This window comes from Paramacrobiotus metropolitanus, unplaced genomic scaffold, assembly GCF_019649055.1.
Source record: "Paramacrobiotus metropolitanus isolate TYO unplaced genomic scaffold, Prichtersi_v1.0 Parri_scaffold0000001, whole genome shotgun sequence".
NCBI lineage: Eukaryota > Metazoa > Tardigrada > Eutardigrada > Parachela > Macrobiotidae > Paramacrobiotus > Paramacrobiotus metropolitanus.
This window is the reverse complement of record NW_026570221.1, coordinates 1,842,655-1,912,959: the sequence shown is the minus strand read 5'-3', so window position 1 is coordinate 1,912,959 and position 70,305 is coordinate 1,842,655. Positions and strand designations below refer to the sequence as shown.

Genomic DNA, 70,305 nt, shown 5'->3' with positions numbered 1-70,305 from the left:
CAACTCGGAAGCAAATCGCCGGATTACTCGCATTTCCATTATATTGTGGCTGTCTCGTAATTTCTATCGTAATCTCCGCTGAATGGGCTGCCGAACAGATATGCATTTTTACTACTTTTTAGGCAGTCGTTCTAAATTTTAAAATGCATGTCCTGACACGTCTGCGTACTTTAGAGATTAGACTGTCAAAACCTGGTACGAATACGGCATGAAAGCAAGTCGGAAGAACGCGCGCGTAAGTTGAGCATTAACATTACTGTTCGGGTAAGTAAAAACAACCACTATGCTGTTTATGCAAAGACCGAAAAACCATTGCCTATGAAAACCATTAATTTTCACAGAGTGCATGCCTGCATCGCGTTTCATTCAGAATTATCAGCTTGAACTGCAGCATTTCTTTCGCAAGGGAAGGCATGGAATGGACCCTATGTCGTGGAAGGCTGGAAAGAAAATGAGCCCACTACTAATGAATACACTGGCAGCCAAACTGGTTCTTTGCTGGAATTTTATAATACAATTGCAAATACTATTCTGCCGCGAAACGGGTTTCTTTAGTTGTTCAACAACGTTAACATACTTTGTATATACAGTAATATGAGCTCACTTCACTTGTCAGTTGATATAAACGATTCTGTCCCCGTTTTGCCAGTTGTCTATTTTCTTAATTTTATTCAAATCAATACATCTCACTTCTCCTGATGCACCTAGCAAAACATAGTTATACCAGAGAAGAATATTAGTAAAGGTTCATCCTATCTGTAAAAGCATCCTGGAAACTAATGACAACCAGAGTCTGTTTTGCTGACATTCAAACAAAACAAGAAATGCTAAAAGGCAAGGCATGAAGAAATTTGTCGCCTGCATGCAAATGCCACTTTAACATTTATTTTTTTATTTGCGCAGAGCGCGAACGCCATTTATATTCAGTGTGCATCTTTCATCGAAACGGACTACATGCACTACAACGTGCTGTTACACAAACAAAGCGAAATGTTGTTTTGCGCACTAGAGTTGTTTGATTTGGGTGGCCTTTCATCGTCCGCTATTTCCGAAAAAAGCAGAACGTATCCAGTGGTTGCTTCAACCGCCTGAAATAAATTTACAAATTAAAAAACAATAAAAACTCCGACAGACAAAAAGCGCTTCGTTGATTACTGAGTTTTTGCTTACCGCAATAACGGTTTCTCTGTTCACAAGCACACCCGCCATTTTAAGGCCCACAGGATCCATTCGTAAGATCTTTATGTACTGCTTCAACAACTTGTTGTACGCGAATGAAAGTCTGGTTATGGCCGACGCCTACAGACACATTTATGGAAACTGCTTGATTACCTCACATTCTAACTGTTATTCACAAGTGAATATGTACCTTTATCTGATTCTATTGTTCATGTCAAGCGTTAGGAATGCCTTATGCTTACCTGTTCAGTGATGTAAATATGTCCAAAAGCGTATATCGTAAGAATGTATACGCTCTCCACAAGTTGTGGGAAAAAATAAAGATCCAAACGATGTTCGGTTTTGTATGTCGAAGCCATCATATAAGCATCAAACATAATCAGATTTAAGAATTCGACGTATAGCAACGCATTGATATAAGACATAGCGGAATTAAAGGAGTTTAACACTTCAACCAAACGCTGATGTTCTTGAATAAGCAACGATAAAGTTTTTTGATTTTTGGAATTCTTCATTTCGTCAACCAGTTTAGCCGTGAGTCGATGGAATTTTTTCCCCAGAAACGTGGCAAAAAATAGCGTAAAGTGGGGAAGTAATATTACGGTAGTGCTAGCTGCTCTATAAAAAACGCAGTAGAATACGTAGAAGATCTGATAAACTCTGAATGGTAAGTACTGTTCCACGCGAGAATAATCGTTCAGAAAAGTCCCGTCATAAAATGCTGGGAATGTTGTCCACGGTAAGAGCACCGACCAACGCCCAAATCAAGCCAAAAATAATATGCAGCTTTCGCCTGTCGCTTTTCGTTAACAAATCGTCAGCCTTTACTGCCATCGTTCTAATAGCGTTGCCCAGATCATTGTTGAAATGAAACACAACGAAACAACACAGCGGCACCGCGATTTCTAGCACAAACGTGGCGCAATGCAGCGTGCCTGCCGTAAACGAAATGCCCGGCGTGATAAATGCATAATATTCGTTATGTGCAGCATAGCAAAGAGACAACATTTGCAGAGTACCCGACATAACGGTGAGAGAACGAACAAGGAACTTTTGTTTTGCCTCACAGCTGTCCAAGGGGTATACGGAAACACCAAAAATCTGCAAGATCACGAGCCAGAAGTCCCATGCTCTTTGGCTTGCTAATTTCGTAGCTATACTGGTGCCGCTACTTTTCGGAGGTGGAACGGTATAAGCGCCGACTTTATGCATTACGTAGATACCGGTATCTGCATACGTAGTATTTGCCTGTTAGGTGTACTGCCCTTCCAAAGAACCAACGGGAATGCAGCAATTCAGTACAATACTGTGTGCCGGTAGTTCCCGAAACTCAGTCTTGCCGAAGGTACTGACTACTGGATTTTTCACAGATTTTTGTTGAAACGAAATAATAGTTGACACCAGGAGTTGTAGTAGGAACATTTGTACCAAGTACTAGGTAGTAATTGACGTTTTTGCTTGAATGAAATAGTAGATCCAGTAAACACCTTGGTTTCTCCAGAGAGACATTGGAATCCTTGGTAATGTGTCATAATGCACAAGGGACCGCGTGTGATATTATCTTTTTCAAAACTAATTTCTCAAATTAACAGCGCTTCGGCGGCCGTGCCTATATCGATTTACGTATCAACCGAAGCGCTGCTAATTTAAGCTCCCGAAACGAACAAACAGTTTCGGTCGAGTTAAGTGGCATAAATTTCGCAAGTCGTGTGTAAGTTTCAAGTCATCGCCGCATTTTGCACATAGACGATATAAAGTGGACTCTAAGTGAAGTGTGCAGCAATCCATTGAACATTTCTGCGTTTGCTTGATGCTGCAGTATCATTAGTGCAGCGTACTTCTTGGACAAATCATTACGCGGTGAAATGTACATTTCATACCATTTAATAGTATTTCAGTATTAAGGCAGCACAAAGGCACATGAGAAAACGGTAGACATCATCGAGTTATTTACAAATTACAAACAAATTGCAACATACCCAAGTATAATTTCAGCCGCTGATGCAGTTGTTAATGTGTGACTGCAGAACCACACATACAGTCTCGAGTATATACGAAAGTTTTGCGTCTGCAAAAATCAAAGTGTTACTTTCCGAACGCTCCTTTAAATTGGTCTGTCAGATTGCACAGGCAGCAGGTCGTGGTATTAATAACACCCTGCTTCCATTGGTGCTCCGCAGGATAGCTCCCACATTTGGGAGAATTTTCATTATCTGCTAGTTCCGAGAACAGCAGAAAGTAGCTTGTGACAGCTCCGGCTCCCTAGAAATAAGTCAGACTGCGGTTACAAATTTAAACCGCTTTCCGATTATCTTATATGTTACTAAGCTGTGCTCTGCTTTTGATTGTATGCTGCTTCATTTGGTTTTAATCGAGGACTTACAACTGCCACGGATTCTCGAGTTACCGGAAGACCGGCTGTAGTGAAGCCAACCAAATTCATTTGAAAAGCGTCAACATATTGCTTCAGCACTCCTCCGCTGCATGGTTGGGCAAGCCTCATTATTCGAGAAGCCTACGGGTAGATCGACAAATGCATATAGTTCTTTTTAGTGAAGTGTCGGCCTTGCAAAATACTGTACTTCCTCCGTTAACTTACTTGTTCCGTGAGGTACAGAAACGAAAAAGCGCATAACGTAAGGTAATAAACTGTCTCTATTAACGTGCAAAACTGATAGATATCGATATACCCAGTTCCCTTGAACTGGCTCGCGATCCAGTACGCCGAATAAACAATAATTGCCAGAAATTGCAGGTACAGAAGCGCATTGCAGTAACACATCACTGAATCAAACGATCTGGTAATGTTTGCCAGGTGCCTATGTTCTTCTAATAATACCGATATGCTACGGGAATTTTTTGGCTTAACGACTTCGTATTCCAATTTGTCCGTGACCTTAGAGAAGCATTTTCCCAAAAGCACCGCAAATGCTACCACAAAGCAAGATAAAACCGATTTTCCATAGTATGCTATTCGGTATATAATACAGTAAACGATGTAAACACTCTTATACGATTGAAATGAAATGAAACCTGCGCCAAAATGGTCATAGTCCTTCTTCATGTACTCGTTATAAAACGAGCCAATGTCGTATGTCGTGATCACGTACACGCTCGACAGCACAAAAATAATGCCGTTCAGCAGCATAAGCGCGTACATTTGCCCTTTGTCTTTGGCATTCAGGTGCTCTGATTGCGAAATGACTGATTCGACCCAGATCGCGAGCGTCTGACTGGATTGGATAAACACCAAGTAGCAGTACGAAGCGGCAATAGTGTCGAGTGAGAGGTAAGCCAGCGTTAATGTCAGGCCAGTGAACGATATATCCGGCGTTATGGACATCAAGAATTCACTGTAGCAGCACCATGCCATCGCCAACACTTGCATGACATCAAATGTGACCGTAGCCACGATGCACAAAATACGTCTTACCGGGCACAATACCGGAAAAGAGGTCGGAAAAACTAAGAATCCCCACATTTGTAAGACAACCAACCAGACTGTCCATACCCGCTTAAGAGCGCGTGACTTCATTTTTGACTATAGTCTACAGTGATCGTATTTACTACCAGAACCTTTAAAACTACATTGTGCGTGCAGGGCCGCTTCGGAAAGCCTGCAGATATCCACAACTCCCATCAACAACATCATATTGTGTTAAATTCAGTTATTATGTACTGTGTTATGAAACGGAATTTACCCTACGAAAGACAGCGCCAGAGTGATCTGTATGATACGTATCTGCCGTGGGGAGTTGGGTGGGGATGTCATCTGACTACGTACAATGCATTAGTTAAGCAGGTGTTTGAAGTTCGTGTGGGCGATTTCAAACAAACGCGGGTTCGTTTGTGGTGGCCACTCCTGTGTAATTTGGCAGGCACTACACCATCAGGGACAGAGTTACTGAGTTATCAATACGGATACGCCCACAGTTAAAATATCACCGCTGCCTACTGTCCCCAGCTTTGCCTCATTGGTCGTATAGCTAAAATTCTGACAAGTGGACAGGTCAAGCGATCTCGTCGACTGACAGGATTCTTCAAGAAAACAAAAAGGACGTAAGAAGTGTCACACAACGAATAGCGAAATCAAACAATCATGATTAACATTCTAAAGAATAAATTTAACGAATAAATTGCCATTGCTTGTGAACCGTTGTGACGGGTTATCACGAATACCGCCTTGGTAAATAATTCAATGGGTGTTAAAGATGCAGTTTGTTTACCTTTAGCAGTTAAAATGATGGATATCTATCTCTGCTGAAATGTAATTTTCGAAGTCTTTGAGTGATTTCCGAAATAACGGCAAAATGCTATTTTACCTCAGTAAATATGGGTGCTACTACGTTCGCTTGTTTCCCTGGTTATTGTTTTAGCATTTTTGTTTTTTATTCAGGAAAAATATTTGCAAAGGTCATCGCAGCAACCCAGAATTTCAACCAGAGTACAGATAGCCATGGTCCGTCACGCTGGTATTCGAATAATATTTAATCAAAATAGGATGGGATCGGAAAACAGTTACACATTGCCATAAAAATGTTAATTACTATGATATTGTTGCATAAGGAAAACTTAAACATGGTTTCCGTGCACCGTGTGTCAGTGGTCAAAATGTGGCGTTACACAAACACTGACAATTGTGAGAGCTGTTGATCAACAGTACTGGTAGCGGAGCACGGAAATCATTCGATTGAGGTGACCTTTCCGCGTCCGCGGTTTCTGAGAACAATAAAATGTATCCAGTAGTGGCTCCAATAACCTAATATCAGTGGACGAAAAATTTTGGCAACTCCCAAATGCAATTGAAGATGATTGTTTGATTCTTTCTTACGGCAATAACGTTTTCCCTGTTCACAAGTATACCCGCCATCTTGAGGCCCACAGGATCCAGCCGCAACGTATCGATAAACTGCTTCAGCAGTTTGTTCCGCCCGGATGAAAGTCTGGTTACTGCCGACGCCTACATTAACAGAAATATTGGTTGTCTCAAACTTATGAATTTGTAAACTTTATCTTTGTAATTTATGAATTTATCTACAAGTGAACCTTCACTTTAACCGGAATGAAACTCAACACTTTCTGGAAATTGTTGAAAACACCGGCGCCGCCTACTTGTTCGGTGACGTAAATACATCCAATAGCATATATGATCAGAATGAAAGTACTTTCAATGATCTGTGGAAAATGATAGAGATCGAAACTGTTATCGGATTTGTATGTCGACGCCATCATATAAACACAAAATATAATAACAGTCAACCACTCGATATACAGCAACGCATTGATCATGGACATAGCGGAATTAAATGTGGTTAATAGATCACCCAAACGCCGATGTTCTTGAATAAGCTCCGAAAATGTGTTTCGGTTTGTTGGATGTTTCACTTCCTCATCCAGCTTAGTTGCGATTCGATGGAATTGTATCCCCAAAAATACGGCAAAGAATAGCGTAAAGTGGGGAAGTAATATTATGGTAATGTTAGCAGCTCGGTAGAAAACACAGTAAAAAACGTAGAAGACCTGATAAACTTTGAAAGATAAATATTCTTCCACGCGAGAATAATCACCCAAAAAAGTCTCGTCATAGAATGCTCCGATGTCCACATTCACAATGTTTTGGATCGCCATGGCGCCGATTAACACCCAAATTAGCCCAAAAATAATATGCAGCTTTAACTTGTCGCTTTTCGCTAGCAATTTGTCTGCCCTTTCTGCCATCATTCTAATGGCAGTACTTAGGTTGTTGTTGAAAAGAAACGCAGTAAAACAATAAAGCGGCACAGCGACTGATGTAGCAAACAGGGCGAAATGTAACGTACCTGCCGTAAACGAGATGCCTGGAATAATCAATGAATAATATTCGTTATATGCACAATAGCTAAGAGCCAATATCTGCAGAGTACCCGAGATAATGGTGAGAACATTGACCAGGAAATTTCGCTTTTTTCCGCCTCTATTCAAAGGGTACACAGAAATACCAAGTATCTGCAAGGTCACCAGCCAGACGTCCCATTCTCTTTGAACTGTCGATTTTCTAGCTGTATCGGTATCGCTGCTTTTGATTGGCTGCAGTGAAAAACCGCCGATTTTAGGCATTCCGAAAGGATTTAGTCAAAAGTGTGCTCAAAACCAAAAATGCAAAGTCGTCTGTACTGTACCTAAGAATAACCAGTCAATCAAGCGCAACTCTCAAGTCAACTAAGATTATCTGTCGGTAGTTTCAGCGGTACACTTTGTAGAAGATATAGATGCATTTTTCGTTGAGTTTCCATTGTAATTTGGGTGTAGTTGACACCACTCCTTGGGACGGCCCTTCAGTGAACAATAATTGTTTCCCCTGGAGGTGTAACATTACCCTTGGTTCATTCAAATATTATGATATTATCACTTCCATCAAAAGTAATTTTCTCAAATTGACTGAGCTCTGTCTAGTAAAACGCATTTGTCCCGGTTGATAAATGCATCATTCACCTGTTTAACCTTTAAAGCTTTTTAAAACATGCGAGTACATACTTTACGTTTAACTGGTTCACTATGCTTATTTTCGAAATGTCTTTGATCTTGCGGATTCGAGAGCGCTACGTTAGTGAAAATGCCAATGAAACGTACAAATTCTATCTTGTGTTTGTTCGTACGTTGCGTGTGCGATTTTAAACAACGCATCTCCGGTGTAATTCGTCCTTCATATAAACAGGAATTCAGCAACGTTTACAGTAAAACTAAATGCTTATGCCACGAGAGCCACATTATGACGGTATCAACGAAAGTTGCTGCAAATCTTTATTCATTTTACAAGAGACGTGCAAGGATTCCCAACACCGGCCCTGCCTGGCTGTTAGATTGTGTTAATATTATATTTTACACCAAATTACGAGAAACCTTTGATTCCTAATGGTAGTGTAATTCTTGAATTCGATAGAAATTTAGTGGTCACTGGAGCAGGCTGTTGCTGGCCATACACAGATGCAAATATACCGTAAATATTTCGGATTGTGGCAACTCAGTTCGTATACAAAGGAAATGAAAAGCTATTCAACGTAGTACATTAGGTACAAAAAACTTCCGGCAGTAAAAAGGAGCAGCGCACACCCGTGGGTACTTTTAACGTAAATTTTTCTTCGTAAACTTTTTGAGCACGAATCATTACAGGAACTCCGCGTGTAGTTCCCGCCAGTATCCACTGTGCACTTCTGTATGTTGCCGGTATATTCAAATGCGGGATACTGCATCGATCGTGCACCAAGTGCCGCATAAACCCGGGATAGCGAGGTAATCAAATGGCAATCAAGTCAGCCCTTCATCGTTTTACACTCCGATTCGCCGATTTATCTCGCGGCATGCAGACGCCGCGCGCGCACGGGATGTACTGCCAGTGTGTGTGTGTGTGTGTGTGCAGCGCGCCAGGAAGTTCAGACCGGGGACGGCGAGCGGAAGGAGTGCACGTTGCTGGAAATGGCCAATTGCTTATGCGCACCCTGATGCTTCCTCGGATAATACCGGCCTTAATGATTGTCTGAATATTTAAGCATACGGGAATGCATCTGGACAATTCGGCCAGACTCCCCAGTGTTACCGACTGTTTTATTAATGCTTAGCGCTAAATGGGACTATTAGTCGCGAATCCTACGACATATGAAAATATGTACTGTCCGTCCCTAAAACTTCAGTAATAACCAAAATGAAATGCAATATAATTTCTTGGCACTCTAATTTAGTTACGCTGAGTACCGTGCACTTATTTTCATAATCCGTGCTTTAAGAAAAAGAACTGCTTAGAAAAAAACTTGCCAGCTAAGATAATCAGCAGAATATTTATCATGTGTTCGATAGCTGTTTCTCTGCTACTACATGCATTCGCGCCGAAATCTCCACAATAGTTTAGGTGCGATACTGTCTGTAAGGCACGTTTCCCATTCAGTAATTAACAAGGTGGCATTTGATTAAGGGATTGCAGGATGTCTCCAAAGAGACCTTGCGAGAGCAAATGATGTCTCAACGGAAAGGATGATCTGCCTGTTTTCTGGTGGCCTGTTTCCCAACGTACAAATCGTTTAGTACTAATGATCGGCGGAATTAAAATCCCGGCCAACCGGAAGTTTATATCATCTAGCCATTAGAAATATACACATACGGTGTGGACATGAAACACCCAAAATGGGCTAATTCATATTTCATTAATCGGTAAAACGTATAGCGTACGTTCACCTTTTAGTGCTATAATTATTACTGTATCGACCCTTTGATTTCAAAGTACAGTAAGCAGAGCTTTGAGATAAGGTACAGGTATCCCAGGCACTTTAGCTTAATTATGGGTAACGAATCACAAAACCTGCCTCATAGATTTCCGTGCTACAATAGAATCAGCAGTAATGTCGTAAGCAAATTATAATTAACAAATGCAAATAGTTTACGCTAAGAATCATTATCAAAAATAGGCGTTTTACTTGAGTTAACAACAATTTTTACTGCTGTAAAAGGCAGAGATGCCGACAGACGTTGTAACGCAGGCGGAAACTTGAAAGCATGATAATTTTTTGGGTAAACCGGCGCATTGATTGAACGTCGACCCCGGTAGCAGTGGCCAGCGCCCTATACTGTACAATAGAGTCCGTAAGTCGTCAAAATGACGAAGCGTAACGATAGTTAACGAAGCGGTTCGTCAAGCTTCGCGCAGGTTTTCAGGGCCAAAAGACACCGCTTCGTTAAGCTTCGTTATTTCAACTTAGCTTTTCGCTTCGTTTAGTTATTACTGCTACTTTCGTTCGCTAAAAATTTCGCTATTTTTTCGTATTTTTTTTCTAATTTCTGGCAGATTTTAAACAAATCTGTCCGTCAGCTTCGCGCTTCGCGCTTCGCGCGAAATTAAGCTATTTTCTTTTAATTTTTCCAATAATTATTGGCTTCGACAGTTTTTTCCTGGTTTGAAGTGCACATGAGCAAAATTTAGACTCAGTTTCAGTAAGCATTTTTTCTTTTAAAATTTTTCGCTCAGTTTCGTTTTTTCGTAAACAAAATATTTTTCGCTATCGCTAAGTTTCGTTTCATGGTCTGGTAAAATCGCTAAGTTTCGTTATTATTTTCCCAAATTTACAAACAGTTAAGTTTCGTCACGTTTTTCCAAAAGGCTGAAAATTTCCGTTTCGCTACTGAAATCTTGACGATTTGCGAACTCTACTGTACAATTTAACGGCTTAACGCTTCAGTGTACCGCGCTCCCGTTTAGACTGCATTAACGCCGTTGCACATAGCACACCAGGAAAATTCAGTAAACCGCACACAAACTGATTTTCCGTTTGGTCTGGCTGGATTATGTCAATCCAGCCCGCTCATTAAAACACCGTTTAGCACTCGCCACTATCGTAAATCTGTCAGAAAAGTCTCGGAAACGTACATTATGCAATCACGGTTACATTTTTCCTCGCGTAAATGTGGCGTAATGTATTTCCATACATATACAGTTTTTCTCAGGAAGAACAACGATTAGTAAATGTAGCGCGCAGTGAATGACCCATATATTTGCACCAGCGTTATAGCTAATATTCAGCCGGGAACATTTCCGGAGCAAGATTTGCACGACGTTGACCGGCGGCTTTAATGGATTATTCTAGCCAACTATCCCGATTGAGTAAAGTGCATGTTAATCAGAGCAAAAAAAGCATCTTGTAGCTTAAGTGCCCGCTGATCATCATCCAACTGGCCGTTAGCGGGCTACTTGCCGGCTTTTAACCGATCAGCATTCCTTGTGCGTTTTATCTGTATTAAACACACACACAACCAATGATAATCCCGAATTCCAAGTATTTTTGAAGCACTTGGCGGTTATGTTACTAGAAAGTGGGGAGACATGATACTAAAATCAACATATGTATTTTAATGCATAATGAAACTGAGATATCTTGCGTAATTTCAGCCCAAGTCTTTTGTGGACAACTGTACAGATAATTACCGGCAATTGTAAAATAAACGTGTTTTCAATCAGGATATCTGTAGATGCTTAGTAACTTTATTTTAGCTGATCTTACAGTAGGATCCGGGGTTTTTCTATTAAACTGTAAGCTTGAAAGCACGTAAAACTGATAACCGAAAATTCTGTTTATTGGATGTGTTAGTTTTCTATAATATTTGTATTATACTATGGGGGTTCCCGCTTCTACGGCAAGCAGTTTTTTGACTGGCGTTAGACATCGTCGGGGCACAACCCGCCGTCTATAGAACGGCATGCTTCAGTATACTCGAATAAAACCGGAGGTTTATTTTGTATAACATGCTTCTATATAAGACCCGATGAAATTAAAATATAATGTGCATGATAAGTATATGCAGTACCGATGTAACTGCAAACGAGCTAGACGTAATAATGGATATTGGATTTAAATTAATAGCACAAACAGGCTTGAATTGTCAGGCACTGATTATGTAAAGCTCGTCCCACGTCAAAAAGTATTTTCTAAACTATATCAAAATACTACAACATATCGGTAGTTTCTCACAACATAAATCGACGGCAAGATTTGGGCAGCCGATTAGATACCAGGTTTTATATCAGCACAAATTTGTATCAAAATTACATCCTTTTGTTGCCAAAGACAAAACTTTTGTAAAAGAAATTTATACGTTGTCACTTGTCAATGCAATCTGTGTTGTAACAAAATGTTTAAAACACTTAACTGGCAAGTGCATAAAAACGGGGGCTTTGCTGGTCGCTTGGCATAAATTGTCTTAACATAATAGTAATGCCAGGATATTTATTCAATTTATGTATCGCTATCACCACGCGCTAAACGTTCGTTCAGTACTCGTATTTTATAGCCGTGCGATACACTGAGTAACAAAAACATAGTTTTGGTGCAAAAACAAAACTGTCGGTCGACCGACATAAATAACCAAACACTGCAAAAAAATCGTATATAACTGCAATTGGTTGAAGACTGATAACTGTTAACATTAGTTCCAAATGCAGCTATTAAGAAAATTTTGAGTGCGCAAATGCAAATCGGCAGTAACACTTTTGCTGCAGAGCTTAATCAGTGAAAGCTGTTGTTACGCCTCTTCTGATTGGCTTAGCCGCAACATCAGTATTCACAGCACGTTCACGTTCAGCGCCGTTGTGCCGTTTTTGCTCCCGAAAACTGACTGCAAAAACAAACAGTCTTTGACTTTCTAAAATCCACGTTTCTAATTTAAATTTTGCATCACCATCTCCAGTTTTTTATTATATGGCTGTCGACAGCCAGATTAATGTTCAGCATTAACGTGAACAGTGCAACTGTTTGCATTTCATGCCTTGAAGCTGCCAAGCGCAGCACTTTATGGAAATGTGCGCAAGACCTGGGCTCGTCTGCAATGCTGTGAAGATCTGAGGAGTTTTGTGCGGATTCTTCGGTAAGATCTTTAGTATCAGCCTCAAATGTCAAACACCAGATTGGTTGAAAAATTATTTGATTTTGTTTGATTTTGTGTCGATGGTTTGATTTGTAGGATTTTGGAAAATGTTGCCCAACAGGATAACTGTGCATGACGACATGCAGTAGGACAGCAGGTACGCATCTGATAAATCATCGTAAACAACCCGCATTTTAGTAGCAGTTTCATTTAAAATAAGATTATTTCCCAAAAACATTCTCATTCTATAGTGCTCCAGTAACACCTCGAAACGCTGTTTTAAATTGCTTTAGACGAATTTTCCGCTGAAATCGTAGTTTGTGTTGGTGCGTATCTACATGCAAGCGTTTAATAACAGGAAGTTTTAAATGTAAAGTTATTCTGATAAATAAAATGTTATTTGTTTGTGACGTTAACTTCCATGTTTTTATTTTGATTTTGAAAAAATTAAACTAGAGAATCTTATAGATTTTATATCAGCAATTCGGCTGGCAATAACTTGTACCGTATACAGCAGAAAATCCTTCTCTTCAAATGACTTTATTAAATCAAAATTTTTTTAATCTTGAAGTAATCTATTTATTTTTATTTGGTTTTCAGCTGCAACAGTGATTTTTATGCTGTATTTTTTCTAATGCAATTGCATGTCAACATGCATGCGTTGTACGGAATAAACCTAAATAATTTCGTCCAGTACAGGAAAACGTTTCGTGGCACCTAGCGCAGTGGAAGTATTTCCAGAAACGTTTGATTTATCAGTAGTTTAAATGCGCTGATGAAATATTTTGCAGGATCAATGAGTGATTGCGTCGGCTTCCCAAAAGCAGATTTGCCGTGCGATGCATGGATGTCGACATCCAAAACTGAATGCAGAATGCCTGGCTAGTGCTACCTTTTTTAGGATCTCATACTGAGCTGTTCAGGCTTTTTAATTCATAGAATATCGGGTTCTGCGTGATAACTGTGTTACGGATCGTGTTTTCATTGCTAATGGCATCGTCGCTGTGTTTTAGACAAGCTCGCTGTTATATACCTGAATAGATATATTTTACATCTAGTACTCATATCGAAATCGGTCATTTTCGTATAAATCTAAGTATTATTACATTACCTATAACATCTACATTTGATTCAAAAGCTATCAATAAACTATATCACAATTCTGACGAGGGAAGGCCACGTTGGGTGCATTTGTGTTCATGCACATCCCAACAACGTATTTGCCTTTGTGGGAAACCATTCAAACCGCAACGCTACCGCACATTTTCCGTTCCTTCGTTGAGTTATCGCAATATATACCGTCTTGTGGACGTTATAGCGGCATATTTGTCCCGAACGCTTATGATACAAAATCGATAATTATATACCACCAAGCGATCAAGTTGTTGAAAATTTGTATGACCTCTACATCCCATATAAGCAACCCGGCAAACAAAGAGCAGTGGGCGCCAAAGTGACTTTTACCAACATCCCGGCAACTGTGGCCGCCTCATGGAATGGCAGCATTACAACAGCATGGACACAATTAACAGTCATGTTCCTTTGAAAGGTAGAAATCGTCCTTGACTTTTTCGCGGTTACGCGTCGCGTACGATCGAATAACGCGCCAAAGAGGGCGCGTACAAACGAGCGCCGGTTTGAAAGACCATCCGTCGTACGTTGTGCATGAATACCCGCATCCGTTTTGTACGACTCGAGCATCCTTTGCATCCCGCGGACAAAATATCATAACATTACATATCCCGCGCGCCAGTCTATTACACTGCACACAGCATACTCCGCGGCGTTGACTCGACTGCCACACGACACATGTTTCCGGATTCCCCCAAATGCTATTTAGCCGTTTGGCCTGGCTATTTCTCCTCGCGTAACAAGGAGGTCAATTGATCATTTACTAGGTGCTCTGTGTGCATATGTGTATGGGTGAGTACGCGTACACAAACTCTCTCTGCGTGTGTTGCATATCTGCATATATATCTACGCGCGCGCCGGTTTGCGCTGGTGTTGTGATATTTTTCCCCTTTAACGCTTAATAGTTGGGAAGAGAGGGAGTGATTCGCACGGCACCGGGTTAGTTTGGTATGCAGCTGCAGCATAACGCATCCCTGACAATTCTCTCTTGACAATCATGCTGGGATATAGTACCGGGCTTCGTCGTCTACTGGATTAAAATGCCGGAGTGAACGGGAATGCTTTGGCGTGTCAGCAGTGTGCTTTACAGGCAGATTATTGGCCTTTAATCTGGAATGGGGAATTACTGGCTGAGTGCTGTCCGCTAAGAGCCGGGGAATTGCTGATTTGTAGGCTGCACCGTTTTCGGCCAGAATAATTCACTTCTGGGGTAAGGAATGGGTTACGCATGGACATTTAGCGCTGAACGATGTTGTAGGAATCGTAAAACGTTGGCGTAGTGTTATATAAGTTTTGTTTGTATAACAATATGCGAATAACGATATGACAATAATTGCTTATAGTAAACGTGCATAGCATTACTAAATATTTTTGTCGTTTCGTAAAATAACGCTATAATATACAGGTAATTTTTATTGGCAGGAACTTGCCCTTTGTGGGTAAAATTGTCCTAATTTTGCGGTTTTTCTGGTTAAAAAACTATTAATTATAGACGTCTCTCGGAAATAAATACAATACAAGTTAACTGCTTAAACTTCTAATAAATTCGAACTTATTGCTTCAGTATTTACTGGCTGTCGACGTAGTATGGTTATCACATACCGCTCTATCGAAACAAACTTTGTACAACTTGATTTGGTTTTTTATGACTTCTTTCCTTCCTGTGTGCACTGATTATGTGCCTCAGAAGCGCTGAGGTCTGTTTGATGATAATTAAACAACTGATTACTGTGTAAAATCACAGCTTAAGCAAACACGGAAACGGTTGATATAAATCAATAATGCGCTAGAGGGATTATAGGAAGAGCTCAATTGAAAGTCTAATATATCACTAACACCGTCTCCGATGCGCACACGCACCCACACAGCAGCAGCCAGCCAGCAGCCGCCGACAGCTGACATGGGGTATTTGGCCTCGTTGGCCAAATCCCCTAGTTATCTGCTTGTTACATCCACTTAATAATTAAACAATATATTATACCGGCTTTATCTATGTCTCCATATTATATTGTTTTCTGTTCCCCGTCCTCAAGGATTTCGCCGATCCCTGAATCGTTTGTGTTGGGAGAACGTGTATGTATATACGTGTTCGGAGAAAAGCGCATTAGTAGCGCTGGATTGCGCGTCACATCGATATATCAGTGAAATGGATTCTCCAATCTATCGATAATGCATGCGCCTACGCAGTATACACATTTTCCCTGTTTATCTCTTGTAGTGTGTGTGCCGTACATCTCCACAGCATCATAAATTTTATTGAAGGCCTGGAAATTGGGGTGCAAGAAGGGATACAGGAAGGGGAAAAAATTGATGACTGTATATCTATGTGCATGGCGCTATACGGACATATACAGTCGTCGTGTATCGATCTGAGCTGCAGTGCTCCGACATTTCTCCTTACATACTTTATTTTGACAGAAAGCCGGGCAAATTAAATTAATTTAATGGCCTCTCCAATTACTCATCGCCCAAAAACTCCAGAGAACACTGCGCTGTACAGCAGCAGACAATCGCGCCAGAGCGCATAGAATTGTCATATATAGTTGTGACTTGTGCAGGGAAAATGGGAAGAAATATTGCCTCTTTCCTGGATGCGAAGGGGATACATGTATATACACGCAACAATGGCATACAAAGTTGGCTACTATTAGCGCACACGGCGCGTTGAAGGATCGTGAATATGATGCCATACACCACGAGTCCCATATAGTGTGCGTCTCAAGGAGTTGTAGTTGGGCCGAAGAGGACATGACAAGGAATAGGTCAATAAACAGCGCACATAATTAAGGATGAAATGCCGGGGATACTGAATGTTCTTGATTTTGAGCTGCGGCCAGAGCATTTGCATGTGAATGGTCCTGTATGGAAATGATTCGCGCAATGCCCTGCCAGATAAAATACTCGGGAGACATCTCTTGAGTGAATTTCAGATCTATACTAAATGCATTTCACAGCACGAATAAATGATTACATTTGACCGGCGTGTATATATACGGCATATAATTCTGCTGCTGATCATTACACAGACATACTTATATATATGCACATACAGGCTATAATCATGTAACCGGCATTGTTACTGGTTGTATGTACACTGGACCTTATGAATAAATGAATACGTTTGCAAACAGATGACTGAATGAACATTGCGGGTCACGTGTTGCCTACGTATACCGCTTGATGAATTAATTTTCCTCTTTAAATTATTGAGCGGCCACTGGGAGATGGTTTGTTGTGGAAGCGCTACGTGTGAAATTAAACTGTCAGTGCATAATTCCTGTCCCCCTGTTCGCGGTCGCATAATGAGCCGATGTCTGCTGTGAAGGAGCAATCCGCGTGAAATGTGACACTGTTGCATAGAATATGATCTCCCGTCAACACGCGGCGCGCTTCCCATTAGTGCGCGCGAGCCGGTGAAGCAGTATCATTTTTCTGTCCAATAACACGGGAGAAGTAAGCATCAGCACGTTGTCTAATTTGCCGTAATGATGTGATACGCGCCGTCACGAAGAGTGATATCTGTGTAAACAAAAAATCTGGGAACGCTATAACACTAAGCGGAACCATGTAAAGAAGCGAATGCTCTTAAAAACGCATAAGAACCTGCAGTTAATGTGCCGGTTGTTGTGTTTTCCGAATAGGCACCGCGTGATCCTATGAATACTTTCGGATCAATTAAAGTGCTGCTGCGTGCCGCATAAACCCCGGGATTTATGGGGAACTTATTGTTTTTCGGCTGTTTCTGTAGATATCCGAGTGTGCGGCTGTTGAAAACGCGGACGTTGACTACACGCACAGCAGAGTGTGCTGCTTCCCGGCGGCTGTGCCATGATGGACTACATACGCCGCTTCGATATCCAGCTGGATCGTGAGTGTGTATATCCGGGTCAATTCTTGGGCGGTCATGTGATACTGGACAATCGGGAGAACATGAAGATCCGCAACATCCGGGCGACATTGCGTGGTAAAGCGCATGTTGAGTGGAAAGTGATGAAGTCGGGTGAAAGACGAACAGTTAAAGATGATCAATACTTTCTCGATGACAAGATCATTGTGTGGGGCAAAGGTACGCGCTACATACTGTATGTAGCTCTCTGTGCAGCAGCATATTTATCCCGTATATTGCGGTTGTAAATGCAAAATGTCCATAAAAGGCCGCGTATATTGAACTCTTGGCTAACACTTTGTACATTTGCCTGCTTGCATGGCTCGATCGATTGATGAGGACTTCAGCCAATATTTGCATAAAGTTTGTTGGGATGTACATGAAATCCCTGAAATCGACTGCGCATTTTCCGCCTGTACACTATCGATTATGCGCATAGCTAACAAATTAACATCCTCGCGCCTCGATATTTCAATACCACAGACTGTTCTATAAATCGCTTTCAGTAATGCATTAAAGATTTAGACAATGCTTTGACTAGAATGTGTGTGCCATTAATTTTTTTGCACTGATCAAAATTAATTGTTACACCGTATATATATGAAAACTGTATTTAACAAACATCCACGTAGCAGCGATAAATTAATTCCTAAGATATATACATTAAAATTATAGGAATGATGCAGGTTTAACAATAATTGTAATGTAAATTGACTAATTGAATTTTCGTTCGTATAGACAGGACGGACGAGTCGATACCTATCCTGCCGCGTGGCCAGCACCAGTTCCCCTTTAAATTCCTTCTACCTGATCCGGCCAATCAGCCGATGGCGTGCTCTTTCGAAAGCCGTACCGGTACCATCCGTTACTATGTGAAAGTGACCATTGACATTCCCTACGCCTCCCCACCGCAAGGTATCAAATACTTCACATTAGTCGGTCCGACAATCGACTGCAATGAGGATAAATACATGGTACGGAGCGGTGATGATATCGTTAGTGATCATTAATTTTTATATATCCGCGTGCATGTCGGGACAGCCGCACCATACATGCTGATTAACCATTACAGACGCCCGTCATTGCCCAGGACATTAAAGTGCTCTGCTGTCTTTGTTGCCGGAAAGGACCAATTAGTTTACATTGCACGTTGCCACGAACCGCCTATTGTTCCGGTGAACGGCTGGAATTCCAGGCTGAACTTAACAATCAGTCCAATGAAGCGGCCCAGCTCCGGCTACAGCTCTATCAAGTAAGGAAACTAAGCAAATTATGTGATTGGTAAAAACCATGAAATAACTTTTAATTGTCCCTCCGACCTTGAGCGCAAAGCCTTACATTACCACGGTTTTTGGCTGTGACGCTTCCTGTGAGCCCTCTTATAATTCCCGATTTCCACTGTTTTGCAGTATGTGGAATACTTTATCGATCGCGGACCGCTGGGTGTTAGCAAGGATGTGTGCCATATGGTAATGCAGGTATTCGGCTCCGAGGTCGAACCCGATTCCAACTGGAAGAGCAGTTTAGACAGCGAACCCGAAAAGGACAAATCCAAATGGATAATTCCTGTGGTGCCGCCCACACTTATTGGAGTGTGTCGTCTCATTCAGATATACTATGTGCTCAAAGTAAGCTGTAGCATCGTACATTTATCGAACAAGAAAAATAATTCGCAAGTTCGCCTAGAGTGCAGCATTTGTCATGACGTTTGTCCAGTGCTGCTTGCTTGTTATATTAGTGTTCTTGCCCACAGGTTTGTGTTGTTATGAAAAACTCTGGCGAAGATCTCCATATGGAATTTCCTTTAACAATTGCAACGAAACCGGCTCGAGATAAAAACACTGGCATTGTACCATCAATTTCATACGGTTCGTTTTGAATTCGTTTACATGCGGCCAGTTTACATTGAAATCTTACCAGTGCATGTTCAGTTCAGATTAGGTTTACAGTACAGATATAAGCACGCAAAATGACCGGTGTTTTAATTAGCGCTGATAATTATACAAGTAGTCACTGCGAAGTTGCACGTGCATCCAATTGGAAGTTACCGTTCTGGTTTTGAAAATATAGTACAGGCCGCTTTTGTGTGCGAAGAACTACGCAGTATTTTGGCACGTGATTTTTTGTTGAAGAGACTATTGCAACTGTGATGGCATGACCTTTTGTCATTTTTATAGAAGAAGCTGCGGAACATGTTGAAGGAGGAATGTACATCAGCCCCGAATTCCAAATCGGCCAAGTGTATGACGGTACACTGGGGTTAAGTGAAGGACCAGACGAGGTCATTCTATACCGACCGAGTTATGTGAAAGTGGGCCCCGATCGCCAACAACAAATCGCCAGCACATCCAAAGGTGTCAACCACAGTGCGCATGCACATGTCAACAATAATATTATCCAGGAAATTCCGCCGTTCCATCGGAAGGCCTAAAATTGTCAGATTGTTTTCTAGGATTCATTTGTAACCAGACGTGTTGCACGACTGTTTTTGTTGACATTTTCTTGCACGATTTGAGTAGTTATACGAAGCACAAGCAATGAACTCTATTGGTACACCGTGTGTGGTAAATGATTAATATCAAAATTCGGTTGGTATATGATAAACATGCATTGAAAATAGTAAATGGCGATCCATTTATTGAAAAGCTGAAAACCGCTGACATCATATCAGCCGAAGTCGAGATAAGTGCATATTATGTTTCGCAGCGCGCTTCACTTGCACCAGTTAACGAATATTAGAAAGTGAGACGAGACTTTCTTTTATGTGGCTTTCCGAGACGAACAATCTCTTTGCATCCATTTACCGCAGTCATAATTATATCCTGGATGGTAGTAGTAGTAAATTATTTGATTATTAGAGGTTTAAAAATCCCTCTCGATAGATGTATCAATACGTCTCGATACGTATAAACCCCTCTCGATAAATGTACTGACCGTTCTGGCCTAACGCTTTTTTCTCAACAGTTGAAAAGCAGCAATTGTGACTTGCTGAAACAAACTGCCTTACTACAGAAGGTCCCTTCGGTTCTCTGTCATCAGCGCTGAAAGGAATTTCTATCCTTTTATACCTCCTCACAGCACAGATCAATTTACGCTTTTAGACAGTGCGTATCGATATCGTGCAGCATTTGCACCTGGAATTTCATTTCTGCCTACAAAATGCACAAGTTGATGGTGGCTGGATGCCTGTCAACAGGTCCCGGCATAATAATGTTTTTAGCCTGGGTAAATCAAGAACGGTTGATTTCGAAAAACAGTGAACTCGGTCTGCTGGATGTTAGTCTATTTTAACTGATACAGTCAACCGTTCTGTGTTGCAGTTGTTTTCTATTGCTGGAGTGATTTCGTATGAAGTTTTCCGATTCCAGTATCCGGATTTACATTTGGCACTGACCTCATCGTACCCGATCTACTCCTTTCATGAAGTCAATTTCATTGCATCCTGCGTAATGCTGTTTCTCATACTAGTAGGATGGGCCGTATTTATGTGTACAAATGGATCTTCGGGCTCACGAGGCTGTGGGAAGGTCCTGGTGAGCGAGCACCGATTTTGCAACAAGCTCTTGCTGTTTAACTGATAATGTTTGCGTTTTGATTCAAAGCTTGGCGGTCATTCACTCATCTGGACGGTATTATTGTTGGTGTCATCTTCGGTAATGGTGACGCCTAACTGGCACACGTATGGGTCAACTGATCTGGAAGCTATAAAGGCATCGGGTGTAAGTTTTAGTGTTTTTCAGACTAAACGGCGTTATGCGACAGCTTAACAAAAGGTCACTATCACACGCTCAGAATTCAGTGTTATGTCATAGTCACTCCTCTAACACACACTCCTGCGTCTCGTCGTTAACTTTGCTTTTACTTTTGTGTCTCTTTCTCCATTACTTTTACTTACTATTTGCTTTTCCATCGTATAATTACTTCCTTCTTGACAAAAATCCTGCTCTACCCTGCGTTGCCACTCTGCGCTGACTGATTCGCAAACATTTTCAAGTTTGCGAGTCAGCTTTTACAATAGCAGCTAAAAATAGTATGTGTATCATACAATACTTCTCGTTTTTTAGGTGTGCGGATTATGTGAAATGGGATGCCTAATATTAGTGAGCATTCCTTTTCTTACGGGAATGAAGACAAACGCTTGCATGGGCAGCGAAGATTATCATGCATGATATTGCCAGTGACGGAATATGGTGTACAGTAGCAGCGTAGTACGTACTTCTATATATCTTTACTCGTACTTTCCATTATTCGCTGTACTTTCTCGATCGTTTCTCTTTTGTTTCCGGATTTACTTTTGGTTGTTTCTACACGGATGCGCCGTGTCTATATAAGTCCGTGAGTGGCAGTATTTTAGGTCGTCAGTTCTCTCATTACGAGTTTTGGCAGTTTCGGAGTTCAGAATTAAAATATCGTCGGAGATGCAGTTCTCGCTTCGCGTAGATTCGTAGACTTAGCTATGCCACATTGAGATACCAGCTCATACTCGGTCGTTGAGTAGGTCGGTAGGATAGATTATTTACGGTAATTATTCCTATCGTACTGATCTCTCCGTCACCAGTCTTTTGTAATGAAAACAAGCTTCAGTCAGCAAAAGACCAAAATATTCTGAACCGAAATGCTGAAAAAAGGAATGCAATAAGTAACCATCCTGTTGTATATTAGCGTGTCGGTGTACATTGCATTGTGGAAAAATTATGGAATGTTCAGATGATCAGATTTGTTGTTGGTATACATCTCTTCTTACAAAACATGCGTGCGTTCTTGTCAGAACCGGTTTTTGTGTACGCGATGATGTCATTAATTGGGACTTTGCGGCGGTACGGCATCCACGGCGTAGTACAATTCAGTTGCAAAATACCACAGCAGAAATTATTTTTCTGTTTTTCATCGTTGTTGTTTTTACACAGATATTTTTCAAAGTGTTTTGTGGTTGCGATTTTCTGGTTTTGCAGTAATTTTCTTGTCAAATCATACAGACACTCATTTTATTCCGTTAAAATAAAGTGGTTTTATAATTACGCGCTTCCTCTAAGCGTAAGTATTGTAACAAAGGATTATTAACTTGGAGAATGCAACTGGATGCGCACATTAATATGGTAATGTACTACAACATATAGAAAATAATGTACTACAACATATATGTACTACAACATATATGTGCTATTTAGTATGTATTTCAGTACAACAGATGAATCAAATCATTGGCGCGCTCTACAGCCACGGCAATAGCCGAACAGATAATATTCTACTTCAGTTATCAGCTGTTCTTGCTGCTTAAATCTTACAAGGCCATGATAGATAAGATTGCAGTAAATTCAGATTTCACATGCATTACGCGTTTATTATCGTTTCAGGCCTTCAGCGGTAAATCAACATAGAACACCGTTGCAGTAACTGAACTTCGGCAAACGCATATTGCGTCACAGTTCAACCTGCTGTGGCATGAACCGGAAGTCGACGGTTTTGCACCACAAAATGCGCAACGCGTTACTGCATGTTTCCTCTGAACTGACCATTTTCTCTCTCTTACACTTCCATGTACAAAACAATTTTTGTAACTTAAAATTAATCTCATTATTTTTTCTTGGGTCGTTTTTCTTTTCTGGTTTTATGGAAAAGTAGTCGACATTATCTGTAATCTATAAGAATGCGGCCGCCGGCAGTCAATGGATTTCTCTTAACGGTTCCTGGCGCAATGACGTTTGTGGCCTTGGTATGTTACACATTTACAATTCACATAAACCCTTCGACCTCAGCAAAATTCGTAATTATGCAAAAGAACTTTGTCTTAAGGAAAACTTTTGTTGCAGTTATTTGCCCTTGCGGGAATAATATCCTACGAAATTTTCCGGCTACAGGAACCAACCGTGCATCTCTGGCTAACCTTCACATACTCCATGTACACTTTTCATGAAGTAAACGTCATTGGTTCATTCATTACCCTGGTGTTATTATTCGTTGCATCGATTGTTATATTATCTTGCAACACAAAAATGAACGGGAATATGCTGAAGATGGTGGTAAGCTGAATGCCGTTTTCCAAATTATTAAACTTAATTTTATTAATAAACTTAACTGTATTTAATTAAATGCGCAGTAATCCTACGGACGCTTTTTTATGGTTGGTAGGCGCTTGTTCATGCTGCTATCTGGACAATTCTTTTAATGGTGTCCTCGTCAGCTATGGTTACGCGAAGTTGGCACTACTTTTTCTTCAAAGATACTCCAAGTTCACGTGCTAGGGAGGTGGATCTGCAGACGGTTATGGCTTCCGGCGTAAGTGATGCCAAAGTTACGCTTTACTAGCGGTGGCACTTTTTTAGCAGATTTTATATATTAATTTTAATTATCTACCTATGCGTAACAATAATTATCTACCTATGTTGCACGTACACAGCTTTTCCGTTAAGCGTTTTTTTTTAGCAGATTTTATATATTAATTTTAATTATCTACCTATGCGTAACAATAATTATCTACCTATGTTGCACGTACACAGCTTTTACGTTTAAGTGCAATGCGGCGCACGCTTTTGTACTTCCGGTGGCGCGGTACATGATCTTAGTTATTTAAGTCACAGTCGTATTGCATCTGTACAGTATGTTCTCAACTAAAATTATTTCTTGTGGGTGTTTGACGTAGTGTTGATATAATTTTTAGGTGTGCGGATTATGTGAAATGGGATGCTTAATAATTACTGTTGCCATTCTTCTCTTGGACCGAATTGGAATATTTAAAACAAATGCATATCAGACATAAAATTTCATATACCTAGCTAAACGAATTTCGAATTTGCAATTATTTTTCAAAAAAGTTGTATAAACTTCCCGATGGGAGTGCGGATAAAGTAGCTTGCAATATCAACCTCCACTGCAGAGATGCATATGTTACGATGGTACCGACGTGATCATCGACAAAGCAGATGCGTCAGTGGATTGTGATTGATCATGCATGACTGTTGAAGAACTAATTACGTGTTTTTCTTTGAAAATTTTCATTGTAAATTTCGTTTATGGAAAAAATAGTAACAAGAAATTTTAATTAAGATAAGTGCAGAGTATGACACCTTACTCTGCCCGTGCGCGTAACATATCAACACTACCTTGATAGTAAGTTAGTAATTAAAAAGTATGGCATTTACAAAGCGCGTATTGCGCAGCATACGTTCTGGCGAAGCCGGTAGCTCCACAATCACACTAAAGTGTTAGTCCTAAAAGTGAATAACTATGCCTACCTCGTACAGATAATTATTCTAGAACACCATATTGGTCTACAGCAATCAGCAAGTACTACAACAGGCATAAAATTAACCGTACATACAAACAGCATTAATTATAAATGCTACATTTTACACCAGACACTGGCCATATATACATAGTTTTACGTACTATACTTTAGGATTGAGGAAATCATGTTGTATTTGTCATTTGCTATTAAAAGCCGTAAAGCACTACCATCCCCATTCACCGTCACACAATGCAAACGATAGCGATAGAAAGCTGTGTGGTGATAAAGGTCATATTTGTCTTGCGTTATATAAGTGATAAGATTGTTAGATGGGAGCTGCCCGGAAAGTTTGTGTATGTTTAGCAATGCTCATAGTCTTATACGCTATGGATGCTTGTGTTATTGGCGTTCTTCAATAAACCGCAACTGATCTGCTTATTTGTTCTCCCCCTTTTAATTAATCCGAGAATAATTCGAAATGATGGCGGAAATGCCTCCATCTGGTGGGTCCTTCAATGGCGGCTACCCTCCGCCCGCAGCGGCCATGCCGGCCTCGCGATCGGCTGGAGGAATCGGTTTTAATAGGCGTTATTTTACCAGTATTGGCGGTATTTGCACGGTTGTCGCTATGGTAAGTTCAGTCTGTTTCTTTTCTTTTTGTTTTTAACGTTTCACAAAAACCAGCGCAGCATACATTATATCTGTATGCCCAGAATATCTGTTTTGTTAACGCTGGAGCGGTCTATTCAAATATTTCGGTACCTGGAGACATGTGTACGCACAATAAAAATTTATTTGAGTATTTATTCTATGTCGTGCATTAAAAAACTGGATATGTATGATTATATTGGTACTGCAAGGTTAATCATTCTTGTTTTAAAATAGCACTTACTATAATGTGATCAAAACTAATTAAAGCAAGTCCCTTCTTCTTTCCCCCCTCTTCTCTTTCTCCCGCACAGCTAATCGGGATCTAAGTCAGGATGAAAAAAAGCAGGAAAGAACATCAGTTTGATTGGTTTACCTTTCGTTTTTTTATATTAGGTTTGCGCACTTATTGCCATGATCTGCGTTGAATCAACTGTGTCACAACCCGTGGGCTGGCGCGCTAGTCAAGTGGCTTTCCATGAGTTTTCCGTCATCACATCCTGGATATTCCTGAGTATCTTTATTGTTTTTGCCGGGTTTTCTGTGCACAACATGCTGGGATTGACGGAATCCACGATGAATTTTATTGTACGTTATTGCTCGAATGATTTCGCGCATGTCGAGTTGTTGCAAATCACTTTTTGTCATAATCTACAATGTCCACGGTATCGCTCAAGTATACATACGTACTTTTTTTAAAATGCGCGCCAGAATTATAGCACGAATTGCATACTAATTATAACGATGACAGGTGCATTACAGATTGTACGAGTACTTGCGCCGAAGACTATTTAAAGAATAAAGTTTAAGCCAGAATTTCGATTGACAAGTTTCTGAAATGAAATGTTTAATCTTCTTGAAATACTGTATGTTGTGTTTGATTTCGAAGGTAATTGGGCATTCCGCTTTTTGGTGCTTCTTCACTTTTGTTTCCTCGTGTGTAATCGCGACCCATGCCAATGCACTCAAGCCCTTCACTAGCCTTGCCGGAGTCAGCGTTGCCGGCTACGAAGCCAGTGCAGTAAGTGCAGGCTTGAGAATCAACGTTTCTACGAGTACCACCGTTCTATGCCATGTATTTCAAGAATGAAGCTATTATTTTTACCGTTTGTTTGAACACTTATGAAGTTATAATAAAACTGCACATCACGTACTCCAGTAAATTAAGGTACGGTGTATCAAAGAAAATTTAGTATCGGAAAATCGTACGATACCTGTCTCTTCTTTACCTTCTTTATCTTAGGCGTTTGGATTTTTTGAAAGTTTTGCCCTCCTTGGCGCTGCCGTGATTACCGTGCTCCACGTGGTGAACAAATTCCATGCACCCTCGTTTGACTGATTTTAAACCGTACCAAAACGTTGGTCTTTGTTTTCTGACAACTGCCGTAGTAAAACAGACATTGTCCAGGTTCTTTGTTGGCGAATTTGCAAGAAAAATATTTAGTATAACTCTGTAAGAAGGTTGCGCTCCGTAATAAAATTTGGAAATATCTGAGTAATGAGTCGCACATACCTTGTAAAATTTTTGTTTAGAGGGGTATGCCAGTATAAACAGGTACTCACCAGTCACCGTGCACGAAACTTGTTTACACACGGCGCATGCTGCACGTTTGCTTTTTGAATATTATTGTATACGGGTACACTAAGTGCAAGAAACACATTATGGATAAATATTTACCGTCACGGCCAACATTACTAATAACGGAGGATATTAAACGAAGTAAGAAAACTTCAGAAACTCAAACATTCGCATTGTGTCACACCCATACAGTATACCGAAATATAACACAGATATTAAGTACGGAAGGTTAGCTGTTTGTATTAAGTACTTGGAGATTTCAGCTACAGTTAAACAGTCCTGAAGCTGATTAACCGATTCTGAGTACAAATGCCCAATGCCAAAATGATAGGGAATGCTCAATCTCTTCACAGTACTGTCTTCGGCGTGGAGAATCAAAAGCACTCACGTCAGCTTCCCGAGCGTCGCGTGGGCGAATTAAATAAAGCATTTTTGAGGTCGGTGATCGGAATTTTATTAATTTTGTCAGTGGTAAGATATCTTACAAACTTGCATAATCATGGTAAACGATATTCTATTTAAAAAGTAATTTTTAGATTTTCAGTTTTTGTGGATTCGTTTGCGCGGAAATCTTCAAGTACGATCACAAAGCCGGTCCTGATGGCTATTTTACTTTCTGGAGTAAAAATTCCAAATTTGTTTATCACGAAGTGTGCATGGTTACTTCCTGGTTATTTTCGTCCGCACTTTTAGCCATAGCCTTATTTTCGCTGGATAAATGGTTCGGAATGCACCCAAAAGTCATGGCCAACATGGTAAGGTCACGAATCACGGCGAATGCCTCTATCATGCTCTATGTGCACAGATAGCAATATGTGCAAAGAACTGCTTAATTTATTGCTACTGCCAAGCTGAGTCGCAGTGTTGCCGCTCGCTGAAATACTCCCAACTTCCTTTGGAAAAATGATATTTTTGGTAGATCTTGATCCACTCATCTTTCTGGGCATTTTTGATCTTGATATCGTCTTCTTATGCGGCCAGTATCGGATACATTTATAATTTAACGGTATCGCCTCTGGATTTTAGTGCCGTAAGTGATGTATAATTTGCGCCCATATTTATATTTGACCAAATTTAATTTACACTTTTTTAACGCAACTACTACTGCATGTTTTAAGTACCTACAGCACTATGACATTATATACGCGTGGTAATTACAAGCCTGGGTTGGTATAACTTATAAAGAATCAAGATGAAGCTGTTTTTGTGTTTTTTTAGACATTCGGCTTCCTTGAACTGCTCTCTTTGTTAGGATTGGTCATCTACATATGCATTCCGTCAATACTGTACAAGTCCAATCCGGCAATGGCTGTTTTTTGATACAATAATCATATCCTATATATGCTCGAGATCTAGTTTGCTACGCCCTGATTCTGGGGTTTAATTAACTTTTATGGACAAAGCCAGACGACGTTAGAAACCCGTTAACTGGCATTTTTTACAACAGTGAGATTACTACGCTAGTACGCTCAAATTTGTGCATTTTGAAGACAAGTCTATCTAGTTTAGTAATGAGATCACAGTCACCCAGATCATGTCTTAAAAGTGGTGATAAGATCAAATCAGGAAATTACTCACCGAATGTCGGCATATCGCTTGATATGTACGCAGATTAGATTAGTAATTATTATGGTTGACATGTTCGATAAATGTTCATGAAAACTTCGTACCGAGCAAGACTCAAACTTAAGAATCACCATGCGGACCAGGAAGTCAATATGATTAACCTAAGAGCGACGAAAAAAGAGTAAATACGTTTCCTTATCGTTCCTGCAGTGATAAGGGCATATAGCATACAGTCAGTATTATCCACCTGGGAACCTAATAATCTGAAACTATAACTGCCGTTAGCGCAGTCTCTTTGGGAAGCAGCGAGACTGTATAGATTCTTCTGGAATCTGGATAAATTTTACTTCGAAAATGATGGCCGACGTGGACTCCAAAAATTCGACGATAAATCCGGGCTACACAATTTCTGCGCCTCCGTCAACCACAGAAACACGGCAGGTTGGAACAATCAATAGGCGATTCATCCAGTCTCCCGCGGGAATTCTAACAATAGTGGCAGAGGTAAATGTTTTAAACATCTAAATGTAGTGAGGCAGTCTATGCTGCTCCATATCCATGTTTCTGAAACCGGCTTCAGTGTTTCAAACCCACGACGGACAATTCAGTATACATACAGTATACTTGGAATATCAGTTTTTTTATACTTAATCATTTGTGCAGTATTTTTGCCGTATTATATGAGTTGTATCGCATCAGCCCAATGAATGTAAATCGCAGCTTCTAGTTGTAGACATCTTCTGATGCAGATTCTTGCCTTCTGTGGACTTATCAGTACCGAAGCGCTGAAAACGCAGAACTGGTGGGTTGCTGGCTGGCACAGCTTTATCTTCCATGAATTCTGCGTAGTTACTTCCTGGTTGTTCGTGGCCATCTTCATAGCCGCTGCTGTCTTCTCATTGGATAAATTCTTTAATATCAAATCCACCGTGATGGCGTACATAGTAAGCAAGTAAACGTTAGACTCGTTCGGTTTTTACAGAAACCAGTTTTCCAGTAACGAAACTGGCAACACGGTTTTGTACGTATAATGCAGTCAGGAAGTAAGAAGTTATGGTTATGAAGGTCTCGAAGCATCTTCACAGACGTGTAAACAAGGCGTTACTTTACGTCTGGTAGGGTTGACAAAATTCCTGAATTTCTGTTGTTTTTTTTAGCTAATAGTTCATTCTGCATTTTGGACTTTCTTCTTACTGGTATCTTCTTCGTGCATGGCCACCAATACTCGGTACATCGGCTACGGATATTCCGCCGCGCAAGCTAGCACGGTAAAGAGCTGACATTTTAGTTGTACAGAATGGCAGAATACTGTGCCAGAGTGTCAACCACAATGAACCAGTATTAATAACTGTGACTGTAATGACAGTTAAACATCAGTACATACAAAGTGAATGTTTTATCTTTCAGGCGTTTGGTTTTCTGGAAATGCTTAGTCTCCTTGGAGTGGTAGTTTCCATCTTCGCTCCTCCATTCTTTGGCCGACAAAACACTAGCATTTTTTGACTTTGAAAATTAACTGCATAGCATACCTGAACCGAAAGAGCTGTGTTTCGCCGCTATCTTGACTGGGTCACGAGAACAAAACAAGTCAGTACAACCAAAGTTTCTTTGTGCGAAAGCAAACTGCGAAAGGTTCCTTAAGCATATCTGTATATCTTTTGGGCATTTGCAGAGATACCCTTGCACTTGACTACGCATCAAGCAGAATTAATTCACTGTAATTAAACGACGAGCTTATGGTACTTAACATCTTGAGAGGTTCAGTAAACCAGAACCAGTTTTATCTCAAAATTTTTAACAAGCTGCTCCTGAGCTGCTAAAACTGCTGCTTTCTGTTCGAAATTGCGAGTGCTACATCATTAGATCGTTTAGATGAGCTAAATGCAAGATAAACTGCTCACAAAAATAGCAAGAAAGAGTAAGTGCATATAATGGAAAGCGAAACAAAGGTCAACCGCCTGGCGACAAAAGCTGGTGTAGCGAGAGCACAGCACGATGATTGGCTACATAACTGCTACCGTACACAAGTGGCCACTGGCTTGGTTGCATTCATCACCTTGTATTATGTACCTGTCCGGACGAAGAACGGCTCTTATCTGGAAGGTATCAGCTCAAAGTCATAGTTTTTGTTTCGTGATGCATTTTTTCCTTCATTTGGACACGGAGGCCTCTGGCACCATCGTGGCCAAATGCTGATCTCTGTTTACTTGCTTGTTCTTATTGGCGAGACATATATTGAACGACATTATTAATGACAGACGAACTCGATCTCATAGGCAGTTATATCCACCTGAAGGGTTTTGAATATACGATCCTTGGTGACACATTGTACGTGATTTGAACGTGGGTATTTTGATCATTGACATCCGGCACTGACAATTATACAACTGATACGAACACAAACAAGGAATATTTATGATGATGCATGTCTTCAACATTTGAAACTATTGCCTTTAATGCTGGCACCTCCCATTCCCGTGATGCAATTAAAGTTCAAGCTTTCAACCTAAAAATTAACGCCAGATCATTACTTCATTCAGTTTGCTTGCAGGATCATAACGTTGAATGTAATAATGTATAATTTCTCTCGTCTCCAATAATGCATCACCGGTTCATCAAAGAGTGATCTTCAGTCAACAACAAATATGTAATAAATGTCAGCTAGAGGTTCTTGCTTCAACTTTGATTTGACAGGCCTTCGGCATGGTTATGAGTAAGTTAATTCCCGTGTTCCAAAAAACTTAGCAGTATATGATCAATTGTGCCACACACAACATTTTTGCTATTAGTATAGATATTTGTACTTCTACGTGCACTACAGTGTACTTAAAGTAATCCTGGCATTGCACTAAAGTACTGCTTATACGTTTTACTTGCTAACTAAACTGGCAAAATGAACGGTACCACCAGTTTCAACACAAATGTATTAGCCAGCATTAGCACACAGCCTTCTAACTTGTCATTAAACGACACAGCTCCCGCTGACCAACAGACGTGGTCACTTCCTCCTATAGCGGAAACGATAGTTCTTCCCTGCGCTATCACTCTAAACGCCATCATCGTGTTCTTGTTTATCACCGATAACCGTCTTCATCGCCCATTTAATATTTACCTTGGATGTCTTCTGTCAGCGGATCTCTGCCTCGTCATCATCAACAATCCCCTAGAAATCATTTATTTTGTTTCTGCGGCGTGGTGGCTCACCAACACTGCATGCACTGTCTATTTGTACAATGCGTACGTCCTCTGTGGGGTCCTGCTTAATGCGCATCTCCTCATTACCCTGAACCGCTTATGGGCCGTGACCTTTCCCTTTTCTTATCGCCATCACAACAGTACGAAAACCGCAGCGATCATGTGCGTGGGTATGTGGGTGTATGTGCACTGTCTGTGCTTGCCGGCTGTAATACTGGATGCCATGTTTTATCGTTTACCACTGGCGACCAACGGCTGTGATCTCAACACGGCAGCCGTAAAAAGTTAAGTATTATGATGCAGTTTCTGGTGAACCTCCTACCCATGGCCGTGGTAATCTTTTCTTGTCCGTATTTGTGGTATGCCAGGTGGAAACGTCGAAGGGTTCAAGCTGTTGTTACTCTAAAGGTCCACACAAACCAGGAGCCGCCAGAACGTGTCATGCCGGCGCAGGGTGACATTACAGTTGCAGCACCCACTTCTGCAGTGCATACTGCAACGGTGACCAGTACCACAAATGATGCGTCAACAAACATGGGAACCTATAAGAGAAGCTTACGGTCGAAATCTGGAAAAAACGAAAATAAACATGCGTTTGCCGTACTGGCTGGCTTGACGATTAGTTTAATGATTTGTTGGTGCCCAGTGTACTTGTGCTATGTTGTGACCGCTTTTATGGATACCGTTCCTAATGCTCTTGTTTACCAGATAACGGAGACTCTCTACATTTTCCAGCCGCTTGTTGACCCGATAGTTTTCATTTCAGTGTTACCCGATCTACGAGCAGCTTTTTTAGCAATTTTTCGAGGTAGGGCCTGGTGCAGATAAGTACACTTAACTATGTAAGTTAACTACATGAAATTCAGCTCCTTTTCCGTAAAGTTAATCTTCTGTTAAAAAAGCCACCGGAAATAAAACGTTCACCGTCTTATTAACCGGCTTTCAGATTCTTAGATTGAGCAGTTTTGCTTCTACTTGTTTGTAATCTCTTACTAACCAATAAGCCGATAAGCATGCACAATGCGACAAACATAAAATCATACTAACATATACGGGGAAAAAAAATTTGGAACATATAGTGGTACCGGTAGAGTTTTAGTTCTGAGACCATATTGGTTAACCACAACGCACATTTTCAAAAGAAACTGATATCACACTTAAATCGACCGTGGTTCAGTTACTGCGTCACATAATTTTTGTTTTCGAATACATCCACTCAGGATAGTTGCCACAAACCATAGAGTAGCTAGCCAACCCCTTTGAAGATGACCTTGAAACTTGGAAACGGCAGCTTTAATTAAGAATTGGGTATAAACTTCCGCATAGATATGGATAATTTTGAAATGAGTGAAATGATATTGAATTTTTATGATAATTGTGGCAGCAGGAATTGAATTCATTCAAGCGCTTTACGGTTGCCACCGTTTTGTGCTGTATAGCATGAGTTATTTTTATGTCGTCAGAGTATTACCGCTCAGTAACAATATTTGCATACGTAAACAACTCACTGCTACCGCACATGCAACTCAAATTCATGCGTACTTACACTAGTGTAAGTACGCATGAATTTGATATCTAATCTTATATAATATAGATATTTATGATATACAGTACTGTATATCATAAATATCTATATAAAAGTAGACGGGGTGTCAATATAGGTCTTTTGTTATTGTTATTATTTGTTGTTTATTAAACCTGAATGCAAATATACATTATGTGATCTACTAAAATATACACTGGCGACTTTTGGCGTATACACCAATTGTTCGCGAACCTTTCGGTTGGAGGTTGAGGGGAAAATAAACCAAAACGTTAAACTCAGTTAAGCCAATGTACCAGAAGTCTGATGATTGATGATGGTAAAGTTTTACGGATCGATGCTTTTTAAATTTTGCAAGTAAACTATACTCTTAAATAATTTTATAATATGGATACGAGGCCATTTTACATCCTACCAGAGCTAATACGAAGTTTAAAAAAATGTATCATGCATGTATTGGACAGTGATACCTGTACCCACTACCCGGTACCCGTTCGAAGCGGATACCGGGTACAAGACATGCCTGATACTGTAATAATTATTATTATAATATATCTATATACGTTGGTACATATAAATGCCCTAATAACAGATGTGTAACGTGGTACTTTGGACGGTTACCTTGTATCAAGGCGTAATAGCTATTGTATTTTGGTACATTAATTTTACTGTGTAGCGTGTACAATACGACTGACTTCCCTTGTAAAACGCAGTACCGACCCATCCTAAATTTTAACGATAAATACCGAGCACCTTTGGAACTTTGCTTTCGCCTTTTGGAACTTTGTAGCCTGCAAGAGGCACCTATGAATTATGATTATCAATTTATGTTGATGCGTGTGAACGAAAACCAGATCCATAGCACCAGATCCTAAAATTTAAAACGAAGTTACAGTCAACAATTTTATAAACTAAAACAATGTTATTAAACTGATAATAAACTGGCTCACATTAATTACAATACAAACACTTCCGGTTGTACGATACCTGCACTCTGCATGATACCGCCCTTAGGGCGAAGTTGGGTGTACGACAGCACACATTCCATCGTCGAGTTCACAGTCCACACGTCTGCACTGTAATCAGCCAGTGACGCAGAATGCGATTTTCAAAAGTTCTCAGCCCATCTGTTTTGACTTTTTGCGTTTTCATTTTGACGATAACCATGATTCATAATCAACCATAATCACACGCTCTTAATTTGTCATTATTGTTGAATGCATCAGTCCAAGTTTTCCCATAACATTGTCGTTCTTCTTGGAGATCTTGGGACTTAATAATTACCCTATCCATGGCTGAACATGCGACATCACCACACTGAGTCGAATTGTGGAGAAGCTTCCAGCGGCCAACATAACGTGATCATTCGACCAGACATCCTCATTTCCCGGATATTCCTGGTGTATAATTTTTTGGCTGGATCTGCGTGGCTCTATCTGAGCGAGCTGTGACGATGAGTGCTCCCATGGCCATCAGCAGTGCACGGCGCATCCAGAAGGAGATGATCGCCCTCAGCCAGGAGCCCATCCACGGGGTGACGGTCAAATCCGGTCCGGAGGAATCCAAAGACCATTCCTGCGTGGAGATCGTCATGGGCATCAAGGGCGCCGAGGGCACCATCTACCACGGGGAGGAATTCGAGCTGCGTTTCCGCATCAACGAACGCTATCCCTTCGAATCGCCCGAAGTCGTCTTCCAAGGCAGCAACATTCCCCTGCATCCGCATGTGTACAGTAATGGGCACATCTGTCTGTCCATCCTGGGCGACGAATGGAGTCCCGCGCTGACCATCCAGTCAGTGTGTCTGTCCATTGTCAGTATGCTGTCGTCGTGTAAGGAGAAGAAGCGTCCCCCGGATGATCAGTTCTATGTGCGCACCGCCAGCCTTAATCCCAAGAATACGCGCTGGAGGTATCATGATGACAGTGTCTGACTGGTGAGTGAACGGATTTCCAGGATTAAGCAGCGATCACCGTGCTGGGGCGCACTACGGGATATTCTGGTGATAGTCGCGACTCGCGTGCATCGTTTGTCTTGTGTGTTTACGACGTTCTGCCGTGTTCATCGTTATTTTGTTTCATTCATGGATTTGAGTTTTTCTGTGGTTGTGAGTTTAACATCTATTCTGTTTTCATGCTTGCACGTTTGCCGTTACGGTTTAGTTTTTTTGCCAGTTCAGTTTGGTTTTTGCAGTCGATATTTTATTGCTTGCTCTTATCACTTATGCTAATGTATTCGCATTTTTTGAATTTAAAATTAATGGCTGATGTAATGGCAAGTTGGCAACAAAAGTAAAACAGAAACGATCTTCATATCTCGTGCTAAATTACAATCATAGAACATTAGAACTTAATCAAAATCTCAACAACTGCTTACAAAAAACAACAGTTGGATACAATAGTGACTATTCGTAGCACACCATTTAGACAGAAAACAGGACTGGATAGTGGATAGATCAGTTGATTACAGTAATATTCACCGTCCATACAGAACCGGAATAATTTTCAAGGACTGTATGTGCTACTACGACAGGTCTACAAATAAGAAATATATCGCTGTAAAGCGCAATTACGACGACTGCTTTCGATAATTTTCCAGCAGTAGCAGCGTCAAAGAAACAAACGATCTTTTCAGAGTAATTTGTATGAATAACGTTTCATTAAAATACCAACATTCCAAATCTTAACAATCAACAGTTTAAATAAGGGCACAAGAATGACCATGTGAACTTGAAGTGAACAATTAACGAGGAAATGCGACTGGATAAATTACGTATATCATTCATCATCCATAAAAAACCGCAATAATTTTAAGCATTTGTCATTACTACGTACAAAAAGCCTTGAAAAATATCAACACCAATGCACGCTCACGCTGACTTCAGCCGCTCCTCCAGCGCCGCATAATACCCCTTCCTCAACGGATCCAAACTGACCAGTTTCTCCAGCGCTGTGCCAATAAACTCCCGGTCCTCCGTGCTCAACACCCGGCCACTATCCAGCAGCAGCCGCACACTGCCATGCAGCACCCACTCACTATCCGGCTCATCCTCATCCTCCCGCAGCTCCCGCATAATCCCCAGCAGTTTCTCAATCATCTCCTCGTACCCGCCGCGACGCATGGCCTCCAGAAGAAATCCACAGTAAAACCACGCCGCCTGATCCTGGGGATCGGTGAAGATAGCGTTGCGCACCAGTTGTAATCTTCGCGGATTGCGCTTCCAGGCGCTCGGGATGCAGCTGCGGGAGGAGGACGGTGCGGTAGTGCCAGGCGGAGTAATTGGAGAAGTTGCGCTTGATCAGCTCGGTGGAATAAGCCAGCTCCTCCTCCAGCGGGATGTTGCCGTGCTGCACGACGAAGCGGCGATGGTTCCACACGTGGAAGTTGCGCTCGTCCAGCTGCAGGGCGTGGTTGCATAGGGTCAGTTCGCTGGGCCAGCGGGGGTGCTTTTTGTGCTGCAGGATCCAGCGGCGGTGGTGCCAGGTGCTGTAGGACTTCGGATCCTGACGCAGGCAGCTCTCCGTGAAGGATAGATCGTACTCGCAGATGCCGTCAATCTCCGCGTCCGATTCACTGCAAATTGAAATACGCATTTAAATTAATAAAATTTAACTCTTCCCATTCCTGTCTTTAAAATTGTCTAGCATAAATGTGATAAAAACAAAAAAAATTTACCGAATTATTTTTACTGATTTTGGCCACAAAAATCAAAGTATTACTCATTACTGCAAAATAAAATAAGTACATAAACCGTAAACGCCAGGACTCATTGGTCAAAACATTTGCCAGAATCAGTCTGTGATTATCAGTGTCACTAGTTATAGTATGAGCTCACTACTTTAACATTCTTTTTCAATTTTTATAGCTCCACTTTTTCTGTTAAACTTGCCTTTTTTCAAAGTGCTTCTGCAGGATTTCGCGGCGGTAATTCCATAAGGTATAGATATCTGGGACGCGCGTCAGAAGAATCTCCGTGTCGCGGAGGGTTTCGATCGTTGAATCACCTTCTGCGCGCTTCGTCACAATGCTGGAGAACGATGCTTTGAAAACAGCCAACTTCTTCTCCTTCTCTTTTCGGATGGCTTCTTGCTGTTCTTCAGGAGTACGGATTTTCAAACGGCCATGCATTTTAGCGACAGGACGAACCTTTCAGTTTTCACGTTTAGCTTTTACAGACAACCAGCTGCAGCAACGCAAGCTGCCACTCAGATGGATTCCACTTTAAATGTTACTATACTTGTATCTCAGAGCTCAAATATTTAACCAACGCAGAATTTTAGAGTACTAAAACACCGGAATATTAAACCGCTAATACAAACTTCTTGTTTCTGAATGCACTTTTAAAAACTTTCAAACATCAAATCAAAATAAATGAAACACGGAACAGAAATGAAAAATCTGAAACCGCTACTTTGCGATCGACCGGAAGTACTGTATTACTTTCGTTGTCTCAATTTGAACCACCCTATGGCGACAGCTTGTAGATTGTTCTCGAATGACATCATCCAGTCAGGTTGAAAATCTTGAAATCGCTTAAATTCACAAATCAAAACCTGTGGGAATCAGTGCGACTTGGATTTTCTCACTTTTTATTTTCGTCATTTGTTCACTTTTTACCATTTTCCTTGGTCTCGTTTGTATTTTATTGTCAGCTACAGACTACAGTGTTTTTTTAACTCTAATCAATCCGGCCAAGCATGGTTCTTTGATCTTATCAGTCCAAGACTCCTATGGCTGGACTTACGAACTGAGCTCGCTTTGGTGAAACCGTGCATCGTTGATCCCTTAGGGCTTCACCAGAATCTGTCAAACGAAACGATGCCAAAACCCAGCAAGAAGGCTGCTGGAAATGGTGAGGCTTCATCCAGTGCTGTGCGCGCGTCTACACTAAACCCGATGGAAAGCGCAAGAACGAGGATAACGACCCGGATTACCAGCTGCGCGATCTGTCCATGACGCATCTACGATGTGTCCAGTGATGAAGCGGACGATGACGATTATATCGACGATGACGAGATTCCATCGGGGTCGCATTCTGGAACTGCCAGACGAGCCACAGACGGGGAAACCGATGGTGTTCTCAGTATCGCCAGCGCTAACGCAGAAGCGGCGGTCCGTGATGTTCCCAATGATGAGTTCGGGGCCAAGGACTACAGGTAAAACTGGGAATGTGTATGCACAGTACTGATCGTTCTGCAATATTAAATCATTCTAACCGCAATAATGCAACTATTAATAAGCAATAAAATTTTGGGAAAGTGTGAACAAACGTCGCCTGAAATTTTTTGCGAGTGCACAGAAGACACAACTAGGGAGTAGATTTACGTAGTGTACCAGTAGTTATTTAATTTAGAATTGTTTCTATATTATTATGATTATTATTTGCACAACGTGTGAAAAACGGATGAAAACAAGTTGGTAAAATAGGAAAGTTTTGTTGTTTTGGGAATTTAATTTTTTTTATTTGTGGAACAGTTAAAATAAGGTTTTTGACTTTACTGTTTGGTACCACTTATGTACATACGGTTGTACACTCGAATTTTCTCCAGTAAGTATTGCACTACTGCAGTAAGGCATGAAGTGTAATAAGTCTTGTAACAACGTGGATTTACTTACTGTTTCGATTGAGATATTTTGGTACTTGTGCGAATATGATTACGGTGCTCTGCAGAAGTCAAATGGCCCTAAAACCCGACCATGCCTCGCGTCCCTTGTGGGTCGCTCCCGATGGCCACATTTTCCTGGAAGCCTTCTCACCCGTGTACAAGCACGCGCAGGACTTCCTCGTAGCCATCTCCGAACCGGTGTGTCGGCCGGAGCGCATCCACGAATACAAACTGACCGCCTATTCCCTGTACGCCGCTGTTTCCGTCGGCCTGCAGACCGCGGACATTATCGAATATCTGAAACGCCTGAGCAAGACCAATTTGCCCCGAGGTATCGAGGAATTCATCCGGTTATGTACCGTCAGCTACGGGAAGTTGAAGTTGGTACTGAAGCAGAATCGTTATTTTGTGGAGACCACGCATCCGGATGTGATGCAGACGCTGCTGAAGGATGACGTGGTCAGTCAGTGCCGGTTGCGCTTTGAGGAGCAGGCGCCCATGACGACGACGGACATTGGGGAGAAAGGAGCCACGTTTGCTGGACAGAAGCCGGCTGTGGAAGGAGCGGATGGGGATGGGGAAACGGCGGTGGATAAGCAGCGGATTCCGCAGGATATTTTTGATTTTTATGATAAAATTGATCGCGATGATGATGAAGATAACCCTGACCAGAAGCAAGTAAGTGCACTGTGCAGTGGATACTGGACTTTTACTCTAATGATGTTGGATTATTTGGTGATGGTGAATCTCTCTCTCTTTGAACACTAAATAAAATTTTATGCTTATTTGTACTCGTACTGAACGATAATGCTATGGTTTTAGAATCTTGCATACTTCTATACTAAATTATTATTGATTTCTTAGGCGGAAAAATGTTGTACCATACAATAACACCGCGATAAATTCTGAAGCGATGCATTTTACTTTTAAAAGTGTTGATCGCAGTTATATTTCGATTGCCGGTGATGGGATCATTTTTTAAAGATTGGTACAATGATACCTGTACATGTTGTTAGTACCTTGTAATTTAATTTGCGCTATCGAGCCAATTATTTTTCATAGTTGTCGAACATAGGAGCTCAGTTTCTTAAAAAATGTGTATGAAATTATTAAATACTTATTTTTTATTTTCAGACCGTCACTTTCGAAGTCAAACAAGACATGATCGAAATCCTACAGAAGCGCTGTATCGAGCTGGAATTCCCGCTGTTGGCCGAATACGACTTCCGGCATGATCAACACAATCCCGATATCAATCTAGATCTGAAACCCAATACAACGCACCGCCCCTACCAGGAGAAGAGCCTCCGGAAGATGTTCGGGAACGGGCGTGCTCGCTCTGGTATCATTGTGCTGCCGTGTGGTGCGGGAAAAACGCTGGTGGGTGTGACAGCATGCTGTACCGTCCGGAAACGTTGCATTGTGCTGTGCAATTCCGGTGTATCCGTGGAGCAGTGGCGCTCCCAGTTCAAGATGTGGTCCACGGCGGACGATGGGATGGTTTGTCGGTTTACTGCGGATTCCAAGGATAAGCCGGGTGCTAATGCAGGAGTGTGTATCACAACGTAAGCAAACTTAATTCATCGACAGGTGATTTTTTATTCAGTTAGATTTTATTACAGTTTTGTTCAGATTGTTGTGATAATTATTTATTTACGTAAATAGTGTACCTTTCTATTTTTACATGTACATGTAGAATTTATATAGTATAGATATTCGCTGTTGCCTGTTGATGATTGAAATTGGAGGTGTATCAAAATATAATATATCTATATTCCTCAAACGATGTTAGCGTCACATACTGCATTTGATCACAGTATATTTTGTCGCTACCGTATGTGCTCCTGTATAAGCATATCGCAGTTCTGAATGCGTGCCCGAATGAGTTTTTTAAGTTATGTTGGTACTGCTCGATAGCACTTTTGTATAATTACATTTACCGTTGATTTTGCCATTTTACATAACACGTTGGTTTTTTTAGATATAACATGATTGCACACACCCAGAAGCGGTCCTGGGAAGCGGAGCGCATTATGGAATGGTTGAAAGGGCAAGAATGGGGCTTGATGGTGTTGGATGAGGTGCACACGATCCCGGCCAAGATGTTCCGAAAAGTCTTGACCATTGTAAATGCTCACTGCAAGCTGGGTTTAACGGCGACATTAGTACGGGAGGACGATAAGATTCAGGATTTGAATTTTCTCATTGGGCCGAAATTGTACGAGGCCAACTGGATGGAACTGCAGAATAAGGGTTATCTGGCACGTGTACAGTGTGCGGAAGTCTGGTGTCCCATGAGTGCGGAATTCTACCGGGAATATTTGGAAATCAAATCGCGCAAGCAGTTGCTGTTGTACGTCATGAATCCCAATAAAATTCGAGCCCTGGAGTTTTTGGTCAAATTCCACGAGCGGAGAAATGATAAGGTAATAGCTATACCTGATCTGATCGCTTAAGCAGTTGGTAAGTTGCTTTTGTTAAGATTATTATACTGTATAGTGTATATACAGTATATGGATGTATTTGTGTTAAGCAATTTTTATACGACTTTGAATTTGTGTATAATCGACTTACATTCTCACAGTAATGAGATTTTATGTCATTGCATGATTCGTTTTAACCTTTGGTTGTGAATTACAGATTATTGTCTTCTGTGACAATGTATTTGCTTTGATCAAAACCGCGAAGCAGATGAACAAGCCGTATATCTTTGGACCGACATCCCAAAACGAACGCTTACAGATTCTACAGAACTTTCAACACAATCCTCGGTTGAACACAATTTTCGTGTCCAAAGTTGCGGATACCAGCTTTGATTTGCCGGAAGCCAATGTTCTCATCCAGATCTCATCTCAAGGTGGCTCTCGCCGACAGGAAGCCCAGCGTCTGGGGCGAATTCTGCGACCGAAAAAAGGTACTTACGCTCCATAAAACGCGTAAACCTGTTAACAACTGAAAGCCGTTGAACTGAAAATTAGGTAGAGAATTAACACTCGGTAATAATCACTAACGCTCCTAAATTTAATAAACCGCCCTCTGAATGGATTGTTTGGTTCCGGCTAATTAAAACAGTTGGAATTGCTGAATGTTGTTAACGAAAATATGGATATAAGGGAAATGTGAATATTTTTGCAGGAATGATTGCCGAGGAATACAATGCGTTCTTTTATTCGCTGGTGTCTCAAGATACGACCGAGATGTTTTTCGCTCGTCGACGACAGCGTTTCCTCGTAAATCAGGGCTATTCCTACAAAGTCATCACGCGCCTCGCCGGGATGGAGGATGAAACGCTGAAGCTGAGTACGAAAGAAGACCAGCTGGAGCTGCTGCGGGCGGTGATGCAGGCGTCGGACGCCGATGCCGATGTGGAGCGCATCGCCGGAGATTCCAAAGACGGTGCCAAAGTGCAGATGTCGCGGAAAGTCGGCAATATGGCATCGCTCAGCGGAGCGGATGATGCGGTACGATATACAGTGGTGTTTTCTTTATGTTATTTGTATCAGTATTTTTATGGCCCGTTCTTATTACAAATATGTAAAGGAAGATAGAAATTTTTCTGAGACTGAAAATGCAGCTTTGGTAAAATCGTGCTAATCCTTATAAGATAATCTTACGATTATCCGGGTTTATTGTTAAATTGTATTAATAATGCATAGTGCGTGCAAGTGCAACGATTGCAAAATTAAAAAAACCTTTTTTGTTGCAGGTCTACAAAGAAATGAAGGGACGAGGCCGTGCTGCTGCTTCTAAAGGAGATGGCAAGCAACACGTACTGTTCAAGAAGTTAAAGAGATAAAATTAACTGCTGGGATAGAATGCACTGTCATCATTTTTTACTTGTAAAAAGTTCATCTCCATTTTGAATAGTGATGGGAGTTTTGATATTCAGTTCTTTTTCTGTTGTGATACGAAAAAATCGTGAAGAAAAACCTTTTTAAATGTCAAAATGACACTGAACCGCTACGGTCCATTTTCGGACTGTATACAAGTCAAATTAAACTGCAAAAACAGGGAAGCCAGGAGCATTTCTGGATAATTTATTACTTACTGAACGTGCAAATACACGAACCCGACTCAAAACAACACTAACAGCAGTCGTCAACTAAAATGCAAAGCACGGGATAGAACGTATCCGAAATATAGCGAAACTTTTTTTACGTAACACACACCCAATTGCAGGACTGCATGCAGTCCTATCAGCTGATGGTCTCCATTCCGAAAATCATGAGGAGCCCAGAATTACAGTGCATTCACATCGCGGCCAGGTTTCACGATATGTCTTCCGTCTTTGCTGGTCTCCACGTGGGTATTCTCGGTTGTTAGTAAGCCCTGCTCGCCAAGCTGATTTTTGGACCTCATAAAACTAAATAAAAAAGAATCTTCCTTATTCTACTATTTACAGCTTTGCATACCATCAAATTAAATCAAGAAAGGCGAAACCAAGAGGAGTCTCCGAAGAAAACTATGCGCAAACGGCACAGACCTCAATACATAACAGTACACAACTGGTTTATAACAGGAAAGTATATGTAAGCACCACATTTACCAAAGCAATATTAGCATTCCAGCACAAAATATACGCTTCGACCTAATCTCCGCAATTACAACTCACTCGACATGCTTCTGAACTGTTCCCATCTCCTGGCGCCACATCAGGTAGAAAGTAGCACCAAGGGCCGCCGTGACAATTCCGTAAATGGCATTAAGGGGTATTCCAGGCGCTCTCGGAGCCATCGTAGGAGTCAAAACAGGGCGAACCTGCACAAGGTAGCAATTAAACGCACCGAAAATAACGTAACTATCGGATCAGATGCCGTTCCACGCAAAATAATACAATCGCAAAATACTACAATGAACAATCTAATTTTGAATTATGGTTTCAAAAAATTCGAAAACAATGGATTATCTTAAGCAAATTTTCCAAGCAAGCATCCTCTGCGAAGTTGCGAACTACGGGAAGTGGCACAGGACGCCGATGTGGTGTGCACTGTACATGCCTGGGTAGTACAGACTACAGACAGTCGCAGGACAAACCAGAACCGCAGCGCGAACGGCATGCCATGAACTTTGCGGACTCTTTTGTAATGCTGCAATGCACCTATATCTAATTCAGTACTCTGTATCTACGAAGTATTACATTACGTAATAATAGTAAAGAGTACTGTATTCAGCCAGAACCAACACTTTAATAACTGGCATGCTACTCTGATTACTTCACCACTGTAACTTGCGCAGCAGTAAAACCAAGAACATAAAGATATTCAGTCTATTTCAATATACGAGGTACATGACAAACAATGAAAACAATGAAATAATCATCCGCAACAGATACACCCCAATCACAACACGAAAAATTCTTCTATACTGTCTTGCTCAGGAATCGTGCCCATTACGCATATCGCATTCCCACGCTGTATCTATATAGACAAGCGCTGCCGAAAAAACTCTTTGGCGCGTTTCTGGCCAGTGGCAGAAATTAGGCAGCTTCCAACCTTGTCCACAAGTTTCTTAGTGCCACCGCTCCACGGTCCGTGAATCTCGAACGCCGCCGCAACGAAATCGTATCGTGGCATCAGCCAGCTGTGCTTCGATAACTTTCCCCTTTCGGCTACCTCCGCAGCCGCTCCAGCGTTCACGGAGGTGCGATCAATGTAAAAAGCCGCGAGTGTGTCAACGCGGGTAACATCTACAGCCAGTGGTTTACCTCGTGCCCAAGGTACAAGAGTGATGACGTCCGGCCTTTAGTTATCTTTAACCGACAGGCCTTTGGGCTCCATTCTGGCTGGAAAGCCCGCTGTCTTAAGGCCCCGGGCGATCTCACCGCTAATACCGTCGTGCCTCGGCAGTCTTTCTGCTGAACGCTTGCAGCGAAGTCCATGCTCGCCCAACTCATCGACTTGCATGCCGCAAACACAGGCGTGAGGAGTTACTATAGGCGCTCCTAACCGTAAAGCGACACTTATTCTGAAAGCCGTGTCGTCCAGTAGGTTTCCGAGACAGGCAGCGGGAAGTGCGTGAATCCAAACACCGGATTCAGGTACCGATACAGCTTTGAGATGAGCGATCTGGTCCTGTGATCCACGCATTTTGGTTAATTCGGAGTAGGCAGCGAGTGTTGCGGGCGTACCCCATGCTTTCTGCACGTGACGAAGGCTTTCTGCCGGAAGTTCATCCGTCCCCGTTTGCAGTTTCCAGGTGTAAATATCGCAGGTCACATTCGTAGCCGCTATCACTGGGCACAGTTTCGAGATCAGTGGGCGCAACGAAGAAGCCGAAGCCAAGTAGGCTGAGGAAGCTAGCTCTTCGGTACGTCTGATACCCAAACCACCTAGGCGGACGGGTAGGGATGCTTGAAGCCACGTCGAATAATCCATCTGTACATTGGTGATGCGTTCCAGTGCGTCGCGAAACAGCTGGTCCAACCTGTACAGCTCTTCTGGGAACATCCATGCAAGTGAAGTGCGCAGAATATGCACGACTTTTGGCACGCCCAAACAGTTCTTGAGCAGGAATAACGCCTGATGATTGAGTATGAGGAGTAGTCGTGTGCACATAACCTCCAGTTTCTCAGTCTTTTTCCCTATCAAGGGCACAACTCCTGATGGCAACAGCGGGGAACCAACAACCAACAACATACAGGCAGTCAAGAAATTCGGATTTAATGTGAATAAATACGACACTCCCACAGTTACGGTTAACGGCAAACCACGCTATATTATCGTGGACCGTGAACGTATTGAGGAAGTATTGTACCTTTCTCCTCGCCAGTCCCTACTGAAAACCGCGGAAAAATTTGCGATGCCCGATTTTATTGCCAAGAAAAATAGTATGCGTTCGCCTTGTCTTGCTGAGTGCTCGTGGGCTGAGGTTTTTCGAAAAAGTGCATCTTATTACTTTCAAATAAGAATTCACTTTTATGCAAAATTGTTAAACGACAAGGTTGGTAAGCAATGGGCGAAAAGTTCTGAGTCTAAAAAACGTAAGCTAAAAATTCATGCTGGGGAATAATCGATGTTATCTCTGAGTCTGACTCTGTGCAATGCGAATTTGCGCAAAAACTTCTAATAAACATGTCTTACGTGATACGGAGACTTGCGTGCTCTCTACGTTGCGTAGAGTTTACGTATTGCAGAGTGTGTATTCACTTGTGTAATCGTCCCAATACACCGCGTAGCAACCCAGTCACGCTGGGATTTTAGTGATTTCGAACAGGAATACGGACCCTTATACTCAGACCATGATAATGGGATTCCAGTCGTGCTGTAATCGTGAACTTTCCTGGCATTCCCGCTCAAGTAATATAATAATGCACAATAGTATATTAATTTTATTAGTTGCTCTCTTTTTGAACTGCAATGTCAGAGGCGTACAGCTGCGCCTGGTGCGTACGGTCCACACAGGACGTACTTGCACCCATTGCATGCCGTTATCGCCTCTCTCGCTGTACGTACATGTGCTGCTGCTACACTGACTCATCCGCTGAAGCGGATATACGCAGCGCACACACTGAGCTGTACTTGCTCTCTCGTCCCTCTCTTGCAGTACCACTCAGCGTTCATACGCTCGCGTTAGATTGAGTCCAGTCTGCGCATCACAGAGCTGATACGACTGGCCCGCAGCACGCACGTGGTTGCCGCCAGCATTCCTTTCACGCCATTAGACGCTCAAGAACCCTTTTAGCAACCACTTGCTACTTTAGCCATCCGTGCTATGTTCTTGCTTTCTGCTATTACGCAGCATTGTTCCCCTTTATTTGTACAATAAAGCACACTCGTGATCTCCTCGCCAGAGTCTGTTACATGGTAAGCAGATCGTCTGGTTTTTCGATCCCACAGAATCTTTGAGAGGACGGTGAATGCTTCATTCACGGAGAACCAGTCAGAAACCTTTTAGTCAGTGCCAGATAGACTGCTGAAGCAGCCTCTGCTTTGACTCTGATCAGACCGATCTTGCCGTCTTACAGCTGCGGAAAAACAAGAATCACTGAAGTGATTCCAGAGCTGGTGAGCTTAGTTCTTTGTCTCTTCCACATTGAAGAGCACGTATCCCAAACGCACGGACTTTTTTTCTCCCAACCGACGGATCAGACTCGAACGAGAGTCTGCAGCGCGACAGGATAACTCCATAATACGGGGACCATCGGTTTGAACACCGACCCGCAACTTTAACCGCGGATTTCAGCTCGGAAACGACGGATTTCCGACCTCGGACGGAGGAAATCGAGCAGAACCGACACCGACACCGAAACTGATAAAGTCACGGTTGTAGGTCGATTTTAGCCGAAACTAGGTCGGCTTTTCATTTTCTAGCGGTAGAAAACTAATTCTGTCCGTAAATTTTTACTTGCTAACGGTGAAAAAGTAATTTCTGACTGAGAAACCAACTCGGAATTTTGCTTTTGGCCGAGAAACCGACCTGCTAGGTTAACGAACCTGTCTGGGCAGTTAGACAAAAGCTAACCGGCAACAGGTCGGAAATTTTCTTCTTTTTAACTTCGAACGGTGTTTCGACCACCAGAAAGATCCTAAAAATCTTAGAACATGTTTCTAACGGATAGAAAATTAAGAATCCGACTAGATAAACTTTCTAGCCGACTAAAAATAATTTGTTTTTCTTGCGGAAATTAGCGCCAAAATTCTTGAACTTCCTTGTGACGTCAGAACGACCGCTTTTCAGTACTTTAAAGGCAGCCAATCAGCGTGCAGGGAAAAGTTCCCATAGCTTAACATAGGCGTGATTCATAGTTTTTTGGTAACTTTTGCACGCGGCTCGCATTCTGTGACGTAGGCACAAAAGCGCAAGACCACTTACCCTGTGTGACGTCATACTGGTCAGCACACTAGTATAGGACGCACCATGCCGTACTACTACAAGCCCGGCTCGAAATTTTTAGACCGCTGTAAGCGGGATATTTGAGAAACGCGGGCTTGAGCCATACAAGGTGCTTTACGCTAGTGCATTCAGTGAAGAGCAGATAAAATCTAGCCTTACTGTGCGCTATTTACTGCGTCGCGCTTACAGCGGTCTAAAAATTTCGAGCCGGGCTTGTATTACGTACTGTACTGTACCATAGTACTGTATATTAACCCTGTGTACTGAGTCACCAACAGACACATCAACAATAACAACAACATCTCACCGGAAGATCCTGACACTCGGGGGTTCCTGAACCAAAAGACGTTCCTGAATTCATCGAACATTTTCACGCAGAAGATTGTCCGACTTTCTTTTTCTAACTGATAAAACCTTTAAGGCTCCATCAAAGCCGACCTGGTCCGACCACAATGTCCCAGGGAGAAGGAATACGCCAAGAAGTACAACAAGGATTACTCTCGGCGCGCGAATACGACTGGGACGTACTCACTCCAGTACGCCGGTCAAGAAAGAAGTCAGCCGTCTTCAACCGACTCGACTAAGTCGGCTGAAGCAAGGGAAAGGCGCAACAAACGGATTCTCCTTGCTGACTCGAATCCGACCTCGGATGATAGTTTCGAGGACGCCAGGGATAAAACATTCCTGGACACCCAAGCTGACACGGCAGCCCCTTCCTACCCGGCCGGGGGGAATGTGGTACAGCTGCAGGCTGAGACCACATTGTCGCAAGCCGACCAGGAATCGACCTCACACAGAGCTCAAGACTCGGTAACGGCTACAAAGCCCACCGAGCCTGGACGAACATCGCCGACCAAGGAAGTCGGTGAACAACAATCGACTAGGGAAATCGACCAACAAATGGTCAACCAACCGTCGGTAAAGGAAGTCGACCAACAGAAGGTCGACCTACCCCTAATGAAGGAGGTCGGACAACAACAGCCGACCTCGACCGGACAGCTGACAACAAAAGCCGGCCAAGCCCAACCGACCACACAGGTCGGAAGGATTTCGCCGACCACGGAGGTCGGTCAACAGAAGCCGACCACAGAGGTTCCACAAAAGGAAGTCGGCAATAAGCAACCGACTAGCCTGGAACAGCAACCAACCGACAACAAGTCGGAGGCAGGCATCCAGCCGACCAAACCAACGGCCGAGACGGAAGATTCCGAGGTACCGCCACGAAGCGGCCCTCATCCAACTGGATCGCCGACCTTACCTAACGAAAGGATAATTTCGCCGTTGAGCCGACTTTCGCCAACTGGAAGCCAGCCGACTCGAGCGACAGAAGCTCAACAAACGGTGAAGTCGACTAAGGCGACACTAAGTCGACCCGTCGACCTGAAGATAAGATCGTCACCACTTATGTTTGAATTTGGCGAACTTGGTAGTGAGAAAACTCCGTCACCAACGGATTAAGTCTTTGACGCAACAAATGCGCCAAGGCCTAACAGTGCGGACGGATTCTTCACAACACCGGTGAAGTCCCATAAGGACGGCCACGGGTACCAAGCCAGTTCACTCGAATATACAGCCAAGAAGCGGATCGCGGCTACACCGCCCGAAAAGATCGAAGACATCGACCTACTCCGTGCGAGATGCCGTAAACTGATCACACAGATCGTTCTGGCAGACCAAATCGTTAACTCGGTGGAAGGAACACTCCGGAACTCGGCAGATACCCATAAACTCGAACGGAGGAAATGGGAACGAGACATGGCGGATGCTAACAAAGGCATCGCCACCCAACAACGGGAGATCAACCGACTATAGATCAGCCATACTCAAACGAGTCGACCAACCGTGCCGATATGACATTGACCAAGTCTCCATACTTAACGGTAGACTGGAGCGGTCAACAGCGGCCGTCTTCGAAATCAAACGAGAACTTGAAGAGTCGCAGAAAGCGCTCGAAGAGGCACAGAAGGACTTGGCCGATGTACAAACAGCATTGGTCGCCTCGGAAACAGCAGCAGGAGCCTTCCACCAGCAGCTGAACCTGGCTAACGAAGAGGCCGACGTCTATCGAAACGAAGTCGATCGATACATAGTCGCACTTAAGCAGGCCGACAACGAGGTCGACCGGCTAACGCACCTAAACGACCAACTGCACTCGGAAATGGAACTCCTCCTAGCTGGAACCGGACAACGATTCATCGACCAGCACAGTAGGCAGCCGAGCTCTCCCAACCACGGGGGCAGCCGACGCCGACCTGGTCGAAGCGAACGCTTAGCTGGCCGACCAAGTCCATGGACTCAACGACATCCTTAAGGAGGAACAGAAACTCCGAACTCAGCTGGAATACAGCTTGGCCGAAGCTAAAAAAATGAACGAGGCGCAACAGAGTCGCATCGTTTATTTGGAGGCCCGCGAAGTCGAACTCTACGACTTCGCCGAACAGGCTGCCCGCAACATCACAGAGATGATGCGGCAGATGGATGAAATGGATACCGAAACACGGTGTCTGAGGGAAGAGAAAATGCACCTGGAACAAAGCCGGACTGAACCTCCTTCGTACAGAACATCCATGGCACAGGAACATCTGTCGCGAACATTAAGCGACATCCTGTGGGGCATTAATCCGACCCAGGAACTGGCAAAGAAGGAGAACAACACCTCCTACTTTGTCAGAGTCGTAACAACCGACCCAAACACTGGAATGCCTCCTCAACCGAAACCAGTACCGAGTGCTCCGGAACCGGAACACAATACGTCGACTGCGGCACCACATGTGCCTACGTCGAACGTGGCGACAACAACGTCGGCCGGTGCATATACGAGCACCTCGTACGCGACGCGGACAACAACGTACGCTCCGGTACCTGACGCATTGAACCCGAGCAATGCGGTAAGAGGAGACCGGATAACAGATTCCTCACGTCTCCCAGCCCAACCACCGAGGCCTGGCACAGAAGCATTTCGCCCACCAAGGACGAATTCCAACCCGAACTTACTCCGCCAGAACTCGCCGTTTGACTTTGAACGAGCACGGACCCGGTCGTATAATACGACCGACCAGCGGCTGGAAGGATACAACGAGGAACAGTCGTCTCGGTATCCGGAGGACAACTCCGACCAACAAGTCGGACGCCTCCAAAGCGACCTACACAAGGTCGGATGCCTGCCCAGGGAACATAGCCCAATTTGTATGGAAGAGTCCACGAACAACCGAGAGGATTCTATCCGCCGCCGCCGAGACAAAATCGAGCGCCACCTCCACAACAGAACCAATATGGAGGTCAGCCAGAACAGCCTCGTTATGCACACCAGGCTCAGGCACCGCATCCGCAACAGGACGGATATGATGACCAATACGAACCGGCTTATCAGCCGGGGCATACGAAGACCAACAAGGTCGGATGCCATACGCGAACCCGCCACCCGCCCCGGCTGCACAACAAGCTGCACCGGCGGCACAGCCAATTACTTCGGAAGAAGACTCTAGGCACGTTCGTCTGCTATGAGCAATGGCCCACGGACGTAGGCAACCTATGCCACCGTTCGATGGTGACCACACCAAACTTCACGGGTGGCTCAAACAGATTCGAAGCCTGCACCAGCAAGCCCAACAGTGGTACGAAACAGACAAGACTTTCATGATCGACCTGATGGCCAAACTTGAAGGTCAAGCGGAAGAAAGGCATATTCAGACAGCTGCCGACGAACCGCTCGGCGGATGGCCAGTCAACTTATGGCTGACCAAGTTCGAGGAACGGTTTGCGGACAAAAACAGGGAGGTGAACGCAATATCCAGTATGAACAAACGTATGTTCCGTTTCGGCGAAGAAACTCCGGAACAATACTACGACGCCATGATGTTCATCACGTCCCAGGTCCGCACGATAACCGACCAGATGGTACTTTACCACCTTAAGGAGAACATCCACGAGCCTCAACTACGAGCAGCCCTGGAAATCAGGATGCCGACGACACCGGTCGAGTTCCGTGACTACATACGGAGCTTTGTCAACGGCAAAGAAATGTACGAGGTGCAAAAGTCACGTGACAGTGACTATATTCGAGTTCGAAGCAACACCTGCACCTGTTCCAACTCCACCTACGGCGATACCGCAACAGACCGCGTATCAGCCGCATATGATGCCGGGATATCAGACTCCGACGGCACAGTACGGACAACCGAGTCCGATGGTAACGCCGCCGGTGCAACAGGCACTTGTCCAGCCACCGACCTGGGCCGGAACGGTAGCGATGAACCTGAACCCCCCGGCACCTGGAACTGGTGCCCCCGTTAACAACTACGGTGGCCCAGGTTGTAGCCCGGGTGGTAACCAAAGCAACACAGGCTTCGGTTATAACCAGAACTCTAACCAGGGGTACTCCGCATACGGCCAAGCTCCCACACAGGCATACGGCGGCGGAGGTTATGGACGCGGAAGAGGACGCGGCTTCGGGAATCGCGGCCGTGGTAACTTCCCTAACCGCGGCGGAGGCGGCAGCCCACAAGGCAACCGACCTTCCCAAGCACAACAAGGTGCTCGGCAGGCGACAACATACGCCGACAAAATGGAACAGTCGTTCTTCCAGTGGACGAAGGACAAGACCTTCTCATGCAAACACTGCATGTTCAACAACCATGACGAGTCACGCTGCGTATACGGATCACATGATAACCCGAATCTTCGGTGGTACGACGATTGGTACCGCCGATATTCGACGCAGGGTCCGGTTGGCTCGGTCAATCCATTTTGGAGGGATATCGTGCCACCACCACGCCGTCGCCAGCAACAGGTTGGTGGCTCGGGGAGCTCCGGCAACGGAAACCGGTCGCCCGGCTAAAAAAAACGGCGGAAACCGCAGGAATAGCGGTGGGAGTCAACAAGGTTCTCCGGCATACAGAGAACCGTTGCCGCCCGCCAGTCGTTGAACTCGACGCCACCCAACAATGGGCCGGCCCGGGGCAACTCCCCGAGAAACGCCTAAGGTCGATGAGTTCCGGTGACCCATTCGACCTCCAACATCCCACCAAACCACCGGACAAGGATAACCCGACTAACCAACCGCATTATAACCGGAGAGAATCACCTGAACCCACAACAGAGGGGGAAGCCATCCAACGGAGGGATGCAATGGTCAGACAACTCGGTTTGAACCACACCAGTACGGAAGAAGACTTTGTAAACGCATTGTCGGCTTCAACAGAAGAAGCTGCAATGGCCAAAACATGAGTTCCGGTGACCCATTCGACCTCCAACATCCCACCAAAACCCCGGACAAGGATAACCCGACTAACCAACCGCGTTATAACCGGAGAGAATCACCTGAACCCACAACAGAGGGGGAAGCCATCCAACGGAGGGATGCAATGGTCAGACAACTCGGTCTGAACCACACCAATACGGAAGAAGACTTTGTAAACGCATTGTCGGCTTCAACAGAAGAAGCTGCAATGGCCAAAACAATGGCAGAACGACTCGGGATTTTTGTCAACAACGGCAAAATCGAATTCCGGACCGGAACGCAACAAATGCCCGACCTACCTGACCCAGCGCATCAACTTGGCGTTGGAACGTCGGAGGTCGGAACGCAGGGATTGCCCGGAACGGCCGACCCGGCGCCTCAACCTGGCGTAGAAACGTCGGAGGTCGGAACATTTGAACCGCCCGACCCACGCAGCGCAAACAATGCGACTGCGCCGTCTGCCACACAAAGTGACGCAGCACGGCCCGACCACATAAGTTGGACCGGATTGCCGGTGAGGATAAACTCAACCGAGCAGCCCAGACGGGGCCCAAGACGTGGAGGACCGGGACGCCGATTCACGCACCGGGGCAACAGAAACTTCCCCAATGTATCATCCGCCCATACAACGGATAGATACGCTGCAACAATGGCAGCTATCGACCTCACCGAAGAACCGGGAGGATTCGAAGAATGGGAGATAGTCCCATCGGAAGCACAGGTACCCGTTTACTCTCGGCCGGGAGAGACGGATCTCTTCCAGCAACGCCACGAGCAGCCAACAAGAACAGTCGCCGGCTCTCGAACATTCCTCAACCTCGACTATATGTGATCAAAACTGAGGCCAACGGCAGCCAAAGTGGAAGAATGCAAACGTAAACAGGCACAACGGTTCGGAACCGCCAAAATACAGGAGGATGGAGTAGCTAACCGACCTGAGGTACAAGAAGTGGTTGAAGTCGGAGTTGAGCCTACACAAGGTTCAACTCAACAGTCAGCCGACAAGGGACCGGTGTCGTTAATTCCCATCAAACCAACAATACGGGAAGTAACTTTTGAGAAGGGAACTCATAAGAAACCGAAGACAGTTCGAGCTTGGACACACGAAATCCAAGTCGGGTCCACGTCCACATTGGCGATGCTGGATACCGGAGCGGAGACTTCGCTCATCGAACAACGATTTTGCGAGAGGAACGGTTTGACGATGCAACCTCTCGGACACTACACCAAAATACTTGGTGTGGGCGGACAAGTCGCCTTCGTAGTGTCTCATTGCTGTACAGCACCTGTAACAATGCAGGGCTTCACAAGCCATCACACCTTCCACGTCCAGCCGACCGACGCGGACGTTCCTGTGCTAGTCGGATGCGACTATCTGCATTCCAAGTTCACCTTCATTCTGACGCCGATTCCTACTCCGGAACAACCAGAAGGAATGACGGTAGTGCAGTCTATCCCGATACCAGAGGCATCGGACGCGGTAGGAAACGAGATTCGGATTAGTCGGCTTGATCACCCGGCGAGCTCCACACGTAACATCTGCCGCGATTGCCGGGATACGAACCGCACTTTGCTGGAGGAACTAGCACTCCATAGCGTTATAGAACACTATCAGGGACAGATACGCAACGGTACATTACGACCGGCAAAGCGGATACTAAAGTCTATCCCGATACCAGAGGCATCCGCCGACGCGGATGCCCAGAACCGAGAAAAGGTACAACAAAGGTACCGAACTTGGTTCTCGGGAATGCGACACTTTCTCGACCAACAGACGTTGGAGATGGTGATCACTCTGCAACAAAGCGGAGCGGTAACTTACGAGCAAATACTGGACGCACAACAAACGTGTGAACCGCTAATCGCTTTGATGAATGACATCGACGACGAGGCATAGGAATGGGAAGACGAACGAATCCCTATCCATCGACAGTATATGGAGTACGGACTTCCTATACCACCTCCTTTGGAAATGCCATGCCATGAACTTGGCTTTCAACTTTTCGCCTACATGCAGCGAGTACAGTTGCACGGATAATCGTCAACTACCGCATTTTGGCAACGGTACGGTGAGGATACCGCGATAACACGGCAAATCCTTAACCGGTTACCACCACTCATTTACCATACTCCGACCGACGTGAAGTTCGTGAGTAACCCGCCGAGACCGCGGGACAACGTAATCCTAGAAGAAGCTGAAAAACCTTATCGGTGCACTATCTGTCGAGACAATATTGACGAGGTAGTACGAGCTATAAAAGCTCACCACGACCTAACTTGGTCGGACGACAGACCGTCGTCACCGTCGCCTCCGCAACAGGAACGGAGAGTGGACCGCTTTCGGAAGACTTAACCGACAGTCATCCGATGGCTGAGCAACATAGGCTCACAGCCAACCGACCTTGAGAATCAGGAAGGAGCGAGTCGACCAACCCAACCGAAGGACACGGTCGACCAAGCCGAATCGACCACACAGGTCGAAGTCGGCCACATAACGCAGGTGGGACATGAAGACGGAACAGCCGTCGAAAACGAAGACTATCAGTCGGACGACTCGGACATACAAAGTACGAGCGACTCGGCGGACACGGACTCCGATACCCAACCTTCGGAAGAATTCGAAGAAGACGACGACGAAGAATTCAACCTGTCAGTCCGACACTGTAAGACGGATAAACCGAGAATAAACGACTCGGACGATTCGTCATCGGAGAACGAAGAACCGACCTTCGATGTTCGGCTAACTACAGCATTGCGGTCTATAGTTCACACAGAATTCATAGACGAGCAACCGGAACAAACCGAACAGCAGAAATCGGTCGACCCTGAACAACAGGAAGAACTCGACCAACTTAAAGCTTTATGGGAATTTGGAGGAGGTAAACCGGAAGAAGACGACCTCCGACCTCCAACTATAGTCGTCCAGCAGTTGCCAACGGAACAAACGACCTTGGTTAACTTGACCGACCAACAGAAATCAGTGCATTTCAACACATGGAAGGCACGGGTCGCCAAAGTTAAGACGATCGAAGAGCTGAACCTGGACAACAAATGTCCAGAAGTTCACCACCTAAAGCTGGATCCTTTTGTAGAAACGAGAGCGCTAGACCGACAAGTGGTCTTCAACAGCGAACGAGTCTCTCTCCCACCATGGTTAACATGTTCGATCAAGGTACGGACGGCCAAACCAATGGATCCAAGAAGACGAATTTACTTCTCTACCCTACAACGGGTAGTCCGACCTATTCGGCCAATCGAAGCCAAGATCGATATCCGACCTCAAGTCGACACGGCATGGATAAACATCCAGAATACGACTCACCAAACAAAGGTGTTGAAGAAGGGCGCACGACTCGGCCATATGCAATACGCCGATGTCTACGAACCGGAAATCAACAACGAATTCGTCGAATGGGAACTCCCACACAAAGTGGCGAAGACATGGCCCCCTACTCGGGAAGTAAAGCCAAAACCCCAATTCGAAGTTTTCGAGGCAACAGGAGTTCGATCTCAACGGAAGGTCAAACTCATACCTCGAGCCGTAACAATGGTAGAAGTCGTCCTGGACGTACCAGTATCCACGGGACAGAAACTGATGTACCTAGGAGAATCCGACCCCAAACGAGACGGAGTCGAATTCATGGACGGCGTAACCAAGCATGACGGAAAACGATTTACCGTCATGGTGGCAAATCACACTCAACGAGAGGTCACCTTACGCAAAGCTGCACCGATGGGTAGAGTGGAAGCATTCACAATGATGACGGACGACCAGAAGGTCGAAGAAGCACGAGTCAACAAGGCTGAAGTAGAAACGGAAGACGCGGAATCCCAAGAGGAGCGACGGATAATCATCGACTCCATGAACTTCGGAAAAAACTTAACTGATGAGCAACTAGCCGAACTGAAGGCAGTTGCACGGGATTACCGGACCGTATTTCCGACCTCCAAGAAACCTTACGGAGACGTCAAAGGGGTAACACATACCATCGACGTCCAAGGGGCACAGCCGATTAAGATGAACCCCACCAGGACAAGCTGGAAGGGGAGGGAATTCATCCAAAAACACGTGCAGGAGATGCTCGACCAAGGAGTCATCGAACCTTCATCGGCTGCATGGAGCTTTCCCGTTGTCTTAGCCGCGAAACGGAACGGAGACGGCACGGTAGGAACACGCTTCTGTATCAACTATATAAAGTTGAACTCCGTTACGAAAAAGAACGACTACCCACTACTGAACGCCGGACGAGCTATTGGACCGATGCGCCGGAATGGAGTATTTCTGCAAGGTAGACTGTCAGTCTGGTTTCTGGCAAATTCCCATGGACGAACAATCCAAAGACTACACGACCTTCGTAACACCCGAAGGCATGTGGCGATTTAACCGTATGCTGTTAGGAGTCTGCAACGGACCAGCAACCTTCCAGATGCATATGGAGAAGATAACAGCATCAGCTCGGAAGAAAGGTGTGTTCGCCTACATTGACGACATCATCTTCTTCGGTAAAACTTTTGAAGACTTCCTGGAGGCTTTCCGAGCGACTTTCGAGTGCCTCCGAGATGCTCAATTTACGGTCAAACCCTCGAAATGCAAGATCGGAATGGACAGACTGCTATTCCTTGGACACGTCCTCAGCAAAGACGGAGTCCAGACCGATGACGAGAAAGTGGCCTGTATCGCAGACAAAGCTGCCCGAGAACTGAACGACAACTCAGGTCGTTCCTCGGACTGGCCAACTATTATCGTAAGTTCGTCCGAGGATACGCTCAGAAAACTTCCAAAATGTACGAGCTTCTACGAAAGGATAAAAACATTAAGCTCAATTGAACGGAAGCCCATACGGCCGAGTTCAACGACATTAAGAGGGCGCTAACAGAAGCACCTGTACTGGCGAAGTTCGACCCGACCAAGAAGATCGTCATTGAATGCGACGCAAGCGGAGCCGGACTTAGCGCGGTGATCTCACAAGACGACCACCCAATCGCCTACGCCAGCAGAGTCCTACGAGGACCGGAACTCAACTATGGAGTTACCGAATGGCCGTGGTATGGGGTGTGCAGAAATTCAAGCACTTCATCGATCACGGACCATTCACCGTAAGGATGGATCACCGAGCACTGCAGAATCTGCTCCAGTGCTAATCGAACCGACCTGGCATCAACCCTCGACTAACGCGATGGGCAATGGCTTTACAAGGACGGGACATGACCATCGAGTATCAGCCAGGTGTATTCTGCGACAATGCAGATGCCCTGTCGAGGTGGCCACTGCAACGCAGTGAAGACAAAGATCCACACGAAGAATTGGACCAAGTTCCCAACTTCGAGGACTAAGGACGAAATTAAGGTCTTTACAATACGGGCTCTTAGACGTCTGAAGGCGAACCCCGCGAAGAAGAAGAAGAAGGACAAGGAAAATCCACCGAAAATCCCCCTTCCACCGGTTCTCCCCGGATGTAACGTGATATCCGATTGGCATGACTTGAGTACCACAGAGGTTTGAGTCATAAACATACCAGTATCGGAGACACCGGAACCGACCATTCGGACCGTTAACACGGCGGAAGACGACGAGTTGGGAGTTGAAGAAACGCTCCCACCGCCGCCCGAACCGAACATGGAACTTTGGAAAGCGCAGTTGCGAGACCCGCAGCTAGGCAAAATTATTGACGAACTGGAGAATCCAGAAAAACTCGACCATAAGTCGAAACATCTGGAACACTTTCAGATGGCGCAAAGAGTTCTGTACAGACTGAAGATGATCAACACAAAGTTGGAACGTTGCTTCGTCGTACTACTCTTTATGCGCAATCAAATCATCCGATCGCTCCATGACGGAAAAACCGGAAACCACTTCGGAAGGGAGAAAACGATCGAGCACTGAAGTTACGCTACTACTGGACTCGCATGAATAACGACGCCATCTCCTACATCGAGAAATGCCGACAGTGCATCATGACGAACAAGCAACGATGTCCACCACCGGGTAAACTCCAAAAGACGGAAGTCGGTGAAGCTTGGTATCGCATATACGCGGACTAACAAAGGTCCTTTTCCTCGAACGGAGACGAAGGGATACCAGAACATCGCAGTGGTAACCGACCAGCTGACGAAGTTCACCGTCGCCCGGGCAACAAAGACGAACACCGTGAGAGAATTCGAACGGTTCTTCGTTAAAAATGTCCTACTGAAGTATGGAATGCCGACATTTTTCCACTCGGACAGAGGGACACACTTTACGGCGAAAACGTTCGCTAAGGTCGCACGGATATTCGGTATCCAACACACGCTTGGAACTGCCCACCATCCAGAAGGACAAGGACAAGTCGAACGGCAAATGCAAACGATATGGGACGGAATAAGGAAGTTCTGCGATGTAAAAGATGGACACCGATGGCACAGAGCCTTGGATTACGTCGTCTGCGGAATGAACCGAGCCGTCCACGCCGCGACTACGTTCTCACCGTTCTACATGTTGTATGGTCGGGAAATGACCATGCCACAGGACGTAGTGGCCGGAACGAATACACCGGAAACTTTCACCGACAAGGAACACTACATCCGACAGATAAAGGAACGACTTTAGCGCTCGCATGAGATTGCCCGCATCAACATTGATGAAGCATTCGAACGAAACGCCGAGCACTACAACAAGAAGAAGTCGACTCCAACCTTCAAACCGTGGGATAAGGTAACGGTGGAATTTCCGACCAAGGACCCAACTCGGAAGGAACGCTACGACGGAGTTTTGACGGTCATCAACTATGTTGGCCCAAACAACTTGTTCCTTCGAGGCGAAGACGGACGTTAAGATACGGTAGCCGTCGACCGAGTGAAACATTGCCGAGTCGAGACAAGTCGACCAGCAACTCGGTCAACCGGCCCGGTAACCGACCTTCCAGAAGGGAAAGCTACTCGGAAGCCGAAGAAATCGGAAGAATTCGTCGAAAAATCTTCGGATCCGACGAACAATGCGGATAAAACCGAATCGAAAGTGAAACAGAAACGAGGTCTACCTCGGAAGAAACCTCCGACCGACTTCGAGACACCTGCACTGAAGGAACTTTAGAAACAAGATGTGATAGCAGCTGAACCAGCACCGACCTCGGAAGAAGTTGAGAACAAAGCCCAACCGACCACGGAGAAACCGAAGGAGCCAGTAGACAAGTCGGAAACGCCGGTCCAGCCAGCCGACCAATCAAACGATGAACCGAAGCCGGTGACAAAGCCAGCTCAGAAGAAGAAGACGGTTAAGAAAACCGACTCGTCGGCACCGACCACAAAGGTCGTTGTAGCCGACTCGGCCGTCCAACCGACTAAGCCCAAGCGGAAATACACAAAACGGAAGGCCGACTTACCGAACACATCGGCGCCGACTACAGAAGTCGTAGCAGCAGACCAAGCCCAAACGAAGGTACGGGACAGCTAAGAAACCGAAGCTGACGGCACAACAAATGCTGGAGGAAACTGAAGTCGCCAAAGATGAAGCCCATAAAGAAATCCTCGAACGAATTTCCGAAGGACGGGCAGACTCCGAGAAACCGGTCAAAACCGCAAAATCCAAGACACCTAAAAAAGCAGTCATACCAGAACAGACTCAGTCATAGGGCCATAGGTGTAAAACTTAGAATAAGTTTTAGGTAGCTTAACAATAGCTAGGTATAGATGGATCTTTGGTGTCGAAATGGAATCTCTTCAGTTGACCGGAACATCTTCAGTTGAATGTACGGGAGTGGGTAGAATTCTAACGCGCCGTATTTCCTTTCCTTGACAGCAAGCAACAATGTCAGGTCGTCACCGACACGACCCACCTTCCAGCGGATCAAACAGCGGACGTGGCGGTAGCGGATCGAACCGATCGCACCCCTACCCGACTCATCGCTCGACATCGCGATCGGATAATTTGCGGTCGGCCACGCAGACGCCATTATCGCAGGTAGACAATCTTAGTGCTAACGTAACAGATAATGTGTTAGCAGGTCTTACGGTCGGGACCCAACGTGGAACGATACCGCCGCAGATTTTGCCACCGAACACAGCAGTCGATACTACAGGCTGTCTGTGGAACCTCGGAACAGAAACGAGTCGGACGACTCCCTTAACGGCAGCCGACCCACATGGTCAAATGCCACCGTATCAGTGGTCGGTGCCGACTACCATAATCGGACCGATCAGCTCGGCATCAACAATGATGACTGGAGCAGCTTACCCGGCACCCACAATGGTGCCAGAGATGGCGAACGCGCCTGTTTCGAATTTTCCCGGCACCCACACTGGCGCCAGGGATGGCTAACATAGCTGGTCCGATCTACATGACGCCCACATTGGCGCCGAGTAGTTTGGTATATAACGGACCGCCGATTCAATTTGTACCGAATCCGCCGACGCCCGGAATGCCATCCCCAACTGTGACGATGGGAACGATGAGTATAGTCGGCCCGAACGGCACAATCTCGCCACCAAGGCCAGTACTTGTGTCGGGTCCGATTACTCCGCCAATCTCACCGACTCATCTCGGACACCCAGGACAACAGAATCTCTGGATGAACCCGAATGCGACGACTTACTTGATGGACCGGCTAAACCAGAAAAGGAGTCAGGTCGGAGGACAAAGCCAACAAGTGCCTGTTTCGACGACGACCACACAGGTCGTAACGTCGATGCCTCCACCTCCCCCGGTCGTTTTACAAATAAACACCAATGGGAGATCGGAATTGCGCCAGCAAGCGGAATTGCGCCAGCAAGCGAAAACGGCTCGCTCTCACATAGAGACAGACGCTGAGTCAGGCGTTGGCGACGACTTCACAAATGGATCCGAATCATGCCCAATACCGACTGGCGTTGTTTGCCAGATCTCCTTCCACGAAACACGTCTGAACGAGGCTAACACCCTGCTTTACGCCAAAGAACAGGAAAGCCTACGAATCTGCCAGCAAGCAGTGGCTCAACAGGTAGCCCAGAGACTGGGAGAGGACACTGGCTTCCCGGCTTCGACCACACAGGTCGTAACGCCGACAACTCAGCCAACTCCGTCGACCTCGGCAGGCCAACAGACGTTAAGCCGAGCACCGTCACTGGAGATCGGAAAACTGCGGATCCAGAAGGAGGAAGCTATGAAACAGGCAGTGAAACCCAGAATGAGTCACACAGCACTTCCCCAATCATTAGAGAACTATACTGCCGAGTTGGGTAGGATAAGCCGACAAGAGCGACGTCATATCGACCCGGCAGCTGACTTGGAAAAACGGATACGAGCACAGGAACAACTCCTGCGCCCGCCAGGAACGTCAGCACCGACCAAACAGGCGGTGATTGACAAATAAGTTCGACTGGCCCGGTTGGATAACTTAGCGAAAAAGCGAGATGAAGCGCTTCATGAGATAAATGAAGTGAAGAAACGCTTGGCCACACTCGATCCGACTAACCGGAGCTACCCTGCAGCAGTCCAGTGCAACTCCGAACAAATAACGTATTGGACTAAGAAGCTGACGGAGAAGGATAACGAAATCCGAGCGCTACAGCCAACAACGACTCAATCGGCAGTCGTCCCGACCGGAGCTTAACCTTCACCGTTAATGACGCTCAATACCAACCCGCCGATCCAAGTTCCGACTTTACAGCTGAATCCGACACAGCAAGTCCCACAAAGACCACCGGTAGAACCGCTCCCAACATTGCAGGAGCTGCGCGAACTTCTACGAATGACTGGTATAGTCATAGGTCGGATCAACACGATTCTAAAAGACACACCGGCAGGAACTACCGAGGCAATGAACCTCGAAAGTGACAGGAAAGCAGTCCGCGACTACATGCAAAGACTTCAGTCATACCTGCTCACCGGTATGCCGACGAACCAGGAATTGCTGACCGTAATCCGAACAAGGATGCGAAATGCTCAGAATCGAGTTAATCAGCACCCTCGGCTCGCCCTCAACTTGGACGCAGCTGAACGCCGGTCAAACGTAGTACAAATGCCCACACTGGCAGACGTACGATCCGCCATTGACGTCGGAAACAGAGTCCTCGATAGAGTGCGGATGACGCAAGGTGGAGATTTTGTTGCTCTTGCCAACAGGGCGGGAGTAGTGAACGACCTCTCCCGAAGTATACGGATAGCCCGCCGACTAGTAGAACAGGATGACGGTATAACTACAGACGATCAGACCATCCGATTAAATATGCATTACCGACGGATTCAGCAGATAACCCAGAGCCAAACAGGAGGAGCCGAACAACAGGTCTCTCAGCTCAGGTACCATGCCATGGCACTGCAGATTGGACCGGTTGGACAGGCGACAGAAGTCTGGAAAACCATTCTCGACGGCAAACAAACCCTCCAGGACATCTACGAACGCATCGCCGGCGGAATCCAAGACCTCACACTAGTGTGGATCCAGTTAAAAAAGTCAATGATCTCATAGCCAACATAGGGCTAGTGGAAGATCTTACTCGGTTCGGTATGCCCACCACAGAGGTGGACAAATACCGACTTCAAGGGTCTATGGACCAAGTGAAGACGGCTATCTTGGCGGAGAAATTTCCGAGCTCACAAACGGGTAACGTTTAACTGAAGACGTTATTACCAGGAACCGTCACGATTTCACCGATATCAACGCCTCCGCTACCGACCACACAGGTCGATACCGGGGCGCATTTACCGAATTCCCAGATGCTCGACCCGGAACGACTCCGGACACTCGAACCCTTGAAACGGAAGCGGGACGAAGTAATCAACCAGTCTAACGCAATCAGGGAACGGATGCAGACTCTCCCAACAAGTGGAGCCAACCATCCTCAGGAGTTCCAAGCCTTGCTGGACCAGTACAAACAATTGTACAATCGTCATACGGAACTCGACACGGTGATTAACGTCCAGAAACAAATGATACAGCTATCAGCGTCTCCACGACCGGCGAAGACCACACAGGCCTTAACTACACCAGCCATGGAGGGCGAGTAGACAATCGCCGACGCGAGAACCGCCCTACAGGAGGCGAAGGAAATTTTGAAGAAGATACGCGAACGCTCGGTACAAGGCCTTGAAGGGTTCGCTCTGCAGAAAATAGACGACTTTACAACTCACATAGAGCTGGTCGAGAGTCTCATCCAACATGGACCGCCACAATCGGAGGCTCATCAACGGCTAATACAGTCGGGAGTCGAACTACTGATGAAACTTAACAAACAACACCGAAGTCTCTTATCGGCGGAACCCAACCGAAGTCATCCCCCACCGGAATCTGAAAGGACTTCACCGGTAACATTACCGTCGACCTCATCGGCGGCGGAGATGCATTCGGCGATGCGGAGAGAACATCGACACCGAATGTCAGCCACAATCAGCGATGGATGGGATTTACTGGAGGACCTCCAGCGCTCCTTCGTACGCAATACACCACCGGATGGCGAAACTATTAAGGTAGCACGGCAAAAGATGAATGATCTGACAGCCTACCTAAAGAAGGCAGACGACCTCATCCGCAAAGAAGAACCGACCGGCGTCGACGAACGACAACTCAGGTCGGCAATTAAAAGGATCATAGAGATCCTCAATGCGGAACCCGAATACACTCGGATCACGACGCCGTCGCCACCTCGTCGAGCAACACCAATTTACCTGGTAACTTGGATATTATTTGCAAGGCCGGACAAGACTTGGCCGAAATTTTCAATCACCGACTCGGCGGAACCGTAACGGACCGGGAGGCAACCGATTTCGCCCGAATTGACCCTGCGCTACGACTCGCGCTGGACTGGGCCGATATACTAGGCTCATGGAAACTGCACCACCAGGTCCGAACCGGGACCGACTTAACAAAACACTGCAGACGGTGATCGATAATGTTAAACAGTACTTGGCAAACCCGAACAAAGCGGGAGCGCCAAGACAAGCAGTACCATCCCCAGTTCCATCACCGGGACTCGACGTCGAGCTCTCATTCGCAGACAATGCGGTCGACCAACAAGAAGTCGACATTGGAAAAGTCGAAGATCAGTACCGTGAAGCGGTCGACGTCACGGAGAAGCTCGGAAAACAGCTTCGGGAATTCGACCCTAACAACGCCGTGGAAAAGCAAATGCGCGACGCCTCGGATCAGCAGTACAACATCTGCTCTAGGCGAGTCGAGGACTTGTGGAAAATTTTGGAGGCGAACCCACAAAGGGTTCAGCTGACCTCCACTCAACCACAGCCCATTGCCGCAGAAAAACCCACCGGACCCACATTGGTGGAACAGCGAGAAGCCCTCGACCAGAAGTTGGCCCGTACACAAAAGATTGCCGCCGACCTGCAACTTCAAGTCGATAAAATGGACGAAACAGATCCGACCATCCGTAACATTCGGAAGGCAATCGAAGATCAACTAAGGATCTCTCGGATGCATATCCAGGACTTGCAAGTCGACATTGAGATAATACGGCGGAAAGAACTCCAGGAATACCGGAAAGAAGCGGAACAACGCGCATCCGGCTCGCAACAACCGACTACCTCGAGTCAGCCGGCTTCGACAGCAGCTCGGACTTAACCCAAGCCAACCTCAACATCAGGCTTGGCTCAACCAAAACAAGTGGAAATGGTCGACCGCGCCATGTCTCCGGCCAAGAGGCTCGATCATGGAGGCCATACCGGACACGGATGAATTGCCCAGCACGGTCGCGCCACACATAGTCAAACTGTTGGCCCGAGTAGCGAAACTCATCACAGAGATGAGAGCCCGCCGAAACTTCTGTGAAGATAACGACGACGAAGAAGCACACGACAAGCCAAGAAGCACACGACTTGGATCGAGACATCCTGGCGTGGGGAAACAATGCCGGTTTATACGACGACTCTGTCATCCGGACGCCCCACAAACGACCAGGACTCGGCAACACCTGATTCGAACCACTTCATGGTTGGAGACAAGGGTAAACGAGTATGAGGAGGAAAAGCAAGCGGACGTAGAGAAGGAATCGACCAGCTCGGTAACAAACGCCATGGCTGAAGGTCGGCCGTCTCGGATCACAAAGACCCGGTCGGCTCGAAAACCGACCTTCGACTCGGTCCGACTTCCACCTCCAGCTCCCCCTGTAAAACCCGACCTCGAATGGGTAAAGGACGTCCAATCTCAGTTACTGCGAGCAGACGCCGTCATTTCCGAACTTCGAGTGATGATGGACGACACCGACCAAAAGAGTCCGCAGTACTGCCAGGTCGACATCAACCTCGGACACTTGGAGAATAACGCCAAGGAAGCCCGATTCATGTTACGACCACCAACAGGGTGGTCGGCAAAGGCTGCAAACCTTAACGACTATGATTCAGTCCTTCGTCGACGACTTCTATAAACGAAAGGAAGCGGAGCAACAACGCAAGCTGAAAAAGCCGACCTCCGCCAAGAAACCTAAGGTACAACCTGTTAAACCAACACAGGTAGTCCCACCGGTGTGTCACCAAGACGAGCCGATGGACGACTTACCCGTACCAGCACTCGAAGGCGAAGACGAACCGATGGACACATCAGAGGCAGTCGGAGCAACAGAAGCTATCCGAGCTAAACCTCTCGAGCGACCAACAACTTTACCCGGGCTCTCACAAAGAGAACCTCAGAGTGAACGCATAGAAGAGCGCGGACCACGCAGGCGTCTCTTCCCGCCGAAGTCGCCATCACCGGTCAGAACCAAGGAACAACTCTTGGAACTGCTAAAGGCGACTCCTTCTTCCCTACCTCCGGCGGAAGAAAAACCGAGCCCGTCACGGAAAGTGACCGGAGCGAAAGCCTTATTTACTCCCGGCGTCCATAAGAAGTTGGTCAGCCAAGCCAGAACAATGGACCTTCAACGGATACTTTACGAAGCACAACTTCAAGGAGGTATCCGAGATCGAACCATGACGAAAGAGCAACAAACCTAAATGGCTCAAAAGACCCACGCTACAATCCAGGATAGTGATAAAGCCTTGAGACGGCTGATGGCCTTGAGGTGCGGAAAGCAGGAGCTACGACAACTCCCGCTGGATTCGAACATGATACTAGCAATCCAGCGCCTTCGGAACCCAAGCATCAACCCGGCTCCCTATACACTGGAGATCCAACCTCGGCCTGGAGAAAAGGTAACCGAGAAGATTCCGATAACTATGTCGGATAGTAGCAAAGAGGAAGAAGACGACACTGGATCCGATGACTCTATTCAACAAGAGGCAGCGGTACCGCCGAAGGGATCCACGCCAAAACGCGGAAGATCGCCGGTAAAGCAGATTTCGCCGAACCGATCAGCATCCCAGCCGACTAAGCTGCCGAGTCAACCAACGATGGAGAAACCACCTAGGTTCTCACCTCGGAACACTCCGACGAAACTGAAGAAAACCCGAAAGGAAATGGACACGTCTCCTTCGGAAGCGCGAGTCGAAACCACGGTCGAAACGTCACCACAAAGGGACGAACCGGTCTCGGTACACTCCGGTCCACGTCTAACAATAGACGAAACACGGACAAACGAGTCGGTTAACATACCGACCAAGCGGAGTACGGTAAAGGAAAAACCACCGCAGGACTCGTCGCGTGAATTCCATGACGACCTCGCCTTACAACACGTTAAGAATTTAACGAGAATGGAACAGGATGTTTGCATTGACATGGCATACCCGGAGGATAAGGAACTCTGGCACTCGTTGAGAATCCGACGTGCCAATATAGTCCGAAACACTACAGAAGCCCGTCGGGATCACGACCGACTAACAGAGAAGATGGCTGAAGTGATGAAACGAATGGGAGAACATTACCGAGCGGAAAAGAGTCGACATAAAGCCCTACAAGAGGCTACGCCGACCCGACGCAAAGTCACCGCCCTGTAGCCCAAGTCGACTAAGAAGAAGGTACAACAACCCGTCGTCAAGATGAAAGTTCCCCCTCCGACTAGGCAACCTTCCGTGCAGATTGAGGAAGACCTCGACTCACGAGTCATCAACTCGGCAAACTCAGCCAAATCCCATAAGGATAAACGGAAGGCTAAGAAAGAAGCGGCAAAATCACCCCCCAAACCGCAACCGACGGAAACACAGAAGAAACCCGTAAAGTCGGAAGCCAAGGAGTCGACCAAACCGAAGTCGGATTCTACGGTGAATACGCCGAAGTCTAACCCAGCCAAGCGGCATAAGTCATCCGACGAATTGGATACCTCTGATGCCGGCCCACAAAGGACCGAGCAGAAGGAGAAAACTCAAGAACCGCACGATAAGGAAGCGTTGGAGCGTAGAATCCAAGAAGTCATGGAACAAGCCGGCACACAGACGACTAAAACTCCAGTCGGACGAACCCAGAAGTCGTCCAAGCCGCCGATGTCGACTAAAGACCCCCAGCGCTCAACATCGAAGCAACAGTCCGATGCGGAATCCGATCAGATTTCGGACATCGAAGCGAAGGATTCAATCTCCGACAATGGAGAAGACGATCCGTACGAGGGATTCAAAGGCGACCTGAAGGAAATCTTCCAACACGGAGCCGACACCGACGAATCACAGTGGCCGGGCCCGGACGACGTACGTGATCTCCTCCCAGACGAACCGGAGGACGATCCGGTCGATCCAATAATTCGCACTGTTCGAGTACACGTGGAAGTCGTACGAAGCATCGAAAACGCCTAGAAAAACGGCGCGGACATTTACTAGGCCCTGGTCCGAGATTTGTCGACCAACATCCAAGCCGGAGGCGAAACCGGAACATGGTTGACGCATCAATTCATGATGCATATCGTCGCCTGGACTTTGGATTTCGGATTAGCAGTAGCCGTTCACCGACAATGGGGACGGATGGCCGAGCTGCTCCCCCCGGACCTCATCAAAGCACTCAAAAGTGCTGCCGCAAGAAACGCGGATGACACACTGACTAGAATTGCAAGGTGCATCGGATATATCAGGAATCCCCGCGGATCGACATTGGTCCAAATTGCCTGTGTATATAAGGTGATGTACATGGACAAGACGGGGAATATTGACGAGATCATCAACAACAGGATAGCTGGACGAATCGCATCCTTGGTCGAGGAACACACCCTCCAGACGACCAACGCAGAACGCGACGTACCCTTACGGTATACCGTGCCCAATTTCTAACCGGAACAACAGCTGCGTGAATTCAACCTCCGGATGTCTTACATCAACAAGGATAAGCCTCCGGCGGGAACGGAAGTTACCGAAGTCTACAGCGACTCGAACGAACAACCGTCAGATGAAGCAGCCAAAGTAGTCATCCAGCTGAACTAGCAGACACTCTGATTGATCAGACACGCCCCCTTCTCTGATTGGTCAGGCACGCCCCCTTCTCTGATTGGTCAGACACGCGCCCTTCTCTGATTGGCCGGAGCCGGACTGAACCGCCAAACCGGAACCGAACCGAACCGGCCTGAACCGAACCGGAACCGAACCAAACCGGAACCGGACAGGACTTACTTTACCCCCTTTCTTTTGTTTATTTTTCCCCACCCTCTTTTTACTCTATTCGGAATTCAACAAAGTGTTGAAAACCGTGCTCCACACAGTAGCGTCATGCGAGTCAATAGGTAAGTCAAAGTATGTAAAATCAGTATACATGAATTCTCTCAGCAACAACAGCAGTGCGTGAAACGATATCTTGATGATGTTTTCCGCCTGTGTAATTGCCAATGGCCGCTCGCAGTCTCCGCCCAGGCCCAGTAGAAATGTGAAATCTGTGTTGCGTTTTCCAAGAAGTTGGATTTTCTGCTCCACGCGTGAGCGACTTGAGGCATCATAAGTGCAGTAGTTGCGCCAGTTCCAACTTTGTCAGTTCTATACGATTGTTCTGGTCCAACGTTTCCGGGCAGAGGGATACAAAAGGATCGTACTTGTTGAGGTACACAAATGTAATGTTATCCACCAGATGTATTTCTGCATCCATTGTGCTACAGTAGCCAACATACTCTAATATTGTATCAGCCATTTTTCACGGTTTTGCGAAAAGTAAACTGAAATTTTGTACGCGCTTTCAGTGAGCACGTGCACAGCAATATGGCCTGTGGCGGCTGGCGATGATGACGTCAGTGGCGATAAGCCTACAGTAATTGTACTTTCCACCTGCTCCGCATCGGTACCCACATCATACACTAGCGTCTTGGTAGAGTATACTGCACAGACCAGTCATACACTGCCACTACGCGCAAGCAAATTACATTGTACGAGTACTGTGCTTGGTACTCATATAGACCGAGCGCGCCAACGGTATGCTATGTGGTTGAAATCGGACAGCGTCTGTCAGCGCCTGGCGATGTGTCTTTTCAGAAAGCGCCAAGAAAAACAATACTTG

The 70,305-nt window shown here is 45.1% G+C and overlaps 7 protein-coding genes and 2 long non-coding RNA genes across 15 annotated transcripts; 7 read left to right on the top strand and 2 right to left on the bottom strand.

The window, feature by feature from the left end:
- The first annotated feature begins 12,320 nt into the window (after positions 1-12,320).
- On the top strand, positions 12,321-13,589 carry LOC129581655 (uncharacterized). The gene is made up of 3 exons (XR_008689525.1): positions 12,321-12,561; positions 12,658-12,718; positions 13,353-13,589. It is a non-coding gene; the product is annotated as an uncharacterized LOC129581655 (long non-coding RNA).
- Positions 13,590-14,020: 431 nt separating this feature from the next.
- On the top strand, positions 14,021-21,995 carry LOC129584531 (arrestin domain-containing protein 4-like). Of its 4 annotated transcripts, XM_055476846.1 has the most exons (11): positions 14,021-14,484; positions 14,598-14,902; positions 17,441-17,758; positions 18,317-18,552; positions 18,651-18,830; positions 18,988-19,206; positions 19,332-19,446; positions 19,756-20,803; positions 20,899-21,111; positions 21,181-21,297; positions 21,643-21,995. In XM_055476846.1, exons 3-8 carry the CDS (start codon positions 17,521-17,523, stop codon positions 20,007-20,009), a joined length of 1,242 nt encoding a protein of 413 aa, XP_055332821.1. In that variant the 5' UTR covers positions 14,021-14,484; positions 14,598-14,902; positions 17,441-17,520; the 3' UTR covers positions 20,010-20,803; positions 20,899-21,111; positions 21,181-21,297; positions 21,643-21,995. The 4 variants fall into 4 exon arrangements, with proteins under 4 accessions (XP_055332821.1, XP_055332741.1, XP_055332989.1 ...); XM_055476766.1 differs by having other exon boundaries at positions 14,021-14,902; XM_055476930.1 differs by lacking the exons at positions 14,021-14,484; positions 14,598-14,902 and adding an exon at positions 16,199-17,145.
- Positions 21,996-22,441: 446 nt separating this feature from the next.
- Positions 22,442-26,946, top strand: LOC129581395 (uncharacterized). 3 transcript variants are annotated; one of them, XM_055472463.1, is made up of 8 exons: positions 22,456-22,674; positions 22,933-23,291; positions 23,389-23,598; positions 23,708-23,854; positions 24,237-25,434; positions 25,848-26,039; positions 26,341-26,472; positions 26,695-26,946. In XM_055472463.1, exons 5-8 carry the CDS (start codon positions 25,282-25,284, stop codon positions 26,788-26,790), a joined length of 573 nt encoding a protein of 190 aa, XP_055328438.1. In that variant the 5' UTR covers positions 22,456-22,674; positions 22,933-23,291; positions 23,389-23,598; positions 23,708-23,854; positions 24,237-25,281; the 3' UTR covers positions 26,791-26,946. The 3 variants fall into 3 exon arrangements, with proteins under 3 accessions (XP_055328608.1, XP_055328438.1, XP_055328528.1); XM_055472553.1 differs by having other exon boundaries at positions 22,457-22,612; XM_055472633.1 differs by lacking the exons at positions 25,848-26,039; positions 26,341-26,472; positions 26,695-26,946 and having other exon boundaries at positions 22,442-22,674; positions 24,237-25,265.
- A 298-nt stretch (positions 26,947-27,244) lies between these two features.
- Positions 27,245-30,198, top strand: LOC129581567 (uncharacterized). Of its 2 annotated transcripts, XR_008689524.1 has the most exons (7): positions 27,245-27,467; positions 27,575-27,785; positions 27,950-28,060; positions 28,249-29,100; positions 29,346-29,540; positions 29,754-29,864; positions 30,004-30,198. XR_008689524.1 is itself a non-coding variant. In XM_055472758.1 (4 exons), the coding sequence occupies exons 1-4, from the start codon at positions 28,951-28,953 to the stop codon at positions 30,097-30,099; spliced, it is 552 nt and encodes a 183-aa protein (XP_055328733.1). In that variant the 5' UTR covers positions 28,689-28,950; the 3' UTR covers positions 30,100-30,198. The 2 variants fall into 2 exon arrangements, 1 of the variants encoding a protein (XP_055328733.1); XM_055472758.1 differs by lacking the exons at positions 27,245-27,467; positions 27,575-27,785; positions 27,950-28,060 and having other exon boundaries at positions 28,689-29,100.
- A 4,214-nt stretch (positions 30,199-34,412) lies between these two features.
- LOC129582156 (ubiquitin-conjugating enzyme E2 W-like) lies at positions 34,413-35,642 on the top strand. Its single transcript, XM_055473966.1, has one exon. It carries the CDS (start codon positions 34,788-34,790, stop codon positions 35,265-35,267), a length of 480 nt encoding a protein of 159 aa, XP_055329941.1. The 5' UTR covers positions 34,413-34,787; the 3' UTR covers positions 35,268-35,642.
- Positions 35,561-37,718, bottom strand: LOC129581368 (geranylgeranyl transferase type-2 subunit alpha-like). Its single transcript, XM_055472798.1, is given in 3 exon segments — positions 35,561-36,570; positions 36,572-36,907; positions 37,224-37,718. Coding segments are annotated over 3 exon segments (942 nt in total). The 5' UTR covers positions 37,463-37,718; the 3' UTR covers positions 35,561-36,203.
- A 146-nt stretch (positions 37,719-37,864) lies between these two features.
- On the top strand, positions 37,865-42,949 carry LOC129580591 (general transcription and DNA repair factor IIH helicase subunit XPB-like). The gene is made up of 7 exons (XM_055471584.1): positions 37,865-38,490; positions 39,006-39,618; positions 40,075-40,505; positions 40,922-41,366; positions 41,581-41,854; positions 42,076-42,401; positions 42,647-42,949. The coding sequence occupies exons 2-7, from the start codon at positions 39,013-39,015 to the stop codon at positions 42,734-42,736; spliced, it is 2,172 nt and encodes a 723-aa protein (XP_055327559.1). The 5' UTR covers positions 37,865-38,490; positions 39,006-39,012; the 3' UTR covers positions 42,737-42,949.
- Positions 42,950-42,956: 7 nt separating this feature from the next.
- LOC129583027 (uncharacterized) lies at positions 42,957-44,006 on the bottom strand. Its single transcript, XR_008689772.1, has 2 exons — positions 43,553-44,006; positions 42,957-43,303 (listed from the first exon to the last, which is right to left on the bottom strand). It is a non-coding gene; the product is annotated as an uncharacterized LOC129583027 (long non-coding RNA).
- A 23,877-nt stretch (positions 44,007-67,883) lies between these two features.
- LOC129594157 (neurofilament heavy polypeptide-like) lies at positions 67,884-68,630 on the top strand. Its single transcript, XM_055490785.1, has one exon. The coding sequence runs from the start codon at positions 67,884-67,886 to the stop codon at positions 68,628-68,630; it is 747 nt and encodes a 248-aa protein (XP_055346760.1).
- Positions 68,631-70,305: the final 1,675 nt, after the last annotated feature.

Bases quoted from the DNA above. Each gene is read 5' to 3' on its own strand.
- LOC129584531 (XM_055476846.1), top strand. From the start codon at position 17,521: ATGATGGACTACATACGCCGCTTCGATATCCAGCTGGATCGTGAGTGT. The intron at 18,553-18,650 runs GTACGGAGCGGT...TAACCATTACAG, and splicing joins GCAATGAGGATAAATACATG to ACGCCCGTCATTGCCCAGGA. The intron at 18,831-18,987 runs GTAAGGAAACTA...ACTGTTTTGCAG, and splicing joins TCCGGCTACAGCTCTATCAA to TATGTGGAATACTTTATCGA.
- LOC129581395 (XM_055472463.1), top strand. From the start codon at position 25,282: ATGATGGCGGAAATGCCTCCATCTGGTGGGTCCTTCAATGGCGGCTAC. The intron at 25,435-25,847 runs GTAAGTTCAGTC...TTTTTATATTAG, and splicing joins TTTGCACGGTTGTCGCTATG to GTTTGCGCACTTATTGCCAT. The intron at 26,040-26,340 runs GTACGTTATTGC...TTGATTTCGAAG, and splicing joins AATCCACGATGAATTTTATT to GTAATTGGGCATTCCGCTTT.
- LOC129581567 (XM_055472758.1), top strand. From the start codon at position 28,951: ATGATGGCCGACGTGGACTCCAAAAATTCGACGATAAATCCGGGCTAC. The intron at 29,541-29,753 runs GTAAGCAAGTAA...TGTTTTTTTTAG, and splicing joins CCACCGTGATGGCGTACATA to CTAATAGTTCATTCTGCATT. The intron at 29,865-30,003 runs GTAAAGAGCTGA...TTTATCTTTCAG, and splicing joins CCGCCGCGCAAGCTAGCACG to GCGTTTGGTTTTCTGGAAAT.
- LOC129582156 (XM_055473966.1), top strand. From the start codon at position 34,788: ATGAGTGCTCCCATGGCCATCAGCAGTGCACGGCGCATCCAGAAGGAG.
- LOC129580591 (XM_055471584.1), top strand. From the start codon at position 39,013: ATGGCCCTAAAACCCGACCATGCCTCGCGTCCCTTGTGGGTCGCTCCC. The intron at 41,367-41,580 runs GTAATAGCTATA...TGTGAATTACAG, and splicing joins ACGAGCGGAGAAATGATAAG to ATTATTGTCTTCTGTGACAA. The intron at 42,402-42,646 runs GTACGATATACA...TTTTTGTTGCAG, and splicing joins TCAGCGGAGCGGATGATGCG to GTCTACAAAGAAATGAAGGG.
- LOC129594157 (XM_055490785.1), top strand. From the start codon at position 67,884: ATGAAAGTTCCCCCTCCGACTAGGCAACCTTCCGTGCAGATTGAGGAA.